Raw genomic sequence first — 58454 nt, 5'->3', positions numbered from 1 at the left:
CAGTGCATGAGGTTAATAGTTAGAACTCTTTCTCAGGTAGGAAAGGAAGTACTGACTGGTGTGTGTCCAATCTGGACAGCCTTTAGACATCTTGACATCATTATTTGTAGGCAACTAACATGAATGATGCAAATCTAATTTGAACTACAAACATCTGAAAAAGAACTACACAAAAAACAAATGTTGCAAACAGCTAAACTTACCGTTATAAAACCGATAAATATAAGGGTGTGCACTTTAGCTTTAGTCACTCAGAACACACATGAGGAGATAATGCATTTCTGTTCATTTGTGTTATGTGCATAAATGTCATGACATGGAAAGGGTTGTGGGATTCCTTACAGCTCCTTAGCACCATTTAGGATACTTTATGAGCGTCCTACGATTAAGGAACTATGATAGGAAGCACAAAGACTCCTTTTCCTACTTCTTCCTCACTGCTAGCATTATTTAAACATGGCGACACCTGATACTCTGTTGCTTTGGCTAAAGAGCGCTTACCGGTTTTATTCATTTGGAATGAGCCTCGGTTTATGCTGCAGGAGTCCAAAATAGGCCCAGTCCATTGTTTGTCCCACTTTTATCCAGAAAACCATTTGGATGCATTAAATCCTAGCAAATAGTACTAAAAACGGTTTCTCACCCCGAAATGTGATGGTAATCCCCACATTTGTCTGACTCTCACGTCCCATCTCACAATCACAAACAATCAAATAGACCAACAGCGCATTTCACAGACCCATTTATTACAAGCTGAACTTTATGTTAAATCAACATGCTACTTTTCAATCTATGCATTTTCTGGTGTTTTAACTTTTCTTGTGAGTTTATCTTCCGTTTCTTTTTTTTTTATTAAATAAGGATGTTTAACGTTGTATGCTTTTCTTCTGATTGTTTTATATTCTAAAGGCATCCCTCTGTGGATGCTTATTTTTACAGTGATTTCTGTCTCAATAGATGTGTAATCTGAACGGGATACATAATCAAGATTTATGGTTTTCATTCTGAACAATACATCAGCTAAAAAACAGATGAGAGAGAAAGTCAGAAACTGGTATACTGTACCATACTTAGTAGATATTTTATACTCCTGAAACTTTGTTCATTTTGTTTTATTAGAATTTCATATGAGCTGCAAAGATTGTAGCCTCTTGTTCCATTACTTGTTACAAGCCAAAAAGTACGTTTGGTAAATTAAAATGTGAAAAAAAAATCCAATTGTGAAACTTTGAAAACCATTTTAATCACAGAAAGGTTTTGAGGAAGTAGTTTTGCTTTAATTTACTTTATTTATTTTTTCTTAGATGATTATTTTTTACTTTTTTAAATTATTTTACAGATTATATATATATATATATATATATATATATATATATATATATATATATATATATATATATATATATATATATATATATATATATATACCGTATTTTCACGACCATAAGGCGCACCGTACTAAAAGGGGCAGTCTCAGTTATGTGTCCCATTTCTGTATTTAACACACACATAAGGCGCACCGGACTATAGGGCGCGTTTTTTATATACAGGTACATGTCCTCTACTACCTTTAAATAGCTCTACTGCGTATTTAAAAATACAGCGGGGGCAAAACTGAGTATGACTGTGCTTTATTCATGTATTTATTACAAAGTATTAATCATACCTGGGAGCTGGCCGTGAGACAGACACATCGCAGATGACAGCGCAGTGATCACTCCTAAATTAACTTAAAATCCTGAAACCTGCCGACGGAATATGTTCGCTTTTATTGCCGGTGTAGGTACCAGATTGACTCGGGCTGCCAGATTGACTCGGGGGCCTGCGCCTTTTGATGACGTCACAATACATAATTGTTTTAACGTTTGCACAATTGCGCAAAACATTTTGATTGGTCTGGACAGCTTACTAAAGTAATTATAGCGGGGTGTAGGTTTTATTCGAAAGCGGGATTGCTGTTTGTAAACGGACAATTTTACGAAGACATTCTCCATGGTCCCTGCGCCTTCTGATGACGTCACCGAATTCGCCATGGGCCTTGCGCCTCCCGATGACGTGACATTATGGCAATGCCACTCAAACAAACTACATTGAGCCCGCGGTCTGCATTTGTAACGAGAATAAATTCAGGAGAATGAAGCTAAAGGGATACAAAAAATAAACTTGTAATATTACAAAACCAAAAATACTACGAATACAAAGTATATTCAGAGATTAAAGTCCCTCTGATACTGTTTAAGTGACTGAGAAACTGCAGATTTGCCACATTTAAGATGGCGGACGCTCTGACGCATCTCAAAAGGCGCAGGCCCCCGAGTCAATCTGGCAGCCCGAGTCAATCTGGTACCTACACCGGTATCCTGGTGCCTGCAGTTTAAATTATTTGATGAAAAACACCTGCCAGCCGCCGCGGTGAGGCTGCTGTTGAAGGGATTTCTACTGTCGGTGCACCGCTGGTATGTGGGGGTCTGAGCACCTCCGACAGAAATAGATAATCTGGATGACTGCAATTAAGTTTTCAGGTGGCCTTTCTCACTTAAAAAAATATTAAAACTACTTTATTCCCACTGATCACAGCAAATATAGCTGCAAGATTTAGATTATTTAGATGAAAAAACACCTGCCAGCCACCGCGGTGAAGAGGAGGAGACCCGCCCAGAGGCTGCTGTTGAATTAAGTTTTCAGGTAGAAAAATAGAGCGGGAGCAAAACTGAGTATGATTGTGCTTTATTCATGTATTTATTACAAAGTATTAATCAAACCCATCAAAGTCATCATCCTCTGTTTCTGAATAAAACAGCTGCGCTAAATCAGACATGCCAATTTCCCATTCTTCGCTGTCAGAGTCACTTTCCGTGCAGCGCGGCTCCTCAGAAATAATGCCGGCTTTTGCGAAAGCTTGAACAACAGAGCCAGCAGACACGTTAGTCCAAGCATCTACAATCCATCCTCAAACGGTGGCGTAACTTGCCCGGCGCTGCCTTCCACTTATCCTGAAACTGTGGTCTCCGTCTGTCATCCATCGCTCCCACGCCGCTCGCAGCCTTACTTTGAACGGCCGCTTCACACTGATGTCGAGCGGTTGAAATTCCTTTGTCAGACCCCCGGGATAACGGCGAGCACAGCGTTCATTTGATTCACCTTTTTTTTTCACATCGGCTGTGAGATGGGCACGCAGCGATGGTGATGCGTGGAAAAAAGCACCTGGTCTCCTCACATACACCTGCCTTTCATCATCTCCTCATCCATCCAGCCTTTTTCATTTGCGTTAATGTCATCAGAGCGCTGTGTCTGTCTCGCTGTCAGCTCCCAGATCAGCTTCTCTGATTGGTTGATGCGGCGCGTCCAGCAGCAAAACTTCAATTTTTCCATCTCAAGCAGCAGCAGCGCGTTGGCAGATGCTTAAACGCTCCCGACGCGCTGCGCCTGCTGCTCAAAACGCGCTGCGGGACCTTTTGCTGCACCTATACGCGCGTCAACCATTGACTTTGCATGTAAACTCACTGCTTCTGCTGCACCTGCTGGGTCCGGTTCACACCGATGTCGAGCGGTTGAACAGCGAGCACAGCCTTAATTTGTTTCCCCATGTTTTTCACATCAGCTGTGAGATGGGCACGCATGGAGTTACATATTAACAGCGATGGTGATGAGTGGAAAAAAAACACCTGGTCTCCTTACATTCAGCCACTCTTTCATCATCTCCTCAATGAGGTGGTCTCAAAAGTCGCAGTTACAACACACACAGCACCGCACCAAAGGGCGCACCGCACATTTTGAGGGAAAAAAAAGACGTTTAAGTGCGCCTTATAGTCGTGAAAATACGGTTATATATATATATATATATATATATATATATATATATATATATATATATATATATATATATATATATATATATATATATATATAGATAGATAGATAGATAGATAGATATAAATATATATATATATATATTTTTTCTGTTTTTCAGATTGAGTTTAATGACTTGCATTTCTTTTAAACTGCATTCTACAGACTTTTCTTGCAGGCTTTCTTCTGGACTCGGGACAAGAAGCATTTCAATCAGTTTGCATGGACATTATGAACTGTTTCTCTATGTGGTCAACATGTGCGTTGAAAACAAGTGGTTTTGTTGGGGCTGAAGTCAAGAGAACCTAATCTGTGATACGCAATTTGAAAGAAGTGTATTTTCTAAAACTTAATCTGAAAAACAGAAATGTGTAATAAAGAAAAATGGAAAAGGAGGGTTTGAACATATAAAATATGAATGACAAATTTTGAAAAAAATAAAAACACCTTAGAAAACAGAAAAGTTACTCTTAAAACTTTTTTCTTTTTATTTAAAAACCATGTTTCATTGTTCTTCCACTTTTCAGTTATGCACCCTGTTATACTGCCTGCTGAAATCATTATAAAATGTATTGGTATTTTTAATGTGACAAAATGTAAAAAGTTCAGGGTTTGTTCTTCAGAAAATCCCTGCACTCTTTTATTTCTTTTTTCCTGAACAAAGTGACAAAGTGAACTTTGCTACAGTTTCAACAAGTGTGACTAATGAAAGGAAACAGAAGATTTTCAGTTCTACTAATATTGACCCTCTTTTTTAACCTGAGAAGTTTTTAGCACTTCTACAAGACAAACAGAAATTTTTTCAAGCTAACAAACAGCCATCATGTCTCCCATGTCACGATCCATCACCCCTGGGCTAAGAATCCCTCTTGCCCCCATGTGTGTGTTGCCTCTGCGTGCAAGTTAAGTCATACAACGGATTACTCATTGAAGAAAAGACAAACTTCAAGCCAGACAAGTTCAAACACAGCTCCCCTCCCGTCTGCTCTGATACCATGTCGCTAACAGACATTGTCAGACTTCTCCTTTCTGCTCCAGAAGGAGAGCTGAGTGAAACCTAGACGGACTGCATGACCTCCTCAGAGGGCGTGTACGGTTATTTACATTAAACCAAAACCTTGCAGGAAGTGGCGAGGTAGATAACAGGGGAAACTGAAACTTTAAACTGCTGCAGAGCATAAGTGAAAGGCTCAGAGTGGAGATGGGAGGAGGGCAGTGGACGGAGATGACAGGTGATGGTGTTTACGGGCAGCATGGGCCGGGCTGCAAGGCTGCCATCTTCCTGTCTGCATATGTGGGTTGGTCTACACACCTGGTGGATTACTGGAGGAAACCCAGACACAGTTTTTAACCTCTCTACCCAGACACTGTTTTTAACCTCTCTTAACTGATATTTAAAAAGTTATAGACCACCCCTAATTCCTTTAGGCTTTTCAAATAAATGCCAGATCTTCTAGTTATTGTTTCAATCTTTAAAACATTTTAGTCTTCAAAATATCTCTTGGACTTTGAGTTCATTCTTTTTTTTCAGTAAGAGAGGTATGCTTTGGAAAACATGAAAAAAACTAATATCAAAGGTTATCTACAGCAGAGAAACAATGCAAATATCTTTTTGTTATGAAGTAGAAAAGAAGTGAATGAAAAAAATAACTCAGGAGCAGCGAGATCCTTTATTTCATTCCATGTTTTAGCTATCAATACGCTGGAGTTCAAACATCTGTATTTTCCGTATGTCCAGCTCTATTCTCTTTGATCTTATTGATATATCCATTTGAAAAAAAAGTAGGAAAAAGTACTGCCTAATTATCCGATTTAAAACTGGTCCATTGCCAAACTGAAAGGAGGCATCCCCAGGATTTGATGCCCTGAGCAGAGAGCCATATCACACATCAGCATAAACCTCCCTCATTTAATCTAAATCACTGCATCTTTAAACATTTGTTTTCCATCGTGGGCTTGTTTGTTTCAGGTTATAGTGTTTAAGCTGTTCCTCTGAGTGGAAAGCCTTAGGCCAGCTGGATCTGAAGATCAACACATTACTGATGAAAAGTCCAGATGTTTCAAAGCTCAAACTGCTTTTCATTAAGTATCACTCCCTAACCTCAATTTTAACCTAATTATTAGTGCAGCTGAGCAATTATTTGATTCAAGGAAAGCGTTGTTGTGTTTTTTTTTTTTTAGAAAAATACACAGTAACTGTTGTTTCAGATTTAATTCAGAACCGCAGGTGTCTGTGCAGCTTTCCAGTGTCAATGAAATAAAGAAATCAGTTCAGTTTCCTAATTTTCTTATTAGATCTTACTTCGATTTAAATTCCCTATTATCTTCCTTTGCATATGACTGGCTCTATGGTGTGCCCCACATAATAAAATCCCACCAGCAAAGATTTTTAGCAGGACCGAGCAGAGGGAAAAAATAAATCTCCCCCGGTCAGCTCATTTGTGAAAACCGATCTGTACGACACGCAGCTTTAACGACCTTTCTCTTGTCTCTCCTGTTTTGAGCTGCAGACATAATAAAGACTTAGTTTTAAGGGAATCAGTGCTCTTACCGTGCATTTAGACTTTCCTTTTGTTACTTTCCAACAATGAATCAATCTAATCTCATTAAATTATGGATTTTATAAATCTTTTGTTCTTTTTCTTTCTACGTTTTTTTTTTTGCTTCTGCAGAATAAGTTTGGATGGCGCTTTATGACTAAAGAACAAAACATCCTGTGCATCAAAGCCTTTGTGTTTGTTCTTGTTTAGTTAATGCCCTCCCTCAGAACAAGCACATACAAGAGAGGGGCTTAGATTTTCCTATTTGATGGGTTGCCAGGTCCTACCTGATCCCAGCCTGCCCTAACAGATTCTGTTGCTGATGCGCTTGTAATTAACACATCTTTGCTTTCTTTAAACCTCCAGACATACCAGCAAAGAAAAGAAAAAAAGGTGACTGTAGATGCCGTTCGTCAGTATCTTGCTGTGTGTGTTTTTGTTGTGTACACTACAGGCCGTTACTAAGCATGGAGAGGCAGCTGGGAGCGCTAAAGAGAACGAAAATTGATTGAAAAAAAAGCGAGAAATCACAAAAGGAAAGAGAGAAATGAATAGCCAGCTGCTGTGTGCCGAGGCCAAAGCACTTTGGTGAACTCATTCAAAGAAATGTGTGGGGGAAAAGAGAAAGTAACAATATGTATGCGATGCAAAATGAACAGTCAGAGGATTTACTTCACAGCGTTAGGTTTGAATATGTGTGAGGATCGCTGCTGCATCCATTCTTCCTTCTTCCCACAGGCTGCCTGAGTGAAGCCAGAGCTCCATGGACTCTGACACGGATGAGTCACAGCCGCTGACCTTTCTCATGTGGTTTTCTGAATAAGTGGAGTTTCAGTGTTTTTTGGTTTACAACAGCAGGCAGTCCGAGGCTCTTTGGAGCGTTTGTGCCTCTGGTCTGAAAAAAAAAAAGCCCTTCACAACACAAGGGAGAAGATAAAGCCAGCCGAGGCTCTGAAAGGAATGGTATGCTGAACTTTATGCAACAAAGCACATTTTTAGCTCTCGATCCTTCTCCTTTAAGTTTTCCAGCTCTTCTGGGGGCCCTCAGGCCCATTAGAGGCTCCTTATTCAGACTCTTTTCGCTTGTTAAACCTACTAATAAATTTCTCTTTCAGCCTGCTTCTTAATAACTCCTGAGGGATGATGTTGCCTTACCTGAAGTGGTTGACATCCTCTATTCAACCATCTCAGGAAACGACTCCCTCCCTTCCCTGATTAGCTTACAGCCAAAAACATGAGAACATTTATCCGCCATCTGTAAATAAAACCCTCTTTTCCAATCGGCAGGACAATGCTTGCATTGTTTGGGTGGATCTCTCATGTAGAACAGAGTGAGCTATACAATGAAAACCTCCATTGATCCAACTTGGCAGAGCTAGAGGCGGCCTGTGACATTTACTGTGGAAAACTGTGGGTGTTGGCGTCGCCAGCGTGGAGAGCCGCTGGCTGTCGAATATTCCAAAACAGATGTTCTAACCAGAGGTTTCTCCGACCGTATGCAGCCCTGCTCCGAGATACGGAGCACGCACACAGGAGCTAAAACTCACGCTGTTATTTATTCTATAAAGATATTCAGTGCACCGTTTGTTCCTGCTGAATGTAGCTTGTCATGTTTGTTCAGAAAAAGCAGAGATACAGATTCCTCCAAGGCCTGTGGTGTGAAAAGTACACACATTTGTTTATTCAGTAGAAGTATAGATACTACAGTTTAAAAACACTCTGGTAAAAGTTGAAGTACCACCTTTTTTTAAAACTCATTTTCACACAAGTATCTGTACTTTCTATTCCTTACATTTTTAAAACAAACGTTACTCGTTACTCTTGGTTTCGGTTTAATGTTTATAAATATTTATTCCGCGTCATTTGCGCCATCCAATGCAGATCATTGGCTCCATCCACATCTAGTGAAAACTACTGTAATTGGATGAGTTATATAACCCAAACACTCATTGGTTAGCTAAAGGAAATCATCAGAAGCAAGCAGGTGTTCTTCAAACTGCAAACGTAAATTGTCTCTGCCATCTATGCCGTATCCGGAGATGGAGATGGAGACCAACAAGCCCTCCCTCATCCTTGGCTCGATCTCAAAAAATATTTCAAAATAGTCGAAAAATTGAGCTTTCAATTCATATAGTGGCATCTGGCTGTTTTTTAAAGGTAACTTTATACTTTGATACTTTAAGTAGTTTTACTACTTAAAGTATAAAAGTACTTTTTTCCCTTTTACTTGAGTAAAGAGGTCAAGTTGATAGTTCAACTTTTACCAGAGTGTTTCTAACCTGCAGTATCTATACTTCTACTTAAGTAACAAATGTGTGTACTTTTGAAACTGGGTAAAAGGAAAAAAGTATGTGCTACAAAACTACTTAAAGTGTAAAAGTATCAAGTAACCTTTAAAAAAAACAGCCAGATGCCACTATATGAATTGAAAGCTCAATTTTTCGCCCATTTCTAAAAATTCTTTGAGGTAGGGCCAAGGATGAGGGAGGTCTTGATGGTCTCCATCTCCCAATACGCTCTCACCTGTGTCCGACCTTTCAAATTCTTCGACAGCTTTTTCTAAATCTGACATTGTAGCATTGCATAAACAATTCGCGTTTATAGTTTGAAGAACACCTGCTTGCTTCTCATGATTTCCTTTAGCTAACCAATGAGTGTTTGCGTTATATGACTCATCCAATTACACTAGTTTTCACTAGATGTATATGGCGCCAATGATCTGCATTGGATGGCGCACATGATGTGAAATAAATATTTATAAACATTAATCCTGTCATGATGGGTATCAGGGAGGCCCAATATGCAGAACACTGACGACACGGATGGAAAGTTTAACAGAGTTTATTGGCAAATTCACCCATATAATAAAGACTGAAGCAATGGTTCTGGGCTGGGACCGGTTCACTGGTGTCTGTGAGAAAGACAGTTTGGTTAGCGAAGGCTTGGTTGAGACTTGACTGATTGTGTTCAGGTTTGTACCTTGATGAACGTAGAGGAGGCTTTGGGAGCGGAACTGTTGGGTCCGGAGAAAGCTTGGGTTGGCAGAGTCCTTAAGCTGTTTCAGCGTCTTACTTCTAAAGGCTGTTTTGACCTTGGCTTATGTTTCCAGCTCGGTATCTAGAGCTGCTAGGAAATCCAGAGAGTGAGTCTTCAGGTTTGGCTCGAAGGGCTGGCTCGGCAGGGGACTAGAGATGACTGGTTTAACCTGGGAGACGTGGAACGTAGGGTGAATCCTGAGTGTCGGGGGAAGTTGAAGACGGACGGCGGAGGGGTTGATGACTCGAGTGATCTTGTATGGGCCGATGAATCTCGGGGATAATTTGAGGGGGATGTCCCGGGTGGACAGCCAGACCTCCTGGCCGACCTTGTACTCGGGGGCTGGACGTCTCTTGGGGTCAGTGAACCTCTTAGAGGACTGGTTGAGTGCTTGGATGGTCTCTCTCCAAACACGCTGGCAACGACGGATGTGGTGATTGACAGTCTTCACCGATATCTCTCTCTCGTCAGCAGGGAAGAGAGGTGGTTGGTAGCCGAGGCTAACTTGGAAGGGAGACTGACCGGTAGATGCAGACTTGAGTGAGTTATGGGCGTATTCTATCCAGGTGAGATATTGACTCCAATCGGTGGGATTATTGGAGGTGAGACAGCGGAGGGTGGATTCGAGGTGTTGGTTCATCCTCTCAGTTTGACCATTTGACTGGGGATGATAGCCAGAAGTTAGTGACACTTTACAATTTAGAGCAGAACAGAAAGCCTTCCAAACCTGTGAGACAAATTGGGGACCACGATCTGAGAGGATGTCCTGGGGAATACCATGAAGGCGAAAGACGTGCTTGATCAGCAACTGGGCGGTTTGATAGGCCGTAGGAAGCTTTCTGAGAGGGATCAGATGACAAGATTTGGAGAAACGATCTACGATGGTTAAAATAGTTGACATACCTCGAGACTCTGGGAGACCAGTGACGAAATCGATGGCAATATGGGACCAAGGACGTGAGGGCACAGGGAGCGGTTGCAGCAAACCGGAGGGTGGCTGATGAGAGGCTTTGTTCCGTGCACAGGTGGAGCAGGCAGACACATATTCCTTTACATCTCGATGCAAAGTGGGCCACCAAAACCGTCTTGAGATCAGTGAAACTGTTCGGCTCACTCCCGGATGAGCAGAGAATCTTGCCGAGTGCATCCAATGAATGAGACGAGACCTAACAGACGAGGGGACATAGGTACGGTTAGGTGGTCCATTACCTGGGTCAGGTTGATTAAATCTGTTATCTCCCAAGTAACCATTCCAACGGTACATGAGGCAGGGAGGACAGGTTGGGGTGACTCAGGTTGATCCACAGCGTAGAGACGAGAGAGAGAATCGGGCTTGGTGTTCTTAGATCCAGGTCTGTAGGAGATAATGAGATTAAAACGTGAAAAGAAGAGAGACCACCTTGACTGTCGAGGAGTAGCTTGTTTAGCGGACTGGATGTAGGCAAGATTCTTGTGGTCAGTCCACACCAGGACTGGATGCTCTGCTCCTTCGAGCCAGTGTCTCCACTCTTCCAAAGCCAACTTAATGGCCAAAAGTTCTCGGTCCCCAACGTCGTAGTTGTGTTCTGCGGGAGAGAGTTTACGGGAAAAGAAGGCACAGTGATGGATTCGTTGATCAGAGTCGAGTTTCTGAGACAAAACTGCCCCTACACCGGAGTCAGAAGCATCAACCTCTAGGATAAATTGCTTAGATGGATCTGGTTGGATTAGGACTGGAGCTCTGGAAAACAAGGTTTTGAGTTTGTCAAAAGCTGCTTGTGCCTCGGGGGACCATCGAAAAACTCTCTTGGAAGAAGTTAATGCAGTTAATGGGAGGGCGGTTTGGCTATAATTTCTGATGAACCTCCGGTAGAAATTAGCGGAGCCCAAAAATCTTTGTAGCTGCTTACGGCTTTCTGGAACGGGCCATTCTAAAACAGCTTTTATCTTTTCTTCAGAAGGCTTAACCTGCCCGCCCTCGAGCTCAAACCCCAAAAAGGTAACTGAAGATTGGTGAAACTCACATTTTTCAGCCTTTACAAAAAGTTTATTCTCTAGAAGTCTCTGAAGAACCAGGTGGACATGTCTCTTATGTTCAGATAGATTCTTGGAGTAGATCAGGATATCATCAATGTATACGAATACAAACACATTGAGAAAGTCTCTGAGGACGTCGTTCACTAGGGCCTGAAAACATGCGGGGGCATTTGTTAAGCCGAAAGGCATGACCAAATACTCGAACTGGCCCAAAGGAGTCTTAAATGCCGTTTTCCATTCATCTCCTTCACGTATCCTAAGGAGATGATAGGCATTTCTTAAATCGAGCTTTGTGAAAACGGTAGCTCCTTGTACAGGCTCAAAGGCTGAGGCGAGACGAGGAAGAGGATATTTGTTTTTGATAGTGATTTGGTTCAGGCCTCTATAATCTATACAGGGTCTCAAAGAACCATCCTTTTTTCCAACAAAGAAAAATCCTGCGCCCAACGGGGATGAAGAAGGGCGAATAATTCCTGCAGCTAGCGACTCGTTAATGTATTTTTCCATTGTTTCACGTTCTGGTTTGGAAATGTTATAAAGTCTACTGCTGGGTAATGGAGCACCGGGTAATAACTCGATGGCACAGTCGTATGGTCTGTGTGGTGGAAGGGACGAAGCACTGACCTTACTGAAAACAGGAGCCAAATCATGGTAATCAGGGGGTACCGGAGTAAGGTCAGGGACGTCCATCTCCCCCCCACCTCTAGGGGACCCCACAGCGGGAGCTGCAGAACGGAGGCAGGTCTCGTGACACAATGTAGACCAGGACTCCACATGACGATCGGCCCAATTAATATGGGGATTATGCTTCTCCAGCCATTCATAACCCAGTACCAGTGGGGAACATGTGGATGAAAAAACAAAGAAGGTTATGGACTCTCGATGGTTACCTGAGATTAGAAGTTCAAGGGGTTGAGTTTGGTGGGTGACTTGATGAAGTTTTTTCCCATCAATCGCAGGGACTCTGAGAGGCTGGGTTAAAGGAACCGTAGCAATTTGGAGCTGTTGGACGAGATCAGAGTCTATTAAATTACGTTCACATCCAGAATCAATGAAGGCTGAAAGAGAGAGGCTCTGGTCGAGGAAAAACAACGTGGCAGGTAGCAAAAGACGAGGAGGTTTTTTATTTTCTTCATGGCCCGTCAGACTCCTCAAAACCTCTGACAGGCCCCGGCTTTTGATTTTTCTGGACAGGAAGCAATGAAGTGTCCACTCTCACCACAATAAATGCAAAGTCTGCCCAAAAATCTCCTTTGCCTTTCCTCAGGAGACAACCTTGTGTGTCCAACCTGCATCGGCTCCATTTCAGTTTCTCCAGGATGAGTAGCCTGAACAGGCAAAGGGAGAGGCTGGCTCTTTGGCTTTGGTCTGGATAACTGTTCTGTGGGGGCAGAAAAAACAGTCACGTTATTAGAGGCGGAGGCAGAGGAAAATAACGGCAAACTCTTATGTTTGCGGCTGTTTCTGGCCCGAATCCGGTTGTCCAGTTTTATAGTTAATTGGATTAGTTCTTCGAGTGTAGCCGGTTCATCGCGGGTAGCCAACTCATCCTTAATATTTTCGTTTAATGCTTAGAAATAAGCACTCTTTAAAGCACCCTGGTTCCATCCGGAAGCAGCTGCTTTAACCCGGAAATCTATAGAAAATTCGGCCACAGAAGAATTTCCCTGTTTTAAATGAAGCAGTGCTCGAGAATCAAGGGTTTGGTCAGTGTCTTGGTTGAATACCTGGGAAAATTCAGAAACGAAATCTGAATAGTGACAGCTTAAGCTTTCATCTGAGGCAAATCTGGCTTGAGCCCAAGCCAGAGCTCTTCCTGTTAACTGGGAAAGGATAAACGTTATTTTCTTGTGGTCCGTGGGAAAACTGCCAGGAGAGTTCTGGAAAATGAGACGACATTGAAATAAAAATCCCTTGCAATCAGTTACGTTACCAGAAAACTTCTCTGGGAGACTTGGGCGGAACTCGGATGACGTCACAGCCGGTGACCTCGGCGGAGGAACTGGACCCGGATATGGTTGGGTTGCTGGAGCGGTGTTAGCATTACTCACGTAATTTGCGTAGCTTTGGAGCCTCTGGTTTTGCATCTCAATATGCGTGTTTAGTTCACGGAGAGCCAGAGCGTGTCCATGAATTTTAGCTTCTTGCTCCTCTAATCGACGGAGGAGGTGATCTGCTGGGCCTTGTGTTTGGCCGCAGTGTTCTGTCATGATGGGTATCAGGGAGGCCCAATATGCAGAACACTGACGACACGGATGGAAAGTTTAACAGAGTTTATTGGCAAATTAACACATATAATAAAGACTGATGCAATGGTTCTGGGCTGGGACCGGTTCACTGGCGTCTGTGAGAAAGACAGTTTGGTTAGCGAAGGCTTGGTTGAGACTTGACTGATTGTGTTCAGGTTTGTACCTTGATGAACGTAGAGGAGGCTTTGGGAGCGGAACTGTTGGGTCCGGAGAAAGCTTGGTTTGGCAGAGTCCCTAAGCTGTTTCAGCGTCTTACTTCTAAAGGCTGTTTTGACCTTGGCTTGTGTTTCCAGCTCGGTATCCAGAGCTGCTAGGAAATCCAGAGAGTGAGTCTTCAGGTTTGGCTCGGAGGGCAGGCTCGGCAGGTTAAGCTCTTCCAGAGCTTCACAGGAGAAAGAACAGGAAACCTGGAAGCAGAGACAAAAGGGTTAGAATCCAGGTTGGACTCAAAGGAAACTTGGTTCACTAGGGATCTATCGCTTAAGTGCTAACCAACTGATTAAGACACTGCGGCGTCGAGGCAAGGTCTGAAGGCAGCTTAAGTAGTCCAGGTCCTCCAGATGAGATCATCAGCTGCAGGTGTGCAGAGCAGCTCAGCAGGGAGGATCCAGGGCGGACTCTGCTGGAGAAAAGGTGTATTTCTCCAGCTCCCAACAAAACCGAAGCCAAGAGTAACGAGTAACGTTTGTTTTAAAAATGTAAGGAATAGAAAGTACAGATACTTGTCTGAAAATGTAATGAGTAGAAGTCAGAAGTGGGAAGAAAAATAAGTAATGGAGTAAAGTATAGATACCTAAAAAGTGTACTTAAGTACAGTAACAAAGTATTTGTACTATGTTACTTGACACCTCTGTCCAAGGGAGACGAGTCTTAGATTCCCAGATTAGGGAGCAATAGTTTGTGCAGGATTTTAAAAAACAAAAGGATAATCCCAAATTTAGGAAATTGAAATGCCAAATGCTGCTTAAAGGAGAGGAGCCACAGACAGGATGCTGTTCAGCAGAGACAGGAAAGTACCGCTGAAACAGGGTGGAAAATGTGTGTTGCTCAGGAAAGCCGTGGGTACTTTTGTATTTATGTTCTTCTGAACATCCTGATGATGGGATTTCCCTCTCAGTCTATATTTTTAGCTCCACTGGATGTGTCAGAACCCATCATGTAAGAAGGCAAAGGTTCCTCCCCAGCTGCACAGCACACTCAATCTGTTTCCATTTGCTTGAAAGGTCCATGTGTAAGATGTGTGGCTTTCTTGGCTCCTGTTCAGGGTGACTTGTATCTGGCTCAGTTACCCATCCATCTCCCACTTTCAGCACTCTTGTTCTTCTGCCTAAACTCTCTCTTCACATTCGGCATTTCATCTGGTATCTTCTCATGTTTCACAGAGGGTTTACAAAGTATTCACACTCTTAAACTGGTAAATATTTAGTTACGTTACAAACACAAACTTCTATTTTTTCTAGTATTTAATGACTTTTTATTTAAAGCACAAATTGTCATGGTCTTGGTTCTGCTGTTCTTTACTTTGCTCCTTGTTTTCTAGATTTATTGGTTTAATTCCAGTTTTGTTGTATTTCTAGATTTATATTAGTTCTCATGTTTTTCTGTTGTCCCCTGTTGCCCTCTTGTGTGTGTATGTTCCTTTCCCCTTGGCTCCCTCATTGTCTCCTCTCACACCTGCTCATTGTCTGCTCGTTAGCCCTCCCTTTGTCTCTCTCTGCTATATATGCTCTCCCTCTGCTCTCACTCTTTGTTGGTTCCTTGTCTTTGCTGTCCTCCCGTGCTGTTGTCCACGTTCCTTGTCTCTCCCTGGCTCCTCGTGTTTGGTTTTCCCCAGATGTCTCCATAGTTCTGGTTTGCTTTGATTATTAGTTGGATTTTTGCATTCCTGCCTTTGTTACTGTTTTTGCCCCATTAAACTCCCAAGAAATCTCCTCAGCCTCTCTGCCTCTGCATTTGGGTCCTCTACCACAACCAAACCCTGACACAAATGTGAAATGGGTGGAAAAATAAACATGTTTTTTTAGGTTTCTAATAAGGTAAAAATCAGAAAGATGAGATTTATTTGTCAAGACTTTTGCTGAGCAGCTTTCAAGTTGTTTCTCTACTGAACAATACAGACACCAAAACCAATCACTGATTTTTCCTCATTTTTCACATGTAAAGCGTTCATAAACAGGCCCAAGCTGCCATAGGGCCCCTGTAGATCATGTCCTGTCCCCTGTTATGGCCCCTGTACCCAAGGTATACAGGTGCTGGTCATAAAATTAGAATATCATGAAAAAGTAGATTGATTTCAGTAATTCCATTTAAAAAGTGAAACTTGTATATTATATTCATACATTACATACAAACTCATATATTTCAGATGTTTATTTTGTTTAATTTTGATGATTACAAATGACAACAAATGAAAATCTCAAATTCATTATATCAGAAAATTAGAATATTGTGAAAAGGTTCAAAATTGATGGCCCCTGGTGCCACACTCTAATCAGCTAATTAACTCAAACCACCTGCAAAAGCCTTTAAATGGTCTTTCAGTCTAGTTCTATAGGCTACACAATCATGGGGAAGACTGCTGACTTGACAGTTGTCCAAAAGACGACCATCGACACCTTGCACAAGGAGGCCAAGACACAAAAGGTAATCGCTAAAGAGGCTGGCTGTTCACAGAGCTCAGTGTCCAAGCACATTAATAGAGAGGCGAAGGGAAGGAAAAGATGTGGTCGAAAAAAGTGTACAAGCAAGAGAGATAACCGCACCCTGGAGAGGATTGTGAAACAAAACCTATTCAAAAATGTGGGGGAGATTCACAAAGAGTGGACTGCAGCTGGAGTGAGTGCTTCAAGAACCACCACACACAGACGTATGAAAGACATGGGTTTCTGCTGTCGCATTCCTTGTGTCAAGCCACTCTTGAACCACAGACAGCGTCAGAAGCGTCTTGCCTGGGCTAAAGAGAAACAGGACTGGACTGCTGGTGAGTGGTCCAAAGTCATGTTCTCTGATGAAAGTAAATTTTGCATTTCCTTTGGAAATCAAAGTCCCAGAGTCTGGAGGAAAAGAAGAGAGGCACTTCATCCACGTTGCTTGAAGTCCAGTGTAAAGTTTCCACAGTCAGTGATGGTTTGGGGTGCCATGTCATCTGCTGGTGTTGGTCCATTGTGTTTTCTGAGGTCCAGGGTCAACGCAGCCACATACCAGGAAGTTTTAGAGCACTTCATGCTTCCTGCAGCTGACCAACTTTTTGGAGATGCAGATTTCATTTTCCAACAGGACTTGGCACCTGCACACAGTGCCAAAGCTACCAGTACCTGGTTGAAGGACCATGGTATCCCTGTTCTTAATTGGCCAGCAAACTCTCCTGACCTTAACCCCATAGAAAATCTATGGGGTATTGTGAAGAAGAAGATGCAATACACCAGACCCAACAATTCAGAAGAGCTAAAAGCCACTATTAGAGCAACCTGGGCTATCATAACACCTGAGCAGTGCCACAGACTGATCGACTCCATGCCACGCCGCATTGCTGCAGTAATAGAGGCCAAAGGATGCCCAACTAAATACTGAGTGCTGTACATGCTCATACTTTTCATGTTCATACTTTTCAGTTGGCCAACATTTCTATAAATCCTTTGTTTTTATTGGTCTTCAGTAATATTCTAATTTTCTGATATGATGAATTTGAGATTTTCATTTGTTGTCATTTGTAATCATCAAAATTAAACAAAATAAACATCTGAAATATATGAGTTTGTATGTAATGTATGAATATAATATACAAGTTTCACTTTTTAAATGGAATTACTGAAATCAATCTACTTTTTCATGATATTCTAATTTTATGACCAGCACCTGTAATACAAAAAGAAATTCTAATGATGATATGCGCTGGAACGGACATGGTTACTTATAGGTCCTTTGGATCTATTTAATTTTTTTTTCTTTACAAATTCTGTTTTATTAATTATTTAAAAACAATAAGGTAATAGTTTCAGTGCTATTGAGATAGGATCCAACTTTTCATCGGCTAAGTGTTTTTTTTAAAACAAATAAAAAGAAATACTCTAATTTTTACAGCTGAATCAGTTTATTTTTTTTTTAGTTCTCATTCTGATTTTATAGAAAACTGTAATTTTATCTTAAATTAAGTTAGAAATATGTACAATTCCGAAATTATGAATGTGTATTTACATAATATTCCAAATAATAGCTTTATTTAATATTTTAGATATTTATAAAGCTACGGGATTTTTATTTGGATTTTAACAATTATCCAAATGAACATTTTTAAAGCTACAGTGTGTAATTTTCAGCGACATCTAACGTCCAGACTGCAGACTGCAGCAACATGAACGTCTCCCCCCCACCGCTTCTCCCCCCGAACAGTACAGCAAGCGTTACGGGACAAAATGTCTTCCACGACGTCGGAATCACCTACCTTCTCAAGTGATGAGGTTTGTTTACATAGATAATTTTACAGATAGTATTTCATTAGTCTGTGTAGGGTATAGATTTCATGTAGACTTTAGATAATAATAGGGCTGCAACAACGAATCGATAAAATCGATAAAAATCGACTTTTAAAAGCGTTGGCAACGAATTTAATCATCGATTAGTTGTGTCGCGCGATTAATGCGTCATCCGCCGCCGCCGTCATCCCGGGGAAGAAAAAAAAATATGGCGGAGCGAGTCAGCGCCGCAGTTGCAGTGTTGCCAACTCAGCGACTTTTCAGACCCCTCAGCGACTATTTTTTTAAAAAGCGACTAGCGACAAATCTGGCGACTTTTTACGGTGTCACTGGCGGCTTTTGGAGACTCTTACGTGAAAGCGTGTATCGTTCCTACTCATGTCCTCCAGCGGCAGCTGCTGCCGTGGGGCGCCTCCCCCATCCCAACGCCTTTCTCCCTCTCCCACAAGAATCCCTCTCAGCGCTGCAGTCCGAGCCGCAGGATTTTAGTGAGGAGTTTACCCTCAGCGTCCAGACTGCAAATGAAGCGCGCATGCCCCGGGATTGACGGCGCAAATTGATCACAATAATTAAACTAGCCTGCGCTTTGTAAAGTGAAAAAAGTCGTAACATGCAACTTTTGTAAAAAACAAATAAACATGGCACGGAAGCACCACTGTTATGACGCAGCACCTGAAAAGAAAACATGTTGGAGCTTTCAATGGCAGTGAAGAGAGCTGATCAGCAGGATGAGTAACCATGTTTGTTTCATTTTAAAGTGGGGAAACGTAAGTTAGTTTCTCAGGTAGCTCATCTGATGCTTTCCTTACCTTGTTAGTAGGTTACAGACAGTGATAAGGTTGGCTACTTATTTTACTTTTAATTTCATTTGAATTAGCTTAAGCAGCGTTTATATTTTCTTTATAAATAAATTAATTTGCAAATTATGAGGGCAAGGCTTTTAAAGTTGAAATCTTCTGGCAAAGATAAAGTAAAGAAGATCCTGCAATTTATGGAAGTAAAGCAGAATAAAATCCAGCAAGATCAGTAATATGTCAATTAATTATCTGCCACATTCCCATGTAAATATCTGTCTTTGGAGGATGTGTTTTTTAGCACCCCTAGTTCTCTCATTTTTATTCCAAATGCAATTTATAATTTGAACCACAGGGCTATTTTTATCTCTATGGTTCAGTATTTTCTCAAGTAGCAACTTTAACTGCTATACTTTCCTGTCTTAAAAGGCAGAACTCTTCTAGTCTAAAAAAAACTCATTTGTTGAAATGGGGGGACCTATTGTTTGAACCCCTTAGGGGCTTTAAAAAACAAAAATGCCTGTCTCTTTTTGCGCTTTATGAAACAAAGTACCCTATATTTAGTGGATGTACAGCTACATTTCTCATGTAAGTTTGCGTAGTTTTAAAACAAACATTTATTTTTCATATAGCACCAGTACAGTTAATGAGAAACCTGTACTTGTGTGCTTGTTTGTTCTGTCTAAAATGTTTATTTTGGAATAAAGAGGTTAATATAAAAAAAATATTTTGTGTCCGATTCATCGATTAATCGAAAAAATAATCGGCCGATTCATCGATTTTCAAAATAATCGTTAGTTGCAGCCCTAGATAATAATATATACCCGTTATTTTTTCTACATCGTTGTGACGTTTTGGTGAGCTGCTTTGCATGGTGATATAAACAGACGAAGTAATTGTAGTCATTAGTTTAACAGCGAGATTGTGTTCGCTGGAAGAATATATATTCCCCGTTTACAGAGTCCAAGTCATGTTTGTGGCACGGGGGTTACAAGGCGAGGAAGAGGGCAGAGAGGCCGGGTTGGGCGTGCAGCTAGGGCCAGGCGAGGGAGGGGTGCCAGCGAGGTGAGAGCAGAGGAGGAAAGGCTTGAAGATCTCCAAAGGAGCCGGAGAGAAGTAACCGTGGTATATATCCAGAAAATTATTTTACAGAAAATTACTGAATCATTACCTATGAAACATCAGGGACGTTGCTGAATAAGTATATTGGAGAGTAACAGCATCATCACGCAGCATGTTATTGTTTTAGACAGGTCTGAGCATCCTGTACTCCAAAAACTGCAGTGATATTAGACAATTGTGTGTGTAGGATTAATTACCTGTCCAAGAGAAAACTGGCAACTTGAGCGTCACTTTGAAAACCTTTTTCCTCCATCAGTGACTTCCATCGTGTAAATGCCGTGCCAATGTTGATCCGTGTTTTTTGTCGTTTCTTGTCACGCTTGCGTTTATTCTCGTCGTGTTTCCGCTTCTTAGATGACGGGGGTTCGGTGTCCGCCGCTTTTCGTTGTGATACAGAGTAGGCATGATCCTCCATTCGTCTGATGTTTGGCCAAACAGTGCCAAACAGTTTGCAAAGTCACTCACGCCTGCCGCCTTGTTCACCTTTCTTGTTACTGAGGCGCAGTATACCTGCTTCTTCTTCTTCTTTGGTTTCAGGCAGACTAAACGCTTCTCAGGCATAGTACTGCCATCTACTGTTCAGTACCGTCTCAGTTAATCTCTCTCAACTTGCCGTAGTTATTTTCGAGCGTAATGGGAGATCTCGCAATCGCTAGTTTGTTGCCTCTGCGCTGCCGTAGCGCAAAGATGTCAGCCTCCATGGCTGCGAGACCCGCTCCTATGTAATTATAAATAACGAATTCTAAGGCAACGCAAATATTATGGTTAAAAGGCTGAGCTCATAGGTGATGATAAATAACATAGTTATGTATAATATATTAAATTTCTAACTTTATATCCCTGTAATTATTACACACTGTAGCTTTAAGCCAAAATAAATATTTTCAGTTGGAAGACATATATAACTTTAATAAAACCTAATTGAATGGTATTTTACTTCATGCAGCTCTCTTAATATATTTGAATCCCTTGGCTCTGATGCTTTTCTGTGCCCCCATGAAAACAAGCTGGCCGACCCCCCCAACCCCCTGGTACATTTGGTTTAGAACTGCCACTGCAGGGGGCCCTGAGCTTCAGATGATTATAACATTTGCACACCTTGAAAAAGCTCCTCATAGCTCTTGCAGTACTATTTAAATCATTCCATATGTATACAGTATATCATCCAAAGTTGCCAAAGGTAATAAAAAAGAAGCACTATGCTCTTTAAGGTAAAAGTGTGATTCGGTTTCTAATCTTTGGTTCGACAAAACTGTAACAGCAACTTTTAAAAAGTACCCTGTGGTATAAGAACAACAGCAAACAAAAAAATATAACAGATATAAATAAAAGCAGTAAATTCTGTTGTACAAGAAAAGACATAACTACACAATAAAACAGTAAGATATCAAGCCGATTTCTAAGTAATGTAAATTAAGATTTACCTTTAAATAAACAGTCTTTAAAACTAGATAAATATATGCAATGTTTTGATCCTATTATGCTACTAATTATTATTACTAGTATTTTTTTTATGATCAGAAATATAGTAATGCAAAATAAAAGTATTAACATTGATAGTATTTTGGTACTATAATCATAAAAATCCAGATATATGCAAAACCAAATGAACAATAATAAATTGCCATGGAGACCCCATTATTCCTTGACTTTGAAAATACCCAGGGTCTGTCCTTAATTAACAATTTCCAAAAGTTCTATCATAGATCATGTGCTTAGTTTAGCCCTGGACTTTGACTGGACCCTTTTGACACATTAGTTTGCTTTGATCAAGACCATTTGAGACAATGGCTGAACGTTTAGGACCATTTTTCTGGTTGAATGGTGAACCTCAGAGGTGGGTAGTAACTAGGTATATTTACTCAATTACATTTATATGAGTAAAAAAAAAAGACTTTTAGCAGTAGTTTTATGGCATTGTACTTTTTAATTTTTTAAAGTATCACTACCCTTACATGATCTGGCTGCGCCATCCACTTTATGGAAACAAGCTCGTTTGAAACAATTATTCGCCATGATACACAATATTTTTGTACTCAAGGCTTATTGGTTTAAATGTTATTATCTGCCGTCTCATTTGGTGGTTGGGTAAAAATAGCATAATAATAATAGCAGAAAACTGCAATTCAACGTATCCTTACATACTGTAACATTTTGATGTGTTCATCCTACCTAAAATCTTTTATTTTGTAATTACTGTATGTTATATGTTTATTTCTATCTAATTTTTTGAAACAACTGAATTTGCATATTATTTAACATTTAGTTACATTTTACATCATTTTGTAAAATATTCAATAAAAAAATCATAGGTAGTAACTTGATCAGTTATTCAGTACACGAGTAGCCTTTTTACCAAATACTTTTTTACTCTTACTTTAGTAAAAATATGATGATAAATGTTACTCTAACTCACTTAGAGTTTTTGGTTACTTGACCCACGTCTGGTGAACATCCAACTCACCCTTAAAGTCTTTTCAATTCAATTCTGTTTATTTATATACCGGCAATTCACAACACGTCATCTGAAGGTACTTTACAGTTCACCAGATCATACAGTCAAATTGATTCAAAGTTTTCTATCTAAGGAAAACCAGTTGATTGCATCGACTCATCGACTCGAAGGCAATCCCTCACACTAAGCATACTTTTACCGACAGTGAAGAGGAAAAACTCCCTTTCAACAGGTATAAACCTCCAGCAGAACCAGGCTCAGTGTGAGCGGCCATCTGCTGAGGCTGACTGGGGTTCAAGGAGACAGGAGCAGAAATACAAAAGGCAACTGTAAATAGAGGCCCCTTCCAGGAAACAGACAGCCAGGCAGACGAACTCTGAGCCAACTCCCATGTCAGAGGATGAAGAGAGCACATCCAGCCAGTCAAAGTCAGAGAAACAGGACTAAACTGAAAAACAGACCAAGCTCCAACATTTATAAACAAAGGTGTTGATTGCAGCAGCCCAGCTGATATTTCTCTCCAGGATGGTGTCACAGCCAAACAGGAACAGACAGCTTATAACAGGTTTCTCTTCAGGATCTCCTTATATTTATCTTCATCCATATCCTCATTTACTCTCACCAGCTCTTTTGTCCCTGCTTAGGAAAAAAAAACATTGATACTCATGCCAGATGATCAAGGTGAGACACAGTGTTAGCTTTCTTCTGGTTTTGCATGACACAGGAAATAGCTCATGGATCTAATCTGACCATAATATCCCTTCTACATCTTTGATGTGTCTTCTTTAATGCCTGAGTTTGTATTTTTTGGATTGTCAAGAATTTTTTAAAATCACATTTGTTTGTGTGTTTTTCTTGAAAAGCCTTTTTTTGTCATTATACTAAATACGAAAGATACAAATAAACTTGCCTCACCTTTCATTGTCTGTGGCAAACTCCAGTTGGGAATATTTATGCTTTATCTTGTCACTTCTTCTTATAAAAAATATTTTCCACCGGAGCTGTTGAATCCTGCAGCTCCTCCAGGGCTAAAACTGATGCTGTGCAGCTTTACCTTCACGGAACCAATTTATTCTGCAAGTTCAATCCATAAAAATGGACCAAATTCACCAGTGAGGAGATTTCTTAAGGCAAATGCAGGTAAATAAGAATAAAACAGTCTGGGTTAACATTTCAATATATGCAAAAAAAAAAAAAAAAAAAACACCCATACATACCATAGGCTGGCAGGAAGGAACAAAACACTGGCAATTAAAGTTCTAAAGAGCTCCCTTTCTACCAACGGTGGCATTCCACTGTGCAGCCAAAGTTTAAATTGGTAATTACTGCTGGGTTTCTATTATGGGCCGAAGTTACAAGGGCTTGTATAACAGGTCATAAATCGAGCTACTTTAAAAGACTCTTTTACTGTTTATTTCATCTAAAGGGTGTGTTTTATTTTCAATGTCCATGTTATCCCATCCCAAATGTCATGATTTATACTGTAAACTCTTAAATTTCTCCAGGGACGATTGAATCTGCCTCTCCTTCCTTTCCCTCCCAGTTTTTGTTTTTTTTCCACTCAAGTTTTGTTTCTCCACTCATTTAAGAGTTTCCATCTTTGCAGAAATGAGCTGCAGCAGATCACCGCTCGGTTGCATAATCCCTCTTAGTTTTCGTGACAGTGGAGACATCTCGCTGACATGGGGCTGTGCCTGGTGGAAACAGCTGGAAATGTCTGTGGATTTCAGCACTGTGTCAAATGATAACATGAGGAGCTACGGTTCAGCTCTTTGCAGCAGGTCGGTCAGTTGTTGCACAGCTAATGGGGGGGAGGAACATGAAACCTTGTGTTCCTTGTGAAAGTATTCACACCCCTGAACTTTTCCACATTTTGTTCCAAAACAACATCAAACTGTTTTAGTAGGATTTTATATAGTAGACCAACATAAAGCGGGTAGTAGGTGTGAAGGGAAAGGAAAACAGATAATTTTAGGAGTTCTGGTATATTTGTGTTCAGCTCCCACCTGGAAATACCCGGAGGACCTGATTAGCTTTGGTTGTCTTTTTGTTTGTTTTTTTAGCTCCCAGGTGTAGAAACACCATTTACTGATCGTCTTTTTAGATATGTCGCTACCTCTTCTTGCATTTTCTTTGCAAAATAACCCAAGCCGAGTTAGATTAGTTGGAAAGTTTCCATAAAAATATGTTATTTTTTTGTATTTTGTGTTTTTGTCTCAGCAAAGTCTCTGATTTGGACCTTAGTCCAGACTTTGACATGGCCATTCAAACACATACACTATATTGCCAAAAGTATTTGCTCACCCATCCAAATTATTGGAATCAGGTGTTCCAATCACTTCCATGGCCACAGGTGTATAAATTCAAGCACCTAGGCATGCAGACTGTTTTTACAAACATTTGTGAAAGAATGGGTCGCTCTCAGGAGCTCAGTGAATTCCAGCGTGGAACTGTGATAGGATGCCACCTGTGCAACAAATCCAGTCGTGAAATTTCCTCGCTCCTAAATATTCCACAGTCAACTGTCAGCTGTATTATAAGAAAATGGAAGTGTTTGGGAACGACAGCAACTCAGCCACGAAGTGGTAGGCCACGTAAACTGACGGAGCGGGGTCAGCGGATGCTGACGCGCATAGTGCGAAGAGGTCGCCAACTTTCTGCAGAGTCAATCACTACAGACCTCCAAACTTCATGTGGCCTTCAGATTAGCTCAAGAACAGTGCGCAGAGAGCTTCATGGAATGGGTTTCCATGGTCGAGCAGCTGCATCCAAGCCATACATCACCAAGTGCAATGCAAAGCGTCGGATGCGGTGGTGTAAAGCACGCCGCCACTGGACTCTAGAGCAGTGGAGACGCGTTCTCTGGAGTGACGAATCGCGCTTCTCCATCTGGCAATCTGATGGACGGGTCTGGGTTTGGCGGTTGCCAGGAGAACGGTACTTGTCTGACTGCATTGTGCCAAGTGTAAAGTTTGTTGGAGGGGGGATTATGGTGTGGGGTTGTTTTTCAGGAGCTGGGCTTGGCCCCTTAGTTCCAGTGAAAGGAACTCTGAATGCTTCAGCATCCCAAGACATTTTGGACAATTCCATGCTCCCAACTTTGTGGGAACAGTTTGGAGCTGGCCCCTTCCTCTTCCAACATGACTGTGCACCAGTGCACAAAGCAAGGTCCATAAAGACATGGATGACAGAGTCTGGTGTGGATGAACTTGACTGGCCTGCACAGAGTCCTGACCTCAACCCGATAGAACACCTTTGGGATGAATTAGAGCGGAGACTGAGAGCCAGGCCTTCTCGTCCAACATCAGTGTGCAACCTCACAAATGCGCTTCTGGAAGAATGGTCAAAAATTCCCATAAACACACTCCTAAACCTTGTGGACAGCCTTCCCAGAAGAGTTGAAGCTGTTCTAGCTGCAAAGGGTGGACCGACGTCATATTGAACCCTATGGATTAGGAACGGGATGTCACTTAAGCTCATATGTGAGTCAAGGCAGGTGAGCAAATACTTTTGGCAATATAGTGTACATGTGTTCTAAACTATTCCAATCTGGTTTTGGTTTGAGGTTTGAGGTCTTTGTCTAACTGGAAGATTAACCTCTACTTCAACTTCTGTTCTTTTTCCCCTCTTTAACAGCTTTTCTTCCAGGACTGCTCTGTATTTAGGGAAATTCCTCAAACAAATCCAAAAATCTTAACAAATTTTCTATACCCGCTAAAGAAAAGGCTTCCTACAACATGGTGCCTTCAGAGTGGGAAGGGTTTGTTCAGGGTGATGTCAGTTTTCTACTGCTAATAGCTTTTTGCATGAAGGCCAAGAAGTTGAGTTTGAATATTATCTCTCCAGAGGATCTTCTGTCTCATATTTGCTCTGAGCCCTATCCTCTCATGGTATGTTTTTTTAAAGTTATCTTCCAATGACTCTCTTCTTCCATTCTTTCATAGGGGCTAGATTGTGGAGGGCACAAGTACTTGTCATCTGAAATGTTGAACTCTGCACCTCTTCCGGTGCTACGACTGGTCCCCTGGATGATTCTCTGTCATGTATCCTGTCTATTTAGTTGCTTTTAGCCAGGCTGGCTGCTTGTGCTAATTAGCGAGCAGATGCACCTGCCTCTCTCCCAATGGACTATATGCCCAAATGCACTTCCTCCTGAACGTCAGCCAGCTCCTTTGTGTCCTGCTACTCTTTAATGGACAATCCAGGTGTGTGTGACCTCAGTAGCCATGATGAGAATGGCTAGACACACCTGGATTAATCAATTTAACTAGCATTGAAAGACAGGGAAGGAGCTGGCTAAAAATAATGAAGTATTAGAGTAGGGCATATAGCCCATTACCCTTCTTTCTCCCAGCTGTTACTTTGCCTATTTATACATGTCTCCCTCAGTTATTCCCCACCAGAATGTCTCCTCCTTGTCGGTATGAGGATCCCTCCAGTTCTGGTGGGCACCACCAGCATTCCTGTATTCCTATGTCTGGCATGCCCTCATTTAATTCACTCCTACGTCTGACTTTTGATTTGTCCTGATCAGGTACTTTTGTAATTAATTATGATGCTTTATAGTTCTTGCCATATGCTGTTATTTGTGCTATTTGCCTTTTGATACAAGCTAATTTCCTTCTGTTAATTTTGTCATGTTGTTTTTTTCCTTTTTAGTTTGTTTTCTTTTGTAGTTCTTAGTGTTTATGTTACTGGGTCTCATTTGTTAGCTTCTTTGTGTTTTTCCCCGTTAATTATTGTCCCTCAGCCAGAGCTTGCTTCACTTTTTATTTCAGAAATCATATAAAGCATGGTGTGCTTTTCGTCCTACTTTAATTATGTTCTGTCTCTTGTTGGTTTGTCTCATCAGATTTCATTAAGACACAATGTTTTTACAGTGAAAACATCACACAGCTGCATAAATGTTTTGTTGAGGCACCATAAGATGTTTAAAGGCATTGAAATGTTGGTTCTCTGATGGGCTGTATATCCTCTTTGGGCACAAAATCAGAAAGAGAAATCAAACATGTAGAAATATCTCACACTGGAAATATGTGCTCTAGCAGAATGAAAATAAAACATATTAAAAGTTTAATCATCTGCCAAAAAAACAAACAAAAAAAACAAAGCACAGAATAATTGCTGTTGCGTTCCCACTGTCCATTAGCAGCAGGGTGTGAATAGACCCTAACAGAGCAGGGAGCTTTTGGGAGATTTAATTTGTACTATTTAGTTTTAAAATAAAACTTCAAATGACTGCACATGATGCATTTTATTGGGCAACAAACATCCCTCCTTTGTAAGCACAAATCTGAACAAAGGGTGAGTCACCAGCAGCAAGTATAATTACATGCTTGTACTTGTCTCCCGCGTTATCCCACAGTGGATGATTGGAATAAAACATAGCCCAAACAAAGCTACCAAATCACTGAGTGTGCTCCTCTGTTTGTTACAAGCTCTTCGTATTCGCCCAGGGTGTGTTTACTGTCTCACAGGATTAATGGGAGGATTTCAATAAGAGGCATCAGAGAGGAGTCCAGACTCGGTCTCGTCCCACATGGATTCTTACATCCTCTTCCAATTATTTATCTCTTCCTACAAACTTTTTGTTTATGTGCAAGCCCAACCACCCCCACCCACAGACACTAAAACAAACAGTATTAATAGTTTCCATATTGAATCAACCTGACTGGATGCATAGGGATATTTCCATCAAGATGCTGGTTGTAAAATAAGACTTCATGTGTGTTTTTATTTCCCTCCACAGAAGTGTACTCTTCCCACCAAAACTTTCTCTCAAATGTCAAAACTGTCTATATCTTTGTGGTTTTTGTTTGCTTCTTTCTTGATGAGTGTTTAGCCAAACTGTCACCGGTGACACTAATGTTGTGTTTTGAAAACTTTGTGGCTTCATCTAATTCTTTCTTTTATTCAGATTATAGAGCAGATTTATAAGATACAAATTTAGAAAAGAAACCCATTTCCACTGCTTTTTCTCCCTTTTAGGCCTGTGATAATGAGACAAGCATAAATTTGAGGCTGATAAATATGTTTTAATCTAATTAGTATTATTAAAATATTTTTAATTAACGGTACATATTTTCTAGATATATATGCAGTCACATATCTTTGCACCATTATTGATTAATAGACTCTATTGATCTCACAGTGGAGAAATGTACTTGTCATGTCAGCTCAAAAGAAGCTGCCAAAAGGAGGAAAAGGTGCATGGGGTATATTCAGTATTTACAGTCCATCCACAGCTGAAGTCTCTTCTTTAACAGGATTATTGCTCAGGGTTATTGCACAAGGTATTAAGGGGTATTTATATAAATAGTAGTGTTGCGCCGATGCCATTTTTTGGCCCCAATACCGATACCCGATACCTGGATGTGCAGTATTGGCCGATACCGATAGGTTTGTTTGAAATTGATGTGTGTGTGTATATATGAAGAACTGCATACTACTTGGATGTCAAATAATTACCATCACGGCTTTGTCAAGCTGCTGCCTACCTTTGTGAAGCAGGAAAAAAACTAACAAAGTGTATCCAGTAGAACTATTATTGCCTACGTGGAATGGGTGACAATAGTTGAATAAACTTTTGGCTCTCAAAATGGTATCGGTGCCCTATTTGTTGGTACTCGCCGATACCAATACCATCATTTCAGTGCTCGATAGGGGCCCCATCCGATACTGGTATCAGTATGTCCAACACTAATAAGTATTTATACATATAGTTATTGCACTGGGTATTACATATAGGCAGGTTATTGCACAGGGTATTAAATAGTGGCTGCACATTAGTTATTGCACTATTATAGCGTCATAGCACCATTTCATATCGCACAGTTCTGCCCAAGAATTCTCCCTTTAACAGGAAAGATGATCAAAATAAGAAAAAACTTTATTGGCATGAAAAATTATTGCACAGCCTGGTGACAATTAAGTTATTAAAAAGTAAAAACATAAACAGTTTTTCAACATTTGGCCAGAAAAGTCTCCAAACCCTGAGCCTTTCTGGAACTTTAATAAAGATAGATAAGCTGAAGATGAGCCATAACTGTACCAGAATAGGTCACCAGCAGTCAACACTTGAAGTTAAATTTTAATAACCTGCATATTAGACTGACTGGCTTCAAATATCCAAAATAGGATTCATCACATTAAATGTAGGTGTCATGAATCGAGGACAGATGGACCCAGTATTCAGGAGAGACAGTCAGTAGGAAAGTTCAAAAGATTTATTAAAATAAAAACAAAACAAAAGCGGAGCTGTGGCTCGCGGACACTGCAGGCGGGGGGCAGGGCACCGCCCAATCTCAGACACTCTGGGGAAGAAACACAGGTAAGTGACCACGATCAACTGATAGAAGATTAACTGTGTTGGTCACTTACCTGGTTTAGCAGTCCAGACCACGAGTGTCCCCAGTGCTGCAGTCCCAGAGGTGATGGTGGAAGCTGATCCTGGTGAGGGATCCAGAACAGACAGAAACAGGCAGGATCCAAATCAGGCAGGAACAGAGACAGGTGGCAGGATCCAGACTTCCAGACATGCACAGGCTTCCAGGAGGGTCCAGAGTCTTACTGGGACCAGAAGCATGACCAGGTGGTCACGCACAGGAGCAGACAGGATCAGGTGAAGACAGGCAGGCACAGTGGAAGAGGGTAGCCGAGACAGGACGTAGGAACGGGAACTTGAGGCAGACTTTAAACTGGTCTCCACCCTGGAGCCAGGCTTACTTTGATAAAAACTAAACCTCCCCCCATAATGAGCCAAAAACCCAGAGGACTCCGCGGGGGAGGAACAGGGGACAATCAGGAGACGAGACAAACACTAAAGCCCTCTTTCCACTGGCAGCTAGGATCCAGGACATGAACCAAATAAAACTGGACATACTAACAAAAAGACAAGCAATGATCTGGCACTGAATGCTCAGGCTGAACTGAATAAAAACCAGAGGAAACAGGTGAGAGATATAAATTATAATTGAGGCTGGGAAGGAAGAGGGCAGGTGAGAGGAATTACTAATTAAGGGAGAGCAAACAGGCCAGATCATGACAGTAGGTGATTTGTAATATAAACAAAATTATGTATGACATGTAAAAAAAAAAGTGGCGCAGAAAGGTATGAAAATTACATCTTTGTGCATGAACTTCTGTGTGTGGCCGTAAAAAGAAAACAGATTTATTCAAATAGAACTTAAATAGTTATTTGTGTAGCTATGAGGACAATTTATAAACAAACAGATAAACAATTAAATCATATGATTTTTTTTTTAACTTTGAAAATCAATCCCAAATTTACATTCATCTTGTAAATATTTAAAAGGCATTACTTCTTGACCACCACCACATTTTTGTGGCTGCTGACTGTGTGGTGAGGAACTAAACATAATTCTGGTTAAGAATGACAGGGTTGTCGCCTGGTTGGTGAACCTATTTACTATTCTGAGTTACTGGGGAGACTGGGGAAAGAAGAGAGTAGGGAGAAGCTCCTCAAGCAACCCTCACTTGTCAAGTAAAGGAAACTAGCAGGAAGTTGAAATCATCCTATTTTCAAAATAGAGCCTCATTGCTCTTCACATTCGGCCCATAAGTAATAGTTTTCATGTTTTCTTTTGTTTTGTTTTTTTCTCCCCAGTGAGTATTATAAATGATATTTTTCTATATTTTTTTATTTTTTACACTTGCAGTCTAAAAAAACACCAAAAAATTTATAGTAAAAATTCTGTGATTTATATTATAGCTGATTTTAGTCAAAGCAAATGTTATCTTAACATCCTGCCCTGTGAGCAAGGTTGTAGGTTAAAGCAATAGCCCCCAAAGTTGGGGTCATTCCCCAACTTGGGGTCCTTAATTAATGGGGTCTTGGGATCCAATACAGAAAGTCTTGAGTCGACTCTGGTACCATTCTGTTGTTTAAAAATTTAAAACTCTGAGTCAAAGCAACTTCCTGCCACCCATTGAGCTCTAACAGCTTGGAGGGACTGTGACATAAGGACTGGATTACATGTGAGTGTTCTACCATGGTTGAGAAACCCACAGAACATTTGAAAAATTAAGAAACGATTTCTAATTTCAAGAGACCATTTTGAGCACACATTAGCTAAGATTTAGATAAAAGCAATGAAAGACATTAAATATTGTTTTCTTTATTTTGAGGACCTCGAACAAGGCTTCAGGACAAATAAGACCAATAGAAAATCTTTATAATGTGAATGTTTCATAATATGGACCCTTAGGTCTGCTTCAGAGTTTGTCTCCTACAGATTTAGAGGATGCAAGTTTTGGATAATATTGATTTGAACACCAGCAACAACCATGTCTTGTGAAATCGATCGAGGGTTGGGTTGGTCTGTGGTAACATCCATGCTGAGTTGAGGACGGCATCTGCACAGATTAAACTTAAAGATTTTTGGTTCTCATTGTGGGTTTGCAGAGTAGACTAAAGCTAGAAGTCTGGGTGGTGGGTTGTCTGACAGCAAGTCTTTGAAATAACTTAGACAATTTTCCCCATTTGGAGATTTAGGGACAAATATTTTAAAGATTATTTCCTGAGGTACAGGGAGCAAAGGACCAAAGGACCTCAGAACTGAGGTGATTTGGTCTATTTTCTTACTCTTAGTGAGGATGCGGCATTGCCTGCAGCAGCATTCTGGATCACTTGATCAGCTTTTTAGGCTGTAAATACATTGTTGCTGTAACTGGTTTGACTAAATATATACATTTGAGTGAGTTTTTCAGGATCTTAGACAATAAAAAATCAACTCATCCAAAATCAAAATTCACAGTGAGACATAAAAGTTAAAAGCTGAGCAAGACCTTAAATTCTATCATTACGATGTATAAAAGGCCAGTTTTAAAGCATAGTTCAAAAGGATCTACAGCCTTCCTAATACTCCATGGAAAAATCTTCATGCTCATTACAGCAGTCACACTCCTCTAGGAAATTCTGGCCAGGTTGTTTCCTGTAGTATTTTGACAATTCGTTCTTAGTGAAGAGCTTTATTATGCCTTTAGAGTTGGAAGGTCATCACCTTAAAGTAAGCCTGCTGCCACAGTTAAGATCTATAGAGTAATCAACCAGATTCATGGATGAACATTTAACATGAGCCTTAGAAAGATCAATGAATACTTGTGGCTCTTGGTCCATCTTAATTCTAACACAGCCAGATAGGACAAGTTTGCTAACCTTGAACAACCCTTCATCAATCCTGAGGTAATGGTGCCTGAGCAAGACACCTACACCTGCAACGATTGGGTAAAGAGCACAACCCTTGAAGGAACACATTTAAATCAAAGACAGGTCATCAGTCCATCACAGGTCAACACAGAGACATACAACCATGTACACTCACACTTAATGAATTTGCTAATTTCTTTACTGAGAAAATCCTGAAGATCAGAGGATCAGTTTATACATCCATATCAAGTTCAGTACCAAAGTTGTCTCCAACTGGAATTGATCTTGACCAAATGTCCCAATTCAGCCAAATAAACTATAAAAGCTTAGAGGAAATCATTGAGCAGCTAAGTTCCTCCTCCTGCTGCCTTGATGTTCTACCCACAGCTTTCTTTAAGAAAGTTTTGCCTGTCATAGCATCTGATTTGACTCAGATAATAAACACGTCCCTTCTGTCAGGTGTTTTCCCGCAGTCCCTAAAAACAGCAAATATCAAACCACTGCTGAAAAAGAACAGTTTAGACAAACTACTACTCCAGAACTACAGGCCCATATCAAACCTCCCCTTTATCAGTAAGATTATTGAAAAAGCAGTGTTTCAACAGCTAAACACTTTCTTAGATATGACCAGCCGCTTTGACGTGTTCCAGTCAGGTTTCCGTGCTCACCACAGTAAAGAGACCGCCCTTATCAAGGTGTTTAATGACATCCGTATAAATACAGACTGCTGAAGAACCACAGTCCTGGTACTATTGGACCTCAGTGCAGCATTCGATACTGTAGATCACTCCATCCTGTTAGAGCGCCTGGAAAACTGGGTCGGCCTCTCTGGTACAGCTCTCAACTGGTTTAAATCATACCTAAAGGACAGGGACTTTTTTGTGTCAGTAGGCAACTTTACATCAGAGATGACAAAAATCACATGTGGGGTTCCCCAAGGGTCCATTCTGGGTCCCCTCCTATTCAATATCTACATGTTCCCTCTTGCTCAGTTAATAAAAAACAACAACATCAGCTACCATAACTATGCAGACTGTCATGATGGGTTTCAGAAAAGCCCAATATGCAGAACACCACGGAAACAGATGAAAAGTTTAACAAGTTTTATTGAGTACAAGCACATGGATTAAACACAGGAACTGGTTCAGGCCTGGGGGCGGGTTCACTGGAGTCTGTGAGGATGACAGTTCAGTTGAGTTTGAGTTTGAGAGTTTCTGATTTGTACCTTGAGGAGTCCGGGTTTGGCTTTGAGAGAGGAACTGTTGGGTCCAGGGATTGTTTAGTTCAGCAGAGTTCAGTAACCGCTTCAGCGTCTTGCTTCTAGTGTGAGGGCAGACCTTGGCTTTGGGTTTCCAGCTCTTAGTCCAGAGCAGCATGAGAATCCAGAGAAGAGTCTTTAAGTTTGGCTCAGAAGGCAGGCTCGGCAGGTTAAGCTCATCCAGAGCTTACAAGGGAAACTGGATTCCTGTAAGCAGAGACAAAGAGGGATTAGAATCCAACCAGGGAACAACGAAGGTTCTCAGAAGATGCTAGGCTCAGGTGCTAACCAAACTGGATAAACACTGCGGCGTTGAGGCAAGGTCTGAAGGCCGGTTATATACTGCAGGATCCTCTGATGGTGAGATGCGCCTCAGGTGTGTCGAAGGCTCAGCTCAGGAGGATCCACGGCGAACTCTGCTGGAGAAAGGTGGAACTTCTCCAGATCCCAACACAGACGACTCACAGCTTTACATCACCATGTCACCAGGTGACTATGAACCAATTCAAGCACTGAGGAAATGCTTAGAAGAAATCAATGCCTGGATGTGCCATCATTTTCTTCAACTGAATAAAAACAAAACGGAAGTAATAATCTTTGGACCAATAGAGGAGAGATCTAAAGTTAGCACACAGCTTCAATCGCTTCAGCTAGTAACCACTGATCAGGCCCGAAATCTAGGTGTAGTACTGGATTCAGACTTGAACCTCCAAAAGCATTTAAAGACAATTACAAGGTCGGCTTTCTATCACCTGAAGAACATTTCCAGGATTAAAGGACTAATGTCTCAGCATGATCTGGAAAAACTAATCCATGCGTTTATTTTTAGTCGAATTGATTACTGCAACGGTGTTTTCACAGGTCTGCCTAAAAAGTGGATCAGACAGCTGCAGCTGATCCAGAACGCTGCTGCCCGTGTCCTCACTAAGACTAAGAAAGTAGAGCACATCACCCCAGTTCTAAAGTCCTTACACTGGCTCGCTGTATCTCAGAGAATAGACTTTAAAATACTTCTGTTAGTCTATAAATCTCTGAATGGCTTAGCACCTAAATACATCACAGACTTGTTATCAGTGTATCAACCCTCCAGACCACTCAGGTCTAAACATGGAGAAGCAGCATTTAGTTCCTATGCTCCACTTATCTGGAACAAACTTCCAGAAAACTGTAAAAGTGCGGAAAGTCTGAGTTCCTTTAAATCAAGACTAAAAACACATTTGTTTAGGATTGCCTTCGACTATTCTAGTTAAACAGTTCAACAAAAACATGTTTTCTTTAATCCAACTGTTTTTAATATTCTTTTTTTGTTTCTGCATTTTTTATTTTATTTTATTTCCTACTTGCTTTGATTCTGTTTTATCTTCCTGTATTTTAATCATGTAAAGCACTTTGCATTGTCTCTGTACTGAATTGTGCTATACAAATAAATTTGCCTTGCCTTGCCTTGCCTTAATGAAAATTCAGAGATGTCAATTAACCTCACAGGCATGTTTTTGTGCAGGAGGAAGCCGGAGCACCCGAAGAGAACCTGCGCATGCAAGGGGAGAACTCTCAAACACGTTGCAAGGGAACAGTGCTACAATTACTCCACCATACAGCCATGTCTTTTGAAATCAAAGGAACAAAAAAAGTTCATAGGGAGGTGGTCTCTGCCTCGCCATAGGGCACGTGAGGGCACCAGGCCCTCAGTGCAAGTTCAATCCTTTCAGATGACTCCCATATCTGGCAATCAATACAGTCCTTGGTGTTTTGGAAGTCGTGTCCCCGCTGGTGAATTAAGAAGTCTGAGGAAGTCTGAGTTTTCTCAAGTAAGTAAAGAGGTGTTCTGCTCTATCTCGTGAATGATGCTGTGTGAGATCTTCAACCTTGTGTGTGACATCGGTTGCAGCTACTTGTCCTTTTTCTTGTTGAAGGGCTTTTCGGCCAATTGCATATGATGTTTAGCCATCCTAAGGTATTCAGTGAGCTCCTTCTCACTGCAGGAAGCTGAACTCGTCCTTTGTCTTTTGTATGTGCTTGACTCGTTGACCTGCTCACGCAGTTCTTAGTGATGTTTCTCCACCAACTTTGCGATTTTCGTGTCCTTTTTTGCCATTGCACCTTTTAAGCTGAGGAGTATTTCTCCTTCGTGCTTCTCCTTCTAGGCATGCCACTGCCTCATCCTTTTCTTTCAAGGTCTCTTTGAATTTGAGTATTAGTGACTCCTTTTCCTGCTGCAGACTGACAAGCTTGCGGTCCTGTTCAACCCCGTGTGCTGTGGGAGTTGCAATATCTATGTTTTTCTATCAACACGCTTACCAAGACATCTTGCTGAAACCCGTCCCTTGTTTTTGTCATGCGCTTGACCTTGTTGGCCTGCTCCTTCCAAGCTGAGGTGTCCCGTACCTGTCGTAGAGTGCCAAGCTCACGGTCCCGTTCCTGTCGTACATTCTTTAACTCAGGGTCCTGTACCTGTCACAGAATGTCAAGCTCACGGTCCCTTTCAACGGCGTTTACCTTAAGGGTTGCAATCTGTCTGTCTTTTTCTAACAGCAGGCGTTCCAGGGCATCACTTTTTTTCTTCATTTGGCTTCGCTAGTTTCCTTCCTTTCAGGTTCCTCGCAGGTTCTCTGAAAGCGGCTTCTCTCTTATGTACCTCCTCACGAAGCACAAGGCCCTGTCCCTTCATTTTGAGCTGCACAGCTTCCAGCTTTGGTGGTTCCTTATATTTGTCACATAATTTATAAGAGGACTCTGAATGTTCCTCTTCTTTCTTGGTTTGTTGGTCAGCAGGCTTGGTTCCCTTTAGACGTTGGACCAGTTCTGAATGTAAGGAAATTGATGTGCCATTAGAATCTGAATCCCAGTCTGTGGGGACTTGTTCTGATGGTAATCAGACTTTGATCATAAGTATCCACCTCTTTTGCTTTCTCTGATTGCTTTTGTTTCTGTGTCTCACCTGCTGCTGACAAACGTGGTTCCCTGGACTTTTGGTAACACGTGTTAAATCCTGATTTTAAACATACTTTTTTTTTTTCTGTTAGTCAGTAGGCTTGAGTTTGAATTCACATTCGTCCAAGAATTCAAGCATGTCATTTTGCATGTTAAAATCTGTATCACAAAACTTTGATGTTCTTAGTATCTCTATTTCACTCTCTTCTGAGAGACATGGTTCCTCACACACTTGATGACACATCTTAGATCCTCATTTTAAAAATTACAATAAAAACACTAATATTTGTGTTCAAATGTTACTACTTAATTTACTGTGTGAAATCTGGGGATCAACATTTTAAACTTATATACAACCTTTATTTATTTAGCAAATAGAGCTTTAGAAATGATCAATCATAGTAATTCTAAAAATCCTTCCCATCCATTATTCATTCATTCTAAAATACAAAAAACTTTTACAAAAAATGTCTTCAACTCTAAATCACAGGTGCACTGGAAGAACGTTCTAGAAATAAGTAAAAATTTCTTAAATTAAGTGAATTTAGCGTTAATTTAAGTAGGTAAATAAGATAATTTTCCAATGGAATCATTATTTTTACTCTTAAAATAAGATAATAAGATAATATGCACTTCAAATAAGAGAATGCAATTATTTTTTTCTTATATTAAATGTAAATTGTCTTGTTGCATTGGCAAAGTGTCTCACTTACCTCCTCAATTCAAGAATAAATGCACTTATTTAAAGAAAAATAACTTATTTAGATTCCAGTTTTTTGCAATGTGAAGACAATCAGCTCCTCCAGAATCGTAGGAAAGGAGTCCGACTTTGTCCAGCAAGCACAGACTTCTCTGGAGGGATGTGGTTCTTACTTAGCGTAGCTTTCAGCTGAGAAGTGGCATGTCTAGCCTTACCCAGCTGTAGGTCACTCGCAACAGGAGGTTGAATAGGCGCCAGCTCCTTAAAGTCATAGGGAAATCATATTTAAATATCAAATCATTCTGGCTTAAACATGTTTATAAATGTACTCTTTATCAGATGATATCGTCCCAAAATTTAGAAACTTTGTATTTTAAAAAAAAATTTTCGACTTAAAATCTGTGGGGTTTTTTCTTTATCTCATGCAGGCCAGTTAGTTATACTTCAGCTTGTAAACTTAAATTAGGCTAATCATATATCAACGGTCATCTGTCAATCAAATTTTTGTCGGTCATAGCAATCAAATTTTTGTCGGTTATAGCATCTTGAAGTTTCAACTTGACCTCTTTACTCAAGTAAAAGTGAAAAAGTATGTGCTCCAAAAACTACTTAAAGTATAAAAGTATAAAGTAACCTAAAAAAAAACAGCCAGGTGCCACTATATGGATTAGGATGAGGGAGGTCTTGTTGGTCTCTATCTCCCGATACGCTCTCGCCTGTGTCCGACCTTTCAGACATTTCAACATCTTTTTCTGAATCCGACATTGTAGCATGGCATAGACAATTCACGTTTACAGTTGAAATCACCTGCTTACTTCTAATGATTTCCTTTAGCTAACCAATGAGTGTTTGCGTTATATGACTCATCCAATTACACTAGTTTTCACTAGCAGTGGATTACAGCAATGATCTGCATTGGATGGCGCACATGACGTGAAATAAATGTTTATAAAAATTAAACCGAAGCCAAGAATAACGAGCAACGTTTGTTTTAAAAATGTAAGGAATAGAAAGTACAGATACTTGTGTGAAAATATAATGAGTAGAAGTCAGAAGTAGGAAGAAAAATAAGTAATGGAGTAGAGTATAGATACTTAAAAAGTGTACTTAAGTACAGTAACAAAGTATTTGTACTTTGTTACTTGACACCTCAGTCCAAGGGAGACGAGTCTTAGATTCCCAGATTAGAGAGCAATAGTTTGTGCAGGATAAAAAAAAAAAAAAGGATAATCTCAAATTTAGGAACTTTCAGAAATGCCAAATGTTGCTTAAAGGAGAGGAGCCACAGACAGGATGCTGTTCAGCAGAGACAGGAAAGTACCGCTGACACAGGGTGGGAAATGTGTGTTGCTCAGGAAAGCCGTGGGTACTTTTGTATTTATGTTCTTCTGAACATTCTAATGATGGATGCTGAACCGAAGCCAAGTATAACGATTTAAGTTTGCTTTAAAAATGTAAGGAATAGAAAGTACAGATACTTGTTTCAAAATGTAATGAGTAGTCAGCAGGAAGAAAAATAAGTAATGGAGTAAAGAGTATAGATACCTAAAAAGTGTACTTAAGTACAGTAACGAAGTATTTGTACTTTGTTACTTGACACCTCTGGTCATTTCTACACACACACACAAAAAAAGCAGCCACTTTTGGCATTTACTTAATTATATTTAGTTACTTTAACACAATTGTTTTATGTCCTACCCTGCTAACCTCAAACAATTGCATTAAAGTAATTAAATATGATTAAGTAAATGCCAAAAGCGGTTGCATGTTTAACCCTTACTTGAGTATAATAAGTAGTGCTACTCATACAGGAAATAAAATGTAGGGTACTCTACCCACCTCTGGTTGGAAAAGACATTTTGTTGTGCAACAGGTATGTGTTTTATTTTGAAAGTCATTTCCGGGGATCTTGCGCTGAGCTCACCAGGCTCTGCTGCACTTTGCGTCTTGAGCAAGAAAGACAGAGAGAGAGAGAGACAGAAGGAGATTTGGGTCCAAACTTTTTGCGCACACGCGGGGTCTGAATTAAATTGAACCTCCCTGGCTGATCCTTCTCAGCGGAAAAGAAATAAGAAGATAAATGGAAAGTCTGGCTGGATGTGACTCATGTGAATTATGCGCCCTGCAGTGATTTACTGACAGGGAGTGTGGTCCTCTGCGCTGCGGTTAATGTAGGATTGAGCCTGGAAACCATAGGATCTGCCATACATTTGACTCCAGTGGGAGGAATTCAGAGCTTTTGTGATGGATATCCACATGTTAACATGGATGATGATGGTTTGCTCGCTCCTGCGCCCCTCTGCTCTCCAAAACCCCGCACCTGAAGGTAACCAGGAAAAGCTTTTATTCTTTTATGGTTACAGTTGGACTTTTCAATTCTTACACGACTGTTAAACATAATAATGCTTAAATCTTCAGTTACACTGTTAGATCACATTGTTTATCCATGTTATTTTAAATAAATATGTCAATTGTTTACTTTTTTTCAGTCAGTGGACATAAAGGGAGTCGAAATCCCCTGATAAATAATGTATTTTAGGTGATTTAATGCACACATTCCTGCCATACAACCAAGTATCCCTTAGCAAAAAGAAGTATACTTGAAGTACATTTTTTAAGTTTACTAAAGTATACTAAATGTATACTTTAGTAAACAATAAAGTAAACAATAGTATGGTCAAGTACACTTGACTATACTATTAAGTATATGAAATATAGTTTAGAACAAGTAAACTGCACTGCCTGATTTTGAGTATGAAATTACTGCACTTTTAGTATACTTTAATAAACTACTTTTTGCTAAGGGATTGCTGAAACAGTAAGATAAATGAAGACAGATCTCTCTGTGTGGACATAAGGGTGGGGTTAATCAAACACCAGGGTTCCCAGTAAAATGGCAGGACTCCAGGTAGATGATTGTGAGTTGATGAAATCCCACTGCCCCCCCACCCTCGATCCCAAACCAGAGGGCATCCAGGGACCACACAGGCATGCATGGCCTCAGGCTGCTGCTCTGAACATATAGAATATGGGCCCCAGTCCCCAGATAGTAATCAGATGTAATCTCATGGGTTTTATGGCATGAGAGAACAGAGCGGGTCTTGTTAGATGCATAATGAAACTTTTATTTTGACAGGATTCATGAAATTTATATATAAAGTGAAGGACATGATAGATTCCTTTCCCATTCCTTAAATTGTTCTAAATATAAGCAAACATCGAGACTCTCTACAATGTTTTTAAGATACTATTCCTTACACACTGCTCTAAGCAGCCACAGATTGATAGTTTTGAATTTATAAAACATGAAAACAAATATAATCAGTTGGTTCAGGCTATGCTGTCATGCTGTGTCCATTAGAGGCTAAAATTAGTGACTATGATACTTTGTGGCTTTCTTAATGAGACTGGGTTTTTATAACTTTGGTGTTAGTGAGAAGGATCTGTTACTTTGCTGCTACCATTAATAGATACCAGATGAGACGCTAAGCTTCCAGTAATTAGACGTCATAAGTTTACTTACTGTTTATATGTTATATTGCCATGTATTTAGCTCAGTCCATCTTCCCACCAGTTCTGACCAACTTCAGTTACTCGGAATTTAAAATAAAATAAATTCCCACAGCATGTTGCAGCCAGCGCCGTGTTTTCCTGTGGGGATAATGTGTTGAGAGTTAATCTCATTCTACTTATAGCATTTTGAATCCCACCAGACCACCTTCTTCCAATTTTTTCCATCATGGTTTGTCGAAAAATTGCTTTGGTTTTCCATTTAGGTCGATAGCCATGTATTGCTGGTCTGTAGTTGTGCTATGTATTTTCATTTGATGAGGTGAATAGTGCTTTATGAGATGTTTAAAGCTTTAGATTAGCATTTTATAACCTAACCCAAAGGTGCTAAAAGTACTCACTTTTTTTACTCAAGTAACTGTACAGATATCTGTGTTAAAAACAACTTTACTAAAAGTAAAAGTAATAATTGAATTCCTTTACCTAAGTAAAAGTAAAAAACTAGGGTTTCTACATTGTTATTAAGTGCAAAAGTAAATTTTAATTTTTTGCCTTAAATGATACAAAACAACTTTGTTCTGTGCAGAAAATAGGTTAATTTCCTCCTCTGCTCACTGTTGGTTGAGAGAACATTTATAAAATAGTGACTTGGTCTAATTTTGGTATAAAATAGTTCTAAATTGTACGGAACAGAAATCCTGAATATTTTTAAAGCTCTGGTTTGCAGCGTTCAAATTGCAAATTGCATTAACATTAAAAAATGTAAATGTAAATGTAAAACTTAATCAACATAGACATTTTAAATCAGGATCACACTGGACACATTCTTTTAGCGTTCTTGATTTTCCCTGTTCTGTTGTGGCTGTCATGTCTTTATAAATATCTATAGAACTAACCAGACAGTTTTGAGAAAATAATGATTATAAAGTATGGATATTTGTTAGTGTTGCACCGTTACCAGTATCCAGACATCCCAAGTTTCAAAAGCTCATTTCAGAGAGATGCTTATCATCCCGATCCAGCACTAAAATGGTGGTATTGGTATTGGCGAGTATCAACAAATAGGGCACGATACCATTTTGAGAGCCAAAAGTTTATTCAACTATTGTCACCCATTCCAGGTAGGCAATAAAAAGTTCTACTGGATTCACTTTGTATTAGTCTTTTTCCTGCTTCACAAAGGTAGGCAGCAGCTTGACAAAGCCATGATGGCAATTATTTGACATCCAAGTAGTATGCAGTTCTTCATATATACACACACAAATCAATTTCAAACAGATGGTATCGGTATCGTCTACTACTGCACAGCCAGGTATCGGGTATCGTATTGGGGGCAAGAAATGTCATCGGCGCAACACTAATATTTGTGTTCAAATGTTGGGATTAAAAATAAAAAGTCTTCAGCAAAATGAATAAATACATAAAAATATTGAGAAGCTAGTTAAGTACAATAATTTAGCTACTTGACACCTCTGCCTGACCTGCTGTGAACTCCTCAACAGCTTTACCTTTGACCTGTCAGGGTTCCCAGCATCCCATCCCAAGCACTGTCCTGTATTCATGCGATGATGGTTACCTGAATGAGTCTCAGACAGTAAACTGTTTAGACAATCTCAGCGTTTATAGATAAACCCGTACCTGCACAAAGGTGGAGGCTGTGGGGGAATGCTGGAGGGGGACCGATAAGGAGCCCGCTGACTCCAAAGTCCAAACAACAAATGAAGATGTGAGGAATTCCTGATAATGTATGGAGAAAATAAGGTGTGGGCATAAATGTTGGCATGTGAGTAAAGGCTTGATTTATGACTGTCTGCTGTGCTGCTGTCTCATCTTTCAGCGCTCAAGAGGGAACCTAAGAAAGCGAGAGTTTTGAAAGGCTGTGTCAAAACCTGTGGCTTAGTGAACTTTCTTATGAAGTCAGACTAAACTGGATTCGCTGTCTCTCCCAGAGTTTATTTTTCTTATCTACTGTTCTGGCCGTCTCCTTTGGAGGAGAGCAGGTTCTTAAGATCTTTAGCCAGATGTCTCTGTTAGTTTCTCTTTCCTGCTGCTTTGCCTATGTCCTCTTTCAGGACTGTATATATGCGACCGTCCAACATTCCTCCTCGTATCTCACATGGAACTGCTTGAAACCCCCCACCTCCTCTGCTCTGCACTTAACGCCTTTTATTCTATCCAGAAACTACTGTGTTGTTCACTGTTCATTTCACTTTGTTTCGAAAAACAGAAAATTAGATGGTGGGGGGGAAAGAAGGAAATCCACCCTTTGGCTCATTCCTTGAATGCCTTTTATCCACCACCAAGTCTGAAGTCATTAAAATCTGGTTCCCTCGTTTCTTTGACTGCTTCTTATCTGTTCATTAATCAGACGGATTTGCGCCTGGCTTTGCACAGTTATGGTGTTCCTGCTCCCAATACTTTCTGAAAGCTGTGATCAGTGTAAGGAAAGTTAGTTGTGGAAGGGAGGGTGTTTTATGGCAGAGACTTGTGGAAAAAATTAGTGGAGTGAAAAGGAATCACAGTGGAGGTTTATGACTGAATATATGTTTTTTTTTCTCTCCACAGTGCTGAACTGCTGCGAGGGTGACGTTCTCTTTTTGGTGGATTCCTCAGGGAGCGTGCCCTCCTACGATCACGCCCGTATGCTCTCCTTCTTGTCTGACCTACTGCGTCCCTTTTCTCTGGACCCCGATCAAGTGAGGGTAGGACTGCTGCAGGTGGGTACCAAGCCTAGACTGGAGTTTGGCTTTGATAGATACAGCACCCAAGGTGACCTACAGAGGGCTTTGAAAAACATTATCCCCCTAAGGGGGGACACCAACACTGTGGAAGCTCTCAGACTGGCTAAGGAGACAGTGTTGCGACCGGGAACGGCTGGTGGAGCTCGGGAAGGACTACCAAGAGTGCTGGTCTGGTTGACTGATGGGGTGACACCAGGAGATGTATCTGGACCTTTGGCTGAGCTGCGGGAGGAGGGCGTGGCAGTGCTGGCAGTTTCCACGGGCCACAGTAATTATAATTTGCTGAGAGAAGTGGTGAGTCCACCTTTGGAAGACCATCTGCACTTTGTGGACGTTGACGACATGAGCATCATTACGGAGGACCTTCGTAACGCAATTATTGGTAAGCTTTGCAACAGACTGCATGAAGGATGAGTGAGGCCGGTGAAATGTTACGTGTATATTTATATTTTAGTGTTTAATTTAACTTTTTCACTTGTGCCCCATGTTTTTTTCTTTCCCATAACTGTTTACATTTTGGTTGCATTTCAAAAATATATTTGCGCATGTTTTGCTTATTAAATAGATTCATTTTCCATACAGAAATTTGAGATTTGCAATCATATAGAGTGAATCTTTTTCCATTTTTGTTACATGCAAAGTACATCTTTTGGAAATGGAAAAAAACAAAAACAATTTTGTAAACTAAAATTGGAAAAAACTGCGAATCCATAAACTAAACTTTGTAAAAAGTTTAATTATAAAAAAGGTTTTGAGAGTAACTTGGTTGTCTCTTTTTTTTTTTTTTTTTTTTTACTTTTTTCTCTAATTTTTCTATATTTATGTTTTTAAAATACATTTGTTTCTTTTAAATACTAATTTATTAGAATTATATCTTCGAATTGTGTTTCACTGATCAAATTTTTTTTCACTTCAAACATAATAAAGTGTTGTTGCTAACCTCCATGCAGGAAATAGAGCTATGTCTTCAGTCCTCTCTATAGAGGAAAATTTATCCAGAGAAATAAAGAGACTGTGATCTTTAAAAAGCAAATAAGAATGAACAAAATTCATAAAACTCATTCTAAGAACAGGCAAAGAAAGAAACCCCTGAAAATATAAAATCTGTAAAAAAAAATATTTTGAAAAAATAAAATAACAATATCTAAGAAAAAAAAGTTACTCTTAAAATCCTTTTTTGATTAAGATATTTTTCAGTTTAATTTTCTGGACTGCATTGTTTTCAAATATCGGTGTTCTAAAAGTACTATTTACTTGCATCAAATAGCGGAAAAAATGTACTCCATATAATCCTAAGTATTTCTCCTTGCTTGGTATTAGCAAAAATTCCGGTGTTCCTATATTTTATTATTTAAGCATTTCTTTGCCTGTACTTTTAAAAAATTGACTCACACTTTTTGTGTGAATTCTTAAAGGAGGAAAAATTAAAATAATATTAATAAAGAAAAGATGCATATTTTTTATGTACAGTATGTAGTACTTGTATTAAGTGGTGGGTAGTATCTAGTTACATTTACTCAGTTACATTTACTTGAGTAACTTGTTGAAAAGAAGGAAGGAGTAGTTATACTGTACTATATATTTTTAATTTTAAGTTATATTTGGTGCGTGTACTGCTACTCTTACCTGAGTAAAGTTTCTGCTTACTCTACTCAAAACATAACTTTAATTATAAAGTAAACAGTAGATATTGTTTTTTTAATCCTTTTCTGACACAAAGTCTTTACCTTCTGTGAGAGCTGATTTTTTTTAAAACCATTTTCTATTTATGTTATTTATCTGTATTTTACGGTGGCCCTGAAGTGCAAACTGCAACTACAAATCTAAAAGCGCAAACTACATAAAGGAATTTGCAACTACATAAAGCAAAGCGCAACTACATTAAGGAAAACACAATTACATTAATCTACCAGAAAAGGTAGGTACCAGTGGGAAACATGAGACATCGCTGATTGGACGATTTGACCCTTAAACCGGAAGTCATTCTGCCAGCTGCGGCTTTTGAAAACATGGATATTGTCGGCGCCCCAAACATAGATGCCGTTATCCAGGAATATTTTAAATCAGGACATACGTACGAGGTAATACTGGATATGCTCAAGACTAATCACGAAATTTCAATTAGTTTGCGTACACTGAAGACACACGTAAAAGAAGCTGGACTGTTCAGACGACGCAACTTCCGGTTCAAGGGTCAAACGGCCCCGTCGTCCAATCAGCGATGTCTCATATTTCCCACTGGTACCTACCTTTTCCAGTAGATTAATGTAATTGTGTTTTTCTTAATGTAGTTGCGCTTTGCTTTATGTTGTTGCGATTTCCTTATTTATATATTTAGATAAATTACCCAACTTTGCTTGTATGATAAACTTTACTTAAAGTATGTAGTTGATTGATTACCTACTATTTAAGGTTAAGGGTGTAAGAAAAAACATTTCTATCAATTATTGAGATATTTCTTTAGATGATGATCGTATCGCTAAAAAATATCAATATCATGATATATCATTCAGTATTATTGACTCAAAATATAAGACAAATCTTAAATGTAAAAATACTTAAACGGAAATATACATTTTATTGGATAATAAAAGGAAATGGTTATTAAAAAAAACTCCAAATGTGCTCAAAGCATGATGCAATTTTAATAACTCTAATCTATTGTAATATTCTAGTTGATACCGCCCTAAAAAATCTCTAAAGGAATTTTCTTGTAAGGTATGTCTCTAGTTTTATAGAAAAGAAAGCGAATATTTAATCCCAGCAGTTCTTGAAAATCTCCTTTATGAAACACCTGCTGAGAGTCCAGCGGTTTGTTAATAAGGCACACTCTTCTTTTTGATTGCACTTATTCTACTCAAGTGCCAGTCTAGATAGGAGCTAATTATGAGACATGTGTGATACTCAGTGAAATATGATAGGCTGATCTATTAATGGATTAATGATTCAACTTAACTCTCTACATCCTCCAAACTTATGTCAGATGTGACACATATATGTCTATAAATACAGACAGGATTAGGTAACTGCAGAGGCCTCTTCATAACTGTTTATGTTGCACAGAGAGGACATGATGCACAGCAAGAATAAAGCCTGTGTAAAAGTAGGAGACATGCAGTAGTCTTTAGTTAGCACCCAGAAAGCTTATCTCAGATATCAGTGCCTCTGAGGTACTAGCTATTTTACTGCAGACCATTACTGGGTTGTCTATTTCAAGTTGTCTTATTGCAGGAGTTAAGAATGCAATTAGAAGGCCAAGTCTGGCTGTGGAAGGCTGTCTGAAGTCAGGACATATTTAGCCATATGTTTTGTAGCTTTCTTTGTTGACACTCAGGATGCTGAGCCAAAATATTCCTGGCTCCAAAATTGTGAAATTTAGTAATTGTTTTAGAAATGCAGTAGTGATCCAATCTCTTTGTCTCGTCGTAAACAGAGATCATCAAAGCTGAGCGGCTTCAGGTCCGAGACATATCCACCAACTCTGCCTCTGTGCATTGGAGACCAGTTCTGGCTGGTCTCCGGGGTCACTACGAGATTCGTTATGGCCAGGTTCTAAGTGGAGGTGGCGGCAGCGGCAGTGGAACTGGGACCAGTCCGAGCACTGGTGGAAGTCAGTACCAGAGACTGATTCAGTCTGCGGACTTGAACAACATCAGACTTACTGGTCTAAAGCCAGAAACCACCTATTCAGTCCAACTGATTCCAGAGTCCAACGAACTAACATTCAACAAACTCTCTACCACCTTCACAACAAAACCAGGTTAGATTATTTCCCTTTTATAAAAAATTCATGTTTGTTTTGTTTTCTTCTTCTGTGGAGCTAAGATTTTAGACATTAATTATGGGTCAGTCAGTATTTCTTACTGAAAAAAAACAATATAACTTTCTTGTTATCTTATCTTACTCCTGTAGAGGTTGTGAGTCCAGCTTTTGTGTCGGTCTCTGACTCTAGCCACAACAGTGTGAGGGTGAGCTGGGGTCCTCTTCAGCCAGAGACTGTCACCAGTTACTACATTGAGTATTCTGCCCTGCCCAGGGGCGTTCTCCAGACCCTCACTGTGGACCGAACACAAAACTCCACTCTGCTTAGGAAGCTGCTGCCGGACACAACCTACCTGGTTACAGTTACCGCCCGGCATGCCTCGGGAAAGGAGAAGTCCATGTCTGTAAAAGTTTGTAGTCAAGAAGGTGAGCTTTAAATAAAATTTGGAGCTACATGCAAACTTTTTTTTTATTTTTCATGCAAAACATTATCTAACAAATGACCCAACGACCCCCGTTCCTATGTGGCAGACCCATTTGTCCGGTTCAATTTGCATGTTTTCTAAGCCAAAACAAGGTTTTATTTTTGGTCCACCCTATAAAGAGTGGCGCCACTAAGGGGTGGCCATGGCCACTCTATGCAATGCCCTGGCCACCCCACTTAGCATTTCATTCCATTATGCACAGCCAGTGACGTAACATTAAAAATCACACAATAAACCAAGATATGAGTAGGTGTTTACATAAGTCTTTATGATTTCTACAGGCAGGTTCACCACAAAAGTAGATTCAAATGCTGAAATTATGGCTTTTAGTTTCAGTGTGCCACCCCAAGATTTTTAGTGGCCCCATCTGGCCACCCCTATGAAAACTGCCTATAAAGCCTTGAACTTAACACTATTTCTGACATTTTGAATTGAAAAAGCTTCCTGAATGGGAAGCGAAACGTTTTCCAACTTGGAAACAAAGTCCAGTGGATTGTTTTTGTGTTTTTCTTTTACTTTTCTGGAATTAGAATAGGGATGTCCAATTCAGAATACCCCCTAGGCCCCTGGATTTACCACCATTTCAAGTTTCATTACTACCTGCTGAAGCCTTGTTATTGTTTATGTCCCAGCACAGTCAATTTTGACCCGTCCAATGATTGCTAATAGCAGGCAATCATGTGACACATGCTCTTCTCATTTCCCAACCAATTGGTCCCACAGTTCTGTTATTGTCAGATTACACCCTCAAGCTGTAAAGCTTGCTAACCTTTAAAGTTGACCATTAGGGGGCTGTAAACCCCCTAATTTGCAACTCAGAGTTGTAAGTTGAGAACTTGTCTTTAACCCAAGCTCTCTGCCTGAAAATATTTGTTAATGGGGTTTAAGTTACATCAATACATCAATAATGTGCTATTCTGATTGTCTTGCACTTGACACTGCAAGATTTTTGGGGTCATTTTTGAGCCGATTCTCTATTCGTGTGAGAATTATTTGATAGGACCGACTTTCAGCCTGATCGTGTGTCCTGTGTCGTGTAGTATACAGGGGGTAACAAGGGGCTCAAACTCAGAACCTCAAGATTTCAAGCTCTATGCCCTAACCACGAGATCACCACTCCCCTTAAGTATCGATGGATGGGTGGATGATGTGGTATTTAGAAAAATATGGAGGGAATTTTTTGCCATCAGGGGGATTTTGAGATCAGCCTCTCATGACCACCTCTCGATCAGGAATTGTAAGGTTGGGAGAAAATCAAACATGTTTGATTTTCAAATTGCTCAGTGCGCACGCACAAATATGGACACTTATTCTCCTTCCTCTCAGACGAATACTCAGAAGCATGGAGGGAGTGCGGCTGAAATGGAGTTCTTTCTGTAAAATTGACAGACCTTAGTAACCACTTTTGCTCAGCCATGTATTTGTCCAAATACATTATCACCTTTTCTCTTTAGGGCTTTCAGCACACAAAATTGCCCAAATTACCATGGCAGTGCATTTCGCTCTAGTGAGCTTCACATTTAACAGGAGGCATCGACACTTCTCGAGTCTTCTTCTCTCTTCTACTTGTTTGGCTTCCAAATAGCTGAGTCCGACGTGCTTTATTTAAAGGAATAGTACACCCAAAACATGATTAGCCTTAATTTTCTACTCACCCCCATGCTGAACACCACTCTGGAGTACTTTTTTGATATCTCAAATGCATCTGGAGATCTGGGAGGCTTCTTGCTGTCTGCTGACATTCAAATAATGGAGGTGCCCAGCGCCCGAGGCAGAAAGGTCCATAAAAGTCCACAAAAAACGTTTCAATATTTCTCCATACTGCTCGTCCAATGTATTCCAAGTGTCCTGAGTGGGTAGCATCCAGAATTTACTCGAAACGAAGTCATTTAGAATGTTTTTAGAGCATAAACAGTAGTGTATAGGATTTCCTGAAAGCGCGTTCACGACGCTACGGAAACCGCGGCAGACCAAACCAGATGAAAGTGCGCATTCAGCTCGGCAAAGAACTCATGCTCTTCCTCAACACTGAAGTCCTCAGACATTTTTCTTTCGTTGTTTCTTTCTTTGCAGAGGTAAACAGCACATTTCTTTTTCTACGCTTGCATTATTGGCAGAGCAGACGCTGAATGCGCACTTTCGTCTGGTTTGGTCTGCCGGCTTCCGTAGCGTCGTGAACGCGCAGGTGCGCGCTTTCAGGAAATCCTATACACTACTGTTTATGCTCTAAAAACATTCTAAATGACTTCGTTTAGAGTAAATTCTGGATGCTACCCACTCAGGACACTTGGAATACATTGGATGAGCAGTATGGAGGAATATTGACACGTTTTTTGTGGACTTTTATGGACCTTTCTGTCTCGGGCACCATAGACCTCCATTATTTGAATGTCAGCAGACAGCAAGAAGCCTCCCAGATCTCCAGATGCATTTGAGATATCAAAAAAGTACTCCAGAGTGTTGTTCAGCATGGGGGTGAGTAGAAAATGAAGGCTAATCATGTTTTGGGTGTACTATTACTTTAAGACATACAGTGTGAGCAGGTAGATCGCATCAGTGTCCGGTCGCACAGTTTGAGAACATACTGTACATTGTTAGCTGTGAACTGCGATTTCGTCGTACATCGTGAGCTGTAGCTGCATGCAACAATTGAAAAAATCGTACAGTGTATGCCCGGATTAAATGAAGCTATCCAGCTCCAACCAAGGTTAGCTCAAAATGCATCAACTTCAACAAACTGAGCTTCCTTATTTCCTCTAAAGATTTATCTGACTTAAGATATATATGGGCTGCTCAGTGGCACAGTGAGTAGCACTGCTGCCTTGCAGCAAGAAGGTTCCGGTAAAGGTACCAGATCTGCTCGGTTGGTCAGATCTGCTCGGGGTCCTGCTTCATGCCAGTGACGTTACGTTACGTGATTGGCTGAACGTTGCCATATGATGTAAAACATTGTGGTTACCTAGACAGCAATAATAACATCACCCAGCGTCCGTTAGCGTGTCTAATGACTGATAACAAAACTGGAAGAAATCTGTTTATGGTGAACAAAGTAACTGCAAGACCATGATATAAGGCCATATTAAGCCACACTACTTTTCAATTTGTCATTTAGTCATTAGTCAGTTTTTAGGATGTTCCTTTTTTGTGACTTTTTGTGTCACCTTTTTAAATGGCAGAGCTGAGTCTATCTTAGAAGGCAATACTTTCCTTCAAGACTGACAATTATTGTTCTCTACTTTCGGCTACTTTAGATCGCCAATGAAATGTAAAATAATCGCAATTATAAGTAATAATATGTTGAAACTCCAAAGGAGATTCAATCCTTAAGAAATGGGTGCAATACAGTTTGTCTGAGTGAAGTTGCCATATGTTGACATCACTAGTAGGGGCAGGCCCCCGAGCAGACCCAGGTTTGATTCCTGGCCCGGGTCTTTCTGCATGGAGTTTACATGTTCTCCCTAAGCATGCCTGGGTTCTCTCTGGGTACCCCAGCTTCAGACAGCTAAAGATATTTGAGAGCAGGACAGAACAGGTTACATGACAGAGGAGCAGCAGCCAATACAGTCACTTAATTAGTTTCTTCAGACAGGTAATGAAAAAAATGTTTGGCTGGTTATCTCAGCCAAAGTTAATGGTCGAGATCAAATTTAATTAAAATTTTTTTTAAGTCAAAGTACAGTCTAGGTTTGAATACATTCCCTTTCATTTATTTTCATGTTTTTTTTTTTTAAGTAATGTGACATTTTTAGATACAAAAACCTAACTAAGTGCTGCAAACTCTCCTCACCCAGTGACTCCAGCCCTGGCTGACCTCCAGCTGACAACAGTGGGAAGCGATTCAGTGCAGGTTGACTGGAAGAGCAGCACAGATGGTTTGAGGGGATACTGGGTGACCTGGGAGGCGCAGCAAAGCTCCCTTCAAGCCCAACGCTCCACCTTCTACCTTCCAGCTGATTCTCTGTCCACGCGACTCACGCACCTCCCCCCTTCTGCAAGAGTGTGTGTGTCACCCATTTACCGAACGGCGAGGGGGGATGGATTGTGTTGCACGGCGCAGTTTCATTCAGGTGAGTCCAGATAGAGGTGAGTCAGCTTGGTTATAGAATATGCAGTGTGAGGAGCTTGGGAAAGTTCTTACTGTGTTAGAAGTAGAAATTTGTATCTTTGATATATTTCCCCTTAATACTCTTCATTCTCTGACATGGGAGCTGGCTCAGAGCTCATCTGCCCGGCTGTGTGTTTCCTGGATGGGGCCGCCTTTTCCAGTTGCTTTTTGTATATCTGCTTCTGTCTCCTTGAATCCCACTCAGCAGATGGTCGCTCACACTGAGCCTGGTTCTGCTGGAGGTTTCTTCCTTTTAAAAGGGAGTTTTTCCTCTCCACTGTCGCTACAAGCATGCTTAGTGTGAGGGATTGTATTTGAGTCAATGAGTCGATGCAATCAACTGGTTTTTCTTAGATAGAAAACTTTTAATCAGTTTGAGTCAGACATGGAAAGATGAATTGAGTTGAATACAGGGCAATCCTGAAGGAAATCCCCAACATCATCTAAACAGCCTGAACTAAAAAAGAATGGTTCATATCAAATCATATTTTTTTTGTAGAACAATGAGGGCTGAATACAACTGATTAAAAACATCATATTGTTTTGCTTCTAAGTCATAATTACATGCTGCTTTGTGATGGTGTATTACATAACATTCTAATTAAATACATTAATGCCTTTGGTAAAAACAACAAAAAAAGCATTTTACTTTTTAATGCTGTTTTTTGTCATTTATTAATGTTTTTACAGAGTGATTTTTGTTTCAAGCAAAGAACACATTTTGTAAATTTAAATTTGAGAAAATACTTTTTTTAAATTGAAATAAATTTGAAAAAAATGCATGTCAGAAATGACACATTGAAACTTCTTCAAAAAAGGTTTTAAAATTAACATTTTTCAAATTCTTTTTCATGGCTGCCCTTCATATTTTACTTTCTCAAAACAAATACAAATACCAATAAAAATGTATGTGCTTCCGTTCAAGCACACCAATAGAAATGCGTCTTAGCTTCTCACTTCAGAAAAAAAGAATGCAATATATATATAACTTAATCTGAAAAACAGAAATAAAAAAAAGATGTGCACATATAAAATCTGTAATCTGACAAAAAATTCTCAAAATCTTAATTTTTTATTAAAATCTTTTTTCAAGGATTAATTAATGGGTTGTATTTTTTATAAAATTTCTATTTACAAAATGTGGTGTTTGCTTGCAACAATGATGGAGCTAAATTCCCTAATTTTTCCCATATTTTTCTAAATACCAAATCATCCATCCATCCATCCATCCATCCATCCATCCAAAGCTATCAGCTCTTATTAGAAAATACATATGTTTTTAGGTGGTGAATTTTTTTTTTTTTTTTTTTTTTTTTACACTAAAACATTAAATATGAATGTCTAAACTGTTGTAAATGCTTTTCTTTCTCCCATCAGATGCACTGGGATATGGCTTCCAGACATAGCAGCCTTGGACTGCACATGCACCTTACCAAACAAGGAGGGAGGATAAAGAGAAGGAATGCTGACTTCTATCCATAATTCTTTTGCATGCCTCTCCCCCTCCATGGACATTATCCAGAAGAGATGTGGTTTGGCTCACAGTGTGCTCATGTGGAAGTGACAGACACTTCAGAGCGGTGTGGGAAAAACCTGGCTCACGTACTGATCGCTAAAATCTAACACAAACAAGTATTATGAGATATTTACTGTCTAATCTGTTTTTCACCTGTAGCTAAACTGAAATTCTTCCATCCAGCGATCCGAGCTTGCAGTATTTTAGCGGCCTGTTTTGCAGAGTCAAAACATGGTTGGCTTGGAAAGCTGATGATATTTCTGGGTTGTTTTGAAGAAGCACTTTGCAACATATGCACACCATGTGTTCAAATCTGCATTTCTTCTATTACTCTAAAACTGAGGGAACATCTGATACACATTTGCTATAAATAATGTTGCAAACTTTTACTTAAATCCTTTAATTTTAAAACATGCTTTAAATCTCTTATTGAATGCTTGTGCTCAGGGGTGTGCAGCAGGGTTACATTATAAAGAGGTTCTGGATAGCAGGATCTTTAGCGTTGCTTGGAGCTTTAAACAAATCAGTCACACCACGTGCAGAAAAACTGGTGGGACGCTGTATATGAACCAGATGTGCCTAACTAAAAGTCACACTGACTCGGTGCCTAGATATTGGTCTGTATTCCATATTTATTTGTTTAAAAACCTCATAAAAAACAACTTACTTTGAGTTTCTGCAGATCTAAAGTTTATGTTCTTTAACTGTTACTGTTTTACTGTTTGCCTGTGTTTGCTGCCCCCTACTGTAAAGTTGTGTACCGGATTACTGCAGATATTTCAATGCCAACTTTTATATTTGTTGTCCTTCATTTGTAATGCCATACAGGGTTTCAATAAAATTACTTATTATGTGTGTTTAAATGTTGTAGTCAGTTTTTAACACTATAAAGTTGGGTAACTGATCTAGATAAAGTTGACTATTACTAAGTAGGAAACTAACTGTGCACAATAACACTACTTTATAAGTGAAGAAGAGAATTACCAGGGAACATTTAGCAAATGTTCCGTAAATTCCATAAATTTAATGTAATTTTTTTCTGGTATTGTAAAGAGCCGGCTTAATGTTTAACAGTTTAGTTTTGCTTCTCTGCATTTAAAGTGCATTTTCTTTTGTCCTAGTTCAGTCTTTATATTTTCTATTAAAAGCTGGAGGATAAATTTTGATTTATTCTTATGTAGTAATCTTAAAAGGTTTGAGAATGTAATCAGATTTTTTTTTTTAAGTTGCAAAGGTGACATTTGATGAGATTTTACTTTTTTTGTACTATCATCAGTACAACCCAAAGGAGAACATGTATATGAAGGGAAAAATATCACAGAACAAAACCTTTTAATCAAAAGGCATACATGTAACCAAAACTTTATATTGGCCCAGTTCTTTTAATATATATTCTTAATTTAATTCAGTTTATATAAATGGCACTAATTCCCAGTGCATGTCATTTAAAGACAGTTCACAAATAATTTATAGAAACATGTTGCCAAGCAGATTACATTTAGACAGTGTCTTTGCACAATTCACTCCTAAATGAGCAAGTAGCCACAATGTGTACAGTTTGTTATTGAATCTTCAGCAATCCCTCACATGAGGGATGACCATGTATGCAGCGAGAGTGGAGAGGAAAAACTCCCTCTTAACAAGAAGAAACCACCAGGAGAACAGAGGCCCAAGTATATCATCCAAAGGAGAGCAAGAAGCTGCTAACATCAGCAGATGAGCCTGTGCCTCCCTCCAGGACAGGCGAAAAGAAGGCCAAGCCGGATGCAGCTACATTAAAGAAAAAAAAAATGTCAGCCTTTTTAAAATGACAGCAAATAATGCTAAATTATAGGAGAAAGTAATTAAGGGAGATATGTATATCCATATTGTTTATAATTATCAATTAGTATGTCATGGGATTTTATTGCAATTCTTTTATTTTTTACTTTAATCTCTTTCGTAATGGCAAATGTCTCTAATTCATCTTTGTGTTCTCTATGCTGCCATATTTGTTGTTTCATTGCAGACGTCTTCTAAAGCTGCCCTTTAACTGTAAAAGGACGGTGTAATTTAATTTGGGTATGCATTTCACAGGCGTCTTTAGACATGCATAGAGGAATGTTAGGAATTTTGAAAGATTGCACAAAAAATAAGACAAATAGAACCTGCTTTTAGAGATTTCTATCATAAATAAATAATAATAAATAAATATTTATGCATTAAAATGTAAGCATTAAATATAACATTAGTATAAGAATTCACACTCTGCTTTGACGCTTAAAACTGAGCTCAGGTGCATATGATTTCCTCATTATTTTTCAAATGTTTCTCTAACTTGAAAGGAATCCATCATTGTTAGATAACAGCTGAAAGGTTACCTGAAAGCTGACTGCGTGTATCCAAGCAAAAAGCAAGCAATGAAGTCTGCAAATCTCCTGCCAGCAATTATATTAAAGAAAACATCAGGGAATAGATGCACAACATAAAAAAGTATTTAGCATTTAATATCCTTAATTGCGCTGGGATTTCTATTATAAAAAATGGAAAAAAATTTCTACATCTGGTCACTCAGTCGTTTAAGAAGGGACTTAATAATAGAGGTAGCAAGAACTTCAATGTTCACTCAGGTTTGGCTTAAGCCTTTCAATACTTAAACACACAACCGGTCAGGTTTAATAGCCACAATGTTATTATTTAAATAGAAACTATCTTTATTCAAATAGACTCATTGAAAAACGAGGCTCATTTACAAACTGCTTCCACATACTGTAAGCTATAACGTCATACAGGATGACAGTAAAATACCTATAAAGAGCTACACAATATTTAAAATACTAAAATATTCAGAAAAATTTAGTAAAATTCAGAAGCAAGTTATAAACCCCCCCAGAGGAAAATGATTCAACAGTTTCAGCTCCAAGTAAAGTCCAGGTTAAAGGTGCAGAGTATAACAATTTCTAAGAAAGGTGTGTTTAAAAAAAAAATCTAAATGGACTAAAGAATCAAAGAGATTGATGACATCCTGGCATCGTAAACCTTAACTGGTGCATTTCGGTGAAATGTAACAAGGGAAATACAGAGGTAGTAAACCAAGGATGGATTTATAGATAAGGATGTTCCAATTAAACTAAAGAAAGAATACAAAGTGCAACGATCGGTAAGCTATTTGCTTCCAGTTAATGACAGAGCTCCACAGGAAGCTGAATCTGATAAATGACGAGAACTGCATTAAGAATTCAAATGTAAAATGTGCTCATAGTTTCAAAGAGGCAAAAAGGTTCCTCTTCTATACATAGATTAAACGTGATCAACTCTAAGACCTGTTTGAGAGTTGTTTCAAATGAGAAGTGTTGTCAAAGAGTGATATCTCCAGGCTAAAAAACTGTCGATGAGCGCCCTCAGTGGGCAACATCCTTACTTACAATTTCTAAGAAAGAACTTTGCTTTGGAACAACTGATGTTAGAAATGCCAGTGGTGTTCTTTGGGGATTTTATAAAATATACTGATGTTGTTCAAAAAAAGTTAAAAAACAATCCACTGGACTATACTTCCAAGTGTGAAGACATTTCGCTTTCCATCCAGGAAGCTTTTTCCAATTCAAAATGTCAGAAATAGCATTAGGTTTGTAGCTTTATAGAGTGGACCAAAAACAAAGTCTTGTTTGGGCTTAGAATTGAAAATTTAATTGAAAAAGCTTTGTGGATGGGAAGCAAAACACCTTCAAACTTGAAAACAAAGTCCAGTGGATTGTTCTTTAACTTTTTTTGGAAAGACTATGACCTAGATGACAGAGAATCTTCATCAGTATACTTATGTTGCCGAGTGATGATGCAGTTAGAAAGTGTGAACAGGAATAGTAGAGGACTTAGGATAATCATGATGAATGGGTCATTCAAGCCATATCAGTAGATTAGCTGGTTCTCTGTGTGATTAAAACGGTCAGAATAAACTGACCAACAGTAATACTGTTTGCTGCAAATCAATGGTCCTCCTCACACATAGACACTGTTCTGCAAAAGGTCGGAGCTCATCGCCTGGCTTTTTATTCCCTGGACGGGCCGCCTGTGGAGCTGGTTGACAGTTGCCTTTTGTATCTCTGCTTCTTCTGTATCTCTGCTTCTCTCTCCTTGAACCCCAGTCGGCCTCGGCAGATGGCCGCTCACACTGAGCCTGGTTCTGCTGAAGGTTTCTTCCTGTTAAAAGGGAGTTTTTCCTCTCCACTGCTGCTACAAGCATGCTTGGTGTGAGGGATTGCATTCCAGTCAATGAGTCGATGCAATCAACTTAGATAGAAAACTTTGAATCACTTTGACTGTATGATCTGGTTGAATTTTCTCTGTAAAGTGCCTTGAGATGATGTATTGTGAGTTGGTACTATATAAATAAAATGAATTGAAAAATATGTCCCAAATGTGTTTTTCTGCAGGTTCCATAAAGGCCCAGTATGTTTTTCCCATATGGGCCCATATTGGATTCTACCTGGGCCTTACATGGGACCTATATATGGCAATAAATACGGGGCCCATATGGGACCTATCAGTCAATAAAAATATTTTGCCAGGCCTTGGAAGGGGCTCAAGTGTGCTGGAAAATGGGTTCCACATGGGTTTGTTCACAGGTTCCACAATAGCCCCACCTGTTTTGCCCATATTAGTGTATAGTTGGATGTACCTGGGTTTTACATGGGGCCTATCTGGACAGTCCTTATGGGGGCCATATATGACCTGCTAATTAAAACAGAAATATTCTGCTGGACCTTGTA

General features: G+C 39.8%; 1 protein-coding gene across 1 annotated transcript; it reads left to right on the top strand.

The window, feature by feature from the left end:
* Positions 1-39539: 39539 nt before the first annotated feature.
* On the top strand, positions 39540-54572 carry vwa1 (von Willebrand factor A domain containing 1). The gene is made up of 6 exons (XM_038289898.1): positions 39540-39916; positions 43666-44223; positions 47275-47601; positions 47754-48029; positions 51880-52155; positions 53571-54572. Exons 1-6 carry the CDS (start codon positions 39835-39837, stop codon positions 53597-53599), a joined length of 1548 nt encoding a protein of 515 aa, XP_038145826.1. The 5' UTR covers positions 39540-39834; the 3' UTR covers positions 53600-54572.
* The last annotated feature ends 3882 nt before the right edge of the window (positions 54573-58454 follow it).

Source organism: Cyprinodon tularosa, unplaced genomic scaffold, assembly GCF_016077235.1.
Source record: "Cyprinodon tularosa strain WSP-4 unplaced genomic scaffold, ASM1607723v1 ctg273, whole genome shotgun sequence".
Classification (NCBI taxonomy): domain Eukaryota; kingdom Metazoa; phylum Chordata; class Actinopteri; order Cyprinodontiformes; family Cyprinodontidae; genus Cyprinodon; species Cyprinodon tularosa.
This window is presented reverse-complemented; position numbering and strand designations above follow the sequence as displayed.

Coding starts and splice junctions, on each gene's coding strand:
- vwa1 (XM_038289898.1), top strand. CDS start 39,835: ATGGATATCCACATGTTAACATGGATGATGATGGTTTGCTCGCTCCTG. Junction 39,917..43,665: donor CCAAAACCCCGCACCTGAAG/GTAACCAGGAAA, acceptor TTCTCTCCACAG/TGCTGAACTGCTGCGAGGGT. Junction 47,602..47,753: donor CACCTTCACAACAAAACCAG/GTTAGATTATTT, acceptor TTACTCCTGTAG/AGGTTGTGAGTCCAGCTTTT.